Genomic DNA, 69,771 nt, shown 5'->3' on the forward strand with positions numbered 1-69,771 from the left:
TGATTTTACGGATGGAATCAGGAACGGGGGGAGGGGGGGCCTGATGTCTTGTTTTGACAGAACGCAAGAGGAGGGCTGTCGGCAGTCCTTGCAAAGGGAAATTGCCCACCGTTTATTCTTCTGCGCTGCTTATATTATCAGCTGTCCAGAAACAATTTCCAGGAAAAGGATGCCGAGGGAAACAACAATTACAAAAACAAAAACACAGCATGGAATGCTTCAGGAGATCTCTACAAATTAAACCGCGTATCAGTGTGAAAGGGAGGCTTGACAGTGGCATTTTGGGCCTCGCACAGCCGGTAAAATAGACTGCCGGCATAAATGGAGACAGCGGACTGCAGCTTCCCTGTTTATGGACTTTGCCAGAATTTGGGGGGGATACAGAATCGGGAGAATTAAACTGAAATGTCAAACTTTGCAGCATTGATTAAAATCCAGGATTAAAAGCACGAGAGGGAGGGAGGGAGAGCATGCCCTTGGTAAATAACTGTGCTCCAGTTCTGGAAGTCCTGGAAAACTAACCATAATATTGCTATAAATATCGGAGATCCAGACTTTTGAGCAATGCTCAGAAGTTCTTTTTTTTTTTGGGGGGGGGGGGGGGGTTCGATTCCAACTGTAATTTCTTTAAATTACCAATTTTGGAAAGAGACAGGTTAGAAATCTTAATAATAATAATAACAACAACAACAACAATAATAGATTTATTATATTTATATACCGCCCTACCCTGGACCTCAGGACGGTTTACAGGGAACTTGGACATCAAAATACAGAGACAACATGGTTCAATGCTAATAGCAGATAATAATAACAACAACAATTAATAATAATTAATAATATGCTTTAGGATCACCCGATCAAAAGGTGAGGGATATGATCAACATTGTTTTGTATAAATAAAAACATTATTTTTTGTCTCCCAGTTCTGCAATCACATCAGGCTGACTTCCCTTTGCATATTTGCTTCCCTTCTAGTTTTGTTTTAAAGTCAGCTCAGGGTAGTGGTGTGGCTGGTGGAGGTCTGGGAGATCCAGCTTCGCCATGGAAACTTGCCTGACCTACCTCACAGGGGTGTTGTGGGTAAAGAGCAGGGAACAAACACTTCAAAGCCACTTTGTGTGCCCAGTGGGGGGGGGGGGGAAGCAAGCTAGAAATGAAATGAAATGAAATTTAACAAAATTTAAAAGCATGCCGAGGAATATCCACCCTTTCCAGTTAATTAAAACTCTGCTTTGGGCCTTTAGGAAGAGTGACTGACCTAGATTAAAGGGTTAATTTATTTGTATGTTGTGGGGCTCTGGGCTGCAATATTCTCTACCTGCTGCCCACTCTTTTCCAGTGATGTGTGGCATCTTAAAAAAAACATATAAATTAGAAATATAGAAGTATGGAAAAGAGTGCCTTTGAGCATGCGCAGAGTGCCTCTCCTTCACAGGCACATGCAAAGTGCCCAGCTGGATCAAGTCAAGGGTCCCTCTATTCTGGCCCCTTGTTCCTAACCAAATCCCTCTGGGACGTAAGAGCAGGAAGAGAACAGCCCTGTCCTGTTCTTTGCACTGCCTCTGGACATGGAGGATCTACTTAGCTCTCAGGGCTAGTGCCAGCCAGCGGGCATCACCCTTAAGCCTTCACCAGCGTCTGGTTCTGCTGATCAGAAAGTCTGACCGAGGAAGACTGTTCCTCCCGGCCTCAGCTATTTTAGAAATTAACGTTGATTCCTGCCTGTGTTTTATTTGCCTCGGACTTACTCACAGGAAGAGAGCAAGGCTTAGGGACTAGGCACGGAAGGCCCCGCACGTACAAACCCTGCCCCTTAGCCCACGGCACGTGCGGCCGTGACCGTCCAATTGTTTCTCTGCTCATCTTGGGGCCACAGTTGAAGATGGGCCCCAAACAGGCCAGGAGAAAATAAAATGAAAAGTCAGGGCCCGGCGGTGGGGTCGGCCCCTGCCAGCTTAAAACAAAACGCACGTCAGGCCAACACGGCGCGCATACGCACACTGCAAAGGCGCATGTCGTGTTTATGTACACTAAGCAGGCAGGCAGTTAAAAATCTGGGGCGATAAGATCTCCGGGACACCTCCTTCGGTGCGCTGCAGATGATATGTTTACAAGGCTGGAGACAAGCTAATAAAAAGGGCAGGCTACAGGAGAGAGAGAGAGAGAGAGAGAGAGAGAGAAATGCCCTTTTCCCCCAAGTAAACAGCCCTGAAAACGCACAATTCCGTGTTATTGGGAAGGGCTGGGGGGGGGGGGGGAGGAGGTTAGGCTGAAGACAAGACACTTCCGAATTCTGCTCCCTATTTAACCCAGCCCTTCTTAGGTAAAACAGAAAACGGGGGAGAAACCAGATGTTGTTTGGCACAAGGGCAGGCCCCTACATAGTCCAAATCCCATGCACAATCCTTTTAATGCCTGGAGGCATGAAGGTGTTAATGAAGGCGTGGCCTCACATCTGCACATTATGCATATATGTGTCAGAGCTAAAGAGAGGGTTTCTTTTCTCTTTTTTTAACCACGCTGAAATATATAGCTCATAACCACCAGCAGCGCAAAGGAAAGAGGCTGCACCGTCCTGGTGCACGGATTTGCACGGATTCCTTCCACTGGAATGGCCTTCTTTGCACACGTGTGCAAATGCCCCCCAGCATCGACACCAGTAATGCTGTCCCCGGCATCGGCCTACGCAGACCGAAATCCCTGCTGGAGACAGAACCCGACTCTGTCCGGTGCTATAAAAGCAGGGTAGGAAATTGGCTCCACATCAAATTATGTAAAAAGTCTCGGAAGCATTTTAGGGGGGGGGGAGCCCAGACAAAGAAGCCCCCCCCCCCGCCCAGTTCTTTGAAATTAATTTTCCTGGAATAGGTGGATTTTATTTTGCTCACTGAAATTCGGAACCAGAAGGGCAACCGGATTACAAAGATATTTTTTTTAAGATCGAGGAGGAATGTAGGAAGTTAATTTTTTTTTGGGGGGGGGGTTAACAGAAAGGGTAACCCTCTTTGATATCAGTTGCTGGGGCCTGGATGGGCAAGTGGGTGGACTGGACCCTTTCCACACAGCTGTCTTTAAGATTATTTTGCACTTTCTAAACTGACTTCCCACTCCCACCCCCCTCCCCTGAGAGGTGCAAAAAACACTTCTCTCCGTGTGGGTTATCGAAAACAGCCAACACAAGCCACAAATGTGATCGGATGACAGACAGCACCCAGTTAAACTCCTTTGGGTGGGGGGAGGGCCTTCAGGGCCTGATGGCCATATGAGACTCCTCAGGGCAGATCGACAGCAATACCCGGGGCTCGTATTTGGGTCTCTCTTCTATTTTGGGTATGGCTCAGATAACTTTTGAGCTGAAACCACTATTCTATTCCCCTCCCCCTCCAGAAAAAAGCATTCTCTCCTAATCCTTCTGGGAGATTCTGGATGCCTCCAAACACATCCTGGATACATCAATATTTTGCCAAGGCTCACCAATTGATACCTTCAACGCACAACAACACTGGCTCTCAGAAGACAAAGGCAAAGGGGCAACGTGTCTCTGTCTGCATGCCTTGGATCAGGGGTAGTCAAACCGCGGCCCTCCAGATGTCCATGGACTACAATTCCCATGAGCCCCTGCCAGCATGCAGCCTTGGAGAATAACGGACTGGCAGGCAGAGGTTGACAGCTGTCGGGATTTTCTATGGCAGGCCTGCCCAAGCAGTGGAGAGCAAGATGCCTGCAGCTCTGTGTATCAAACGCTGAAAAAGTTTTCACGGTCAGCTTTTGGGAACACCAAAGGCCCTCTTTCAAATCACAAAAGATCGAAATGGGCATCTGTGATGGCTGTCCACATTCGTAAGTCCCCCCCCCCCTGCCGTTTGAGGCTGTCGTATGAGTCGTTCCAAACCATTCTTCCACACTCGGAATCTCCTCGATGTTTTGGTGCAACGTTGTACGGATCGCGCCCGTGGAGGAGACACCTTTCATTCGACAAGCCGTCACTCCCTCCGTGAGCATCTGGGCTCAGGAAACCCCCGTGAAACCGCCTCATCTCAATGAAAGGGAGTACCTCGAAAAGGCAATTCTTGGCCCCAGAATTTAAAAGCACGACCGGATAATTTGGGGATATCAGCAGCATATCCTTGACTGTTTTAAAACCTGCTTTTTAATCTACCCGGTCACTTGTGACAAGTTTCCCTTGGGGAATGCTAGGGTGTATTTACCCCGCTGTTCTTCCAGGGGTAGCATTCATAGGGCTCACCTTTTTATCTGCCCAACAACCCTGTAGGTAGACCAGGCAGATTAAGACTTCACAGACGCCATAGCTGAGCAGAGATCTGAACACAGCTGCGTCCCAGGCCTAGTCTGACACACTGGCTCTAAGGCAGGGGTAGTCAAACTGCGGCCCTCCAGATGTCCATGGACTACAATTCCCATGAGCCCCTGCCAACTGGCAGGGGCTCATGGGAATTGTAGTCCATGGGCATCTGGAGGGCCGCAGTTTGACTACCCCTGCTCTAAGGGCTCTTTTAGGGAATCAGGACCACAATCCTAAGACAAATGCATTTACCCCGAGATCACAAAAGTAAATTTGGCGAATGGGCGTCCACTTCTCTAAAATGCCCGCACATCTGCTAAAATTCTGGCTAATTCCCTCGGACATGCTTGCTCAACCTCTGTGGCGACTTAATTCTAAGTCAACATGGCTGGACGGGTAAATTATCCAGGGGCCTCCTTGCCCTGCGTCGGAGGAAGACGGCTCTCTTTGCGAAGGAACAACACATTGAGGCTGTTTATCGGGATTCTGTAACATGCGTTTTAATTTGACAGCTAATCAAACGGTCACTTTGTAGCCAGTCAATCAAACGGCCCTCCCCAGAGCCGAGTTCGAAAGGCAGGCCGTCTCTGCAGGGCTCGGTTCCAAGAAGAGAACGCCTCCGAACTCCAGGCTGAAGGGGTGGCCAGGCCAGAATGAGGCCTTGGCTCTGGGAGACGACATTCCTTCCCATAGTTCTACCAGGTCAGAAATGGCACCCTTGATCCAAAGGGGGAGCCCATGGGTGTCTGCACACCTTGGGGTGTCCAGTTCTGGGGTTCAGAATTCTGGGAGGGGGAGAAAATAAAGAGAGAACACTCACAGGCAGGAGGGTGGGCCACACAGGGGGGGGAAAGGTCATTTCATCCATTGCCCCAGACGGCAAACTCTTTTCCCTTCCTCCCGGGCAAGTGAGAGGAGTCCAAAGCCCCTACCCTTCACCCCCCATCCTCATATGCCAAAAAGGTGTGCAAGGGGGAAAGCCCCCCCCCAATTCTACAGGGCAGCCCCCTCCCAGACTGCCCTTGGCAAGACAGGAAGGGCAACCAAAGGAGAGCAGGCCAAATGTTCTCCGGACCAGGAGAAGAAGCAGATAAGTGCGTGTCAAGAGAGAAGCACAAGTTGGCTGCTGCTAGGAGAGGCTGGGCTGGAAATCCCTTTTCTGGCTGAAGGGACAGGGACGGGTCAGAGACGGAACCACGACGGAACCCAAAGGGAATGCCTGGTTCCAGGCCGGACGGTGCCAGAATCCCATCCCTGAACACATAACCGAGTGCACAACTCTCCTGGGAGGTAGGCTGACGGGATTAAACCCACCATGGGGCTGAGGCTGAGGGGCTGTGGCGTGCCACAGACCGGCCGTGGCTTTGGTGGGACGGACGAGGGGCTATGACAGCTCACACGTGGCCACTCACCTAGCAGGGGGGTTCAGGCGCTACCCGGCCTGCCCCAGAACAGGCAAACCGGTGCTAAGGCCACGGACTCATCCACGCAAGGAAAAGGCCCCGGGGGAGGCAGGGGAGGCCACCCGCCGCGGCAAAACAAAGCCGGACTCTTGTTGGGACCTTAACAGGCCAAGCGGGCGTTGCGATGGCCGTGCGATTTCTCTCAGAGAGAAGAAGACCCTTCTGCTGGAACGCCTCACTTGTTTTTTAAAGGTGCCACAAGACTCTGCTCAAAATCAGCCCAATGACAGAAAATGCACATTCTCCTTCCCGGGGGTGGGGGGCGGGGGGGTCCCAATGGGGGCAGCATCACCCGCGGGGGTCCCATGCGAACGTGCTTTCGCTTTCACAAACCACCCACAGCTGCTTTTTACATGCATGGGTGGGATGTTTGCTTTTGTGGGGGGGGGGAAGAAGCCTACCCTTCCCCATCCTGCGAAAATGGAGGCAGAAAGTTAAAAACAACAACAACAACAACAACAACAACAACAACAACAACAACAAAACCACCCCTCTTTGCAGCCGCCAAAATCTCCCTTGCTGGCGATGGGGATACATTTCGCCTTGCTCTGTGCCGCCCCCTCGGGCCGCTTCAGGGACGGCACCTCAGCGCTCAGCCGGCATGGGGGGCATTAAGCTACTGAAAGAACCCTTTTGGGGGGGGGGGCGAAGGAAGGAAGGCAGGCGACGTGGAGAGAGAATAAAAGGGCCACATGGGAGAATCGCAGCGACCCCGGAAAGTCCCCCGGGCTGGGACCGCAGGGATGGAGAGAAGGTGGGGAAGGCCACGGCGAAGCAAAAGAGCCCCCCACACACTATTTTAGGAGAGAGGTGTGTGTGTGTGTGGGGGGGGGGTCTCCGCCAAAATGTGCTGCCCTCGAAAACGTTTGGTGATCTTTGAGAAACTCGCTCAGAAAGGCGAGCAGGGCCGCGGCTGCGGGGAAAGGCCTCTGACCTGCCCTGGCCCGTCCGGGGGAAGCTCGGGAGGGGGGGGGGGGCTTCTTTCCAGACGGGCGGGCCAGGCCATTCGGGGCAGGGATCCCACCCCAGGAGGGTCGTGTCTGGCCCGGAGCCCTTCTGAAGACCCACCAAGTCCCGGGGGGGGGGGGGAGTCAAAGCGCGCACGCCAAGAAGCGGGGTCTGCAATGGAGCCCCCCCCCCCCCAGTCCCGGCAGCTGAGAGAGCGCAGAGGCCCCGCGCAGCCCCGGGGGGGGGGAGAGCCAGCGAGGTATTTTTAGATCGGGGGGGCTCTCCTCGTTCAATCCCCCCCCTCCGAAGCGCTGGATCCACTAGGCCCGGGCCCAGGCGCCGAAGCGGAGGCCGACCCCGCGCCCGTTGAGCCGAATCCTTGGCAGCCAACAGACCCCCCTGCCCGTCCCCTGGTGCCCGAAGAGCAGGCAGCCTCGTCCCGCCCGCGGGGCCCCGGGAGCTCGGCCGCAGAGGCCTTGCCGGTGGGACGGGACGGGACGGGACGGAGGCGCCTCGCGGGAAAGTCCAGGCGAGCCCGCCAGCTGCCGGACCCCAACCCTAGCTGGAGGGACGGGGGCGCCGGAGACGCTCCCCGCGCGGGGCGGCCAACTCCTGGCCGAGGCGCGTCGGGCCCGGGGCGCCCTGCGGAGGCCGAGCAGCCTCTCCGGTCGCCCCGGCTTAGCCCCTGGCCGCGGCCGCTCCGCCGCCTTCCAGCCGCCCCTTCCCTTGAGACACGCGGCTGCTGCTTTGGGGAAAGGGCCCGGGGCACCGGGGGATGGGGGGGCCTGCGGGAACCGACCCCTCGCCCCCCCCCCCCGTGCGAGTCTCCCGAGAGAAAGCGCAGCGGCGACTCCTCCTCCGCCCACAGGGCCCGAGACGACGACGACGACGAGCGGCGCAGGGCAACGTCCGCAACCCACCCGAGGAAGCCCCGTCGCTTCCCGCACCCGCGGCCCGCGATCCCGGCGCCTTCTCCACGCGCCGCCTGGCCTGGCGCTCGGCCGCGCAAAGCCCCGCCACCAACACGGCCCGGCCAAGGCGCCTGCCGCTTCTCCCCCGGGGCCGCCCGAGCGCGGCTGCCGCCCCCCGTCCCCCTGCCCCGGTTCGAGCCTCCTCCGAGTCCGTAAAAACAAACCAGCCAACCCACCCCCAGAGGACCTCTGTCGTTCGCCTGGGCCGGGAGCTCCGCCGCCGTCCGCGCTGCTCTTCGCCCCCTCCCCCCGTCCGGCTTCCGACCGTCCAAAAGCCAAAACGAAACGCCCAGACAGTCGTCGCCCCCTCCCCGAGACGGGGATCGGAAGCCCACCCCACCCCCCGCCTGGCTCGCGACGTCTGTCTGTTGCAAAAAACCAGGGAGACTTTGCAAAAGGCTGGGCGGGGGGGGGCTGTTTATACGGGGGGGGGGGAGACAGGGAAGCGAACTGGCTCCGGATCTGTCTTATGTCACCGCCCGGCCAAATGAGTTCTCAGAATTCCGAAAGGGCCAGGAGAAACTCTGCAACATTGTATCGAGGCCGAGCCTGACGTCACAGAAGGCCAGGGCGCCACGTGACTCGGGCGGGCGGAACGTTCCATCGGCGGTGGGGGAGTCCCGGCCGTGAGGTCGCGTCGGGGGCTTTCCCCGAGGGGTCCCGAGGGGCCCGGGCCCGGCTTCCCCGGGGGCTCCGTCTCGGTTCTCCGGGCGGCTCCCTCGGCGGGGTCCCGGGGCGTGTGCGCGGCTCCGGGCCAGAGGGGCGTGGGGCCGGCTCCCCCCGGGCCGTGGGCAATGGTCGGTCCGGCCGCTCAAATTCCGAGAATTGAGCGGTGTTGATTCTTAGAACTGGGGTTCTTAGAAGTGGTGATGCAAGGAGTTTCTAGGAAAGCGCGGAGACCAGGTGATGATGCGCCCGCTCGCTCCCTCGCTCGCTCGCTCCCTCGCTCCCCTCTGCGCCGCGGCGGTGGCGGTGGCGGCTCCCCCTCGGGCGCCCGGGTCGCCAGTCCCCGCTCCCTCTCCCTCCTTCTCTCTGCGCCTGCCGCGGCCCGCCGGCCTCTGGATTCGAATCCTCCGCTCGGGCAGGAATTGTGGTTTCCATCCTGCGGGGGGGGGGCAGGGGGGAGGACTGCTGCGCCGCTTCCACCCCCCCCCCCCCCTCTCCCGCCCGGCTCTCTTTGGGAGGCTGCTCCGCTCTGGCTCCGGCGCCTGTTGACTTGGCCCGCGCCGCCCCGGCAGGTGGCGGAGGCCGCCGAGAGGGAGAGCGGAGCGGAGCGGAGGAGAAGGGGCGGCCGGGGCCGGGGCTCCGGAGCGCGGCTGGCGGCGGGGAGGCGGCTGGCGAGAAGCTCGGGGCGGAGGCGCCCGCTGGCTGCCCGGCTTGCCCGCCCGGCCGGCTGGCTCCTTCTTCCGCGGCTCCAGCCCGGCGCCTGGGCTTCCCCGCGGGCCACGCCGCCGCCTCCCTCTGCCTCCGCCCGGCCGAGATGACTTTGCAGCCGCGCTCTGCTCCGGCTTCTCGGCTTCCGAGCAGGCAGGCAGGCAGGCGGGCGGCAGGGCCCGGCGGCCAGGGCGGCCCAGCGTCCGAGCTCAGAGGCCGGAGGCCGCCGGCGCTCGCCGCTGTCCGGCGCCTGTCTCCGGGCCGACCGTCTGGCCGGCCGCGGGCAGTGTGGGCGTCGTGGGGCCGGCTCGGGGCTGGCGGCGCGGGCCCTGCCTGTCTCGGGCTTGCGGATCGGGCCCCGGGAGGGCGTCGGGGGCTCCGGGCGCGGGGGCCGGGGAGACAGACCCGCGGGCGGCGCATGACGGTGCAGAAACGGGCGGCCACGGGCGGCGTGCCTTATGGGGGGGGGGCTCCCACGAATTCCTCCGGGGATCCGGAAATAACAATTGGGGGGACGGAATGTTTTGGGACTCCCCCTCCCCAAATCTCGGTATGTTTCTCCGAGCGCGGCGTTGGCGAGGTCGTGACATTGACAGCTCCGGGCAGCGGCTGAAGGCGTCCGGGGTGGCCGGGAGCCCCCGCCCGGTGGGGATCGATAGGTTGGGGGGGGGGTCCAGAAGCTGTTGATAGCAAAGAGTCGGGCTGGCGGCGGTGGCCGGTTTCATAGGCGCCCCCCCCCCCCAATAAATTCTGCCTCCTGCGGGCAAAGAAAAGCGCCGGGAGCCTTTTCCAGTCGGCCCCGGGCGGGCTCTGTCTGCGAGGGCTTTAAAACAACCCTCGGGGGGGGGGGGGCTGTTCGGATTTTGCAATCCCGGAGTGATCCCGAGCGGCCGGGGAGAGCGGAGCGCGGCGGGGTCGTCCCGCGGGAGGAGGCAGTGGCCCCGGCTCGCCTCTCCTGCTCCGGAGTAAAGTACTGCGGAATAACTGCGCCCCGGGGGCAGGAGACGGTTCTTTCCCTGGGCCCCGTGTCGCGGTGGAGCTTCTGCCACTAGTCCGGGAGAGTTCGCTTTTGCGGGACTTTGACTTTGGAGTTGCGCGGGGGAAGGGAAGCGCCTGCTCCGCGGGGGTCTGCGAAGGGCGAGGGGCCACTGCGGAGCAGGCGCTGCGCTCTGCGCTCTGCGCGGGGAGGCCTGATCGGGACTTTGGGGGGTATCCCGTATCCGAGTCATTCCAGGGTCGCGGAAACAGAGTGGCTTTGCTTAAGGCGGAGGGAGTTAAAATCCCCCCCCCCTTTGCCTCGCTTTCTTGAAAGCCTCCCTCCTTTTGCGAAGAAACCGGCAGGATTCGAACGCAGTCCCCAGCGCGGAGCGGCTGAAAAAGTGAAAACGCAGGGGAGGGGAAAGGGGGAAAGCTCCGCTCTTGTTTTGAAATTGAAAGCTTCCAGGCTCGGGGCGAGGGCTCGGCGGACAGAGAGAGGGCCTGGCCAGGCGCCGCCTCCTCCTCCGCGGACAGGAGGGGGAGGGGAAGACAGACTTTGTTGTGAAAACTTCGGCTCCCAAAAACCCTGCCTTGTGTGTGGACCAAGAGTGACGTCTGGCGGTGGATGGGGGAATAACGGCCCGGATGCCCCTCCCCCTCCCCCCTTCTCCATGTAGTTGTTCCTGCTCTTTATGCCTTTTTGCAATATTATGATATGACCTTCCTCTGTGTGTGTGGGGGGGGGGGGGCAGCACCTGCTGTGTGAAAGGAGCTGTTTCTTCTAGATCATTTCAGAGGTGTGTGGGGGGGGGGATTGAAATCAGCCTCCCCTTTCTGGACTTGCACCACTACAAAGATCCTTTACTGGATTTATTTTGCTGGCCCATCAGGTAGACTAGAGAGGGAGACTGAGCTGCAGACGTGGACTTCCCTGCGGCTGCCGTGGAAAGAGAGGACCGGGCATTCCGTGGGAGAGGGTTCGTGGCTCAGTGGCAGAGCCTCTGCTTGGCATGCAGAAGGTCGTACGTTCAACCCCCAGCCTCCAGTTGGGGGTGACGTGACATGCCTCCTCCCGAGCTTGTGGAGAGCAGCTGCCAGTCTGAGCGGGCAAGACTGATTTGGGGGCTGAGCCTGTGCTTGGTGTGCAGAAGGTCCCGGGTTCGATCCCCGACATCTCTAGTTAGAAGGACCAGGCGGCGGGGGATGAGAAAGGCCTTTTTGTACCCGTGACCCCGGAGAGCACCTGCCAGTCTGACAGGCAATGCCGACTGAATGGACCAAGGCTGCGGCTCTTGAGAATGCCGCGTTGTGTGTCCGTGTCGCTCGAAGGACAAACGCGTCTGCTAAACACACTCATGTTTGCTTCCAAGGTCCTGAAAATTATGCGTAGAAAGGAAGGGTCTGCGAAACCATTTTTGTTGGAGGGGAAAAGAGGAGGGGATGTCATGCAGGGGAAAGAAGGGCGCTTCCTTCGAATAGCTCCCTGAAATATTAACGCAGGGGTGGGCAAAGTGGGGCCCTCCAGATGTCCATGGACTACAATTCCCATGAGCCCCTGCCAGCATTCGCTGACAGGGGCTCCTGGGAATTGTAGTCCATGGACATCTGGAGGGCCCCACTTTGCCCACCCCTATATTAACGTATGATGGAACGGGAGGCTGAAGCTGAGCCCAAATCCACTGGATCTTTTTGAGCCTGCCCTGGTGGGTTTTGCCGTTTTGCATCTGAACAAGGATTCAAAGCGCATCTCGAAGGGCCGTCTGGCTACTGAAGGCCTTCCTCCCCCCCTTCTCCCCCCCCCGCCCTTTCCCGTGTTGATAAAACCCACAGGGAGGGTGGAGGGACCGCGAAGAGTCCTCCTAACCTGTTTGGACGGCTTGAGCTTTCCCGTTGCAGGGATTAAATTTTAATTCTCTGCAATTCTATAAAGTATGCATGAACCCGTGGATTGCAGAGAGTGGGGCTTGTGGTTTGGCTCCGGAGCGCGTGCAGAGGGTCCCAGGGCTTCATCCTGAAAGCCAGCTGTCTCCAGCAGAGGACCCGAAGAGCCCCAGCTGGTTGGGCTCACCTGCGCTGAGCTTGGCTGGCTACGAGGCCGAGGCAGACAGATGGGGGACCTCGTCTTTTGGCCCCGGGTCCTCCCGAATCCTTCAGTGACAAAGATCGTGCAAGAAGCTTCTTGCTGTCTCCCCCTCCCCCTCCCTGGTGAGAGAGTGTTAAAGCTTTGGCAGCAAACTAAGAATAAGAATATAATAGTAATAAATAATTTAACCTCCAAGATGATGCTTCAAAGTCAGAAGGGTTCTGTCCCATAAAAGAATCCAACTTTATTGGTTTAAGGCAGCGTTGTGTCTGCAGAGGCCCACGGACCGAGATGCGTCTTTTGCTTTGGCTCTTTGCAGCATCCAGGCTGTTGCTTGGTTGGTTGGGGGGGATATATGGGGCTGGGAGAGGCTGTTGACTTGTAGCCCACTTCCGACGACCCTGTAAGGCAGGGGTAGTCAAACTGCGGCCCTCCAGATGTCCATGGACTACAATTCCCAGGAGCCCCTGCCAGCATTTGCTGGCAGGGGCTCCTGGGAATTGTAGTCCATGGACATCTGGAGGGCCGCAGTTTGACTACCCCTGCTGTAAGGTTTCCAAGGCAGGGGTCTTTAGAGGTGGTTTCGCATTCCCTCCCTCTGCCCAGCAACCCCCGGGCTTCCTTGGTGGTCTCCCATCCAGGGGCCCACCAGGGCCGGCCCTGCTTGGGGGACCTTACCAGGTCAGCCTTAAGGCTCCGTTAAAGGCACCCTCTGGCCGAAGGGCAGGAAGCTCAAGAGGCAAGTGCTGCCAAGAGGAGTGACCTTTCGACTCTGAAACGATTCCTCAAATCAAAGTTACCCAGGAACGCTTTCCTTTTTCTTTTTAAAATGACTTTATCTCAAAGGCCGCCTGCCAGGCCCCCCGAGGAAGGAAGCGACCCAGCCGATGTTGGGCTCCTTCTGGCCCGGTGCGATGCAGGCCTCGGGCGCTTGAGGCAGAAGCCGCTTGGAGGTCCTTCAGCAGAGCTGGAAACCTTCGGAGTTGGGGGGTCCTTAACGGGCAGGCCTGGAAGAAGCGTTCGGGGCAGGGACTCCGAATGGAGTCCAGGAGGGCTTGCTGTCGGGAAGGGGAGAAGGAGCCCGAACCGAACCGTCCGGGTTGCACTGCTGCACGCGGAGAAGCAGGCCGGAGGCTCCGTGGTCAGCCCTGGGGTGGGGGGTGGGGGCTGCCCGCCCTTCTGCCTTTCTCTCCCACGAACTTTCACTTTGCATTTGGGGTCAGTGTCGGTTGTGGTCGACGGGAGGGAGGAGGGGGCTCTGGGGAAGTGGTCGCGGCCAAGAAGTCGTATTCTGACTGGGGGGGGGGGGGCGTTTCCCACGCGCTGGTTTCATATCCTCTCAGATGTTGGCTTCCCCTCCTGAAATGTAAGCTCCCCCCCTCCTCCCCCCTCCCCGGCCGCCTCGATCCCCTTGATTTCACCTGTGGGCATATAAAAGATGAATCTCTGAAACCTCCTGGGCCTGCTGGAGTTTCTTTTTGCGTCCTGATCCACGCCGCAAATGCGTCTCCGGTCTCCGAAGCCGCTCCGTAGAAGTTGTCTTCGGCCAGGAGCTGTCGGTGTCCCATGGACCCTCCCCCTGACAGAGGACCCCGTGCGGGAGACGGTGGCTTTCTTCACACTCTCTTCATGGCCGGTGCCGCTGCTTTGGGTGGGTGGGGAGCGAGACCCTTCCTCCAGGGGGCCTGCTTTGGAGGAGGGGGAGACTGCTACACGGGGGTGGAGGGAGGGGTCTACAGAAGTGGGGAGATGGGTCTTGGTATTCCCCCTGGACTCTGGGATCCTAAGTGACCTGACCTTGTTTACCAGCTGTGCAGACAAATGACAGCCCCCGCCCACCCCCGGCCCCTTCCTGTTTTGGTAGCTTTGCTCAGACACTGCACTTGCGAGATATGCCACGTTCTTTGGTTCGCCTCCCCCCCCTTTCAGAAAAGCTCATGTGCAAATGCTTGTTTATCGAATAGCAGCACAACCCTCCCACCCCCCAAATCCATACCCCAGCGGCTGCATTCAAGAACCGGGGCCGGTCCGGTCCCTTGTGACACTCCAGGTCTTGAATTTCGGCCTCTCTGCAGTTGTGCAGCCTTCCGGGTGTAGAATCTGGAATGTTATTTGCAACAGACGGTTAAATTATTTGGGGACTGGCTGGCCGGGGTGTGTGGGGGGGGTTGCTTCTCAAGAAGCTGGGGAATACGTTCGATTCGAGTCCAGCAGAGACCGCGAGGGTTTTTCGGAGCATGGTCTGTGGACAGCCCCAGCTCCCTCCGTCAGAGAGGAGGGGTCCGAGTCTGGAGAGCTCATCTCCCCGGTCCCTTCTTGGTCACCTGGGCTTGCATTTCGCTCTCCCACTTCAGATCACGATGGCAGCCCCTGAGCCCATCTCCTGGGGAAGCGGTTTCCAGACCGGGGATCGAGGGTCGGGGGGTTGGAAGGATCTCTCGCCTGTCCCCGGGGGTCTCTGTATGACATGAAAGGGCCAGCCACAGGCAGGGGCCGTGCAAAATCCAGACCACCCACCGTGTCGTAAGCCCTCTCAACCAAAGCCCACTGAAAGGATGCCAAGTGTCATTCGGGTTTGTCGACAGTTTTAACTGTGACCAAATTGGGGGGGGGGGGCAGGTTTTCCAAGGCCTGCTTCTCAAGACTCTGTCTGCCCTCCCAAATGTTAACACAGCCGCAGAACAAAAGCTGCCAGCTCCTGGGGGTGGCAAGGGCTGGGTTGGGGGCCTTGGGGGAGGTCAGGGGGCACGCCGTTGGAGAGGGGCCTTGGCTGAGTTGAATGCCAGAGCCCATGCTCCAAAGCAGGGGTAGTCAAACTGCGGCCCTCCAGATGTCCATGGACTACAATTCCCAGGGAATTGTAGTCCATGGACATCTGGAGGGCCGCAGTTTGACTACCCCTGCTCCAAAGCCACCGAGGGGACCAGCCTCTGTAGCTGGACTCCTGCTTTTTTCTGCTGCTGCAGGCAGACAAATACAGCGGCCCCTTTTGAACCTGCTCCTTGAGGAGGAATCAAACCATCCGAAAGCTACGTACAGCCCACTCCCAGCCATTGGGCAAGCCAGCGAGTTCGGCTTAGGAGATTCCACCACCCCAGCGCCTATTCTGGACCCCCTGTGGGGAGATTATTTGACCGGCAGACGTCCGCCCGCCCACCCTTCCTGTCTTGGGGAGCGAGACTTGGCTGGCCAAGATGCTTCCAGCACCCGGTCCGGCCGGCCAGCTCAGGTGGCTTCCGAAGGGCAGCTCTGCCCCCGTTCCCTTCCAGAGGCTGCCTCAGACGCCAGACTTGCTTGTCCCGGCACATTTCCTATTGCAGAGCCACAAATGCCCCAGGAAGTTTCTGTCATGTGCGTGTCACCGCCGCATCGTCGCCCCACGTCCATGTGGGCGACCTCTGCACATGCGCAGGGAGATGTGTTGCATTGCGGCGTCTCTTGAGCCCTGCTCTGGGTCTCGCCTGGCCCGGCCCATTACTGGGGCACGGCTGCATGGGGCTTGGCAGTGGCGGGATGTGCAGGTGCGCTGTGCATTGAACACTATGCTGGCACTATGGCATTTCTGTTGGCGGTCCTGCCAGTGTGGGGGCAGGCGTGGAGTGGCGCTCCTGGATTCCACTCTGGGTGAATTTCTAGCTGTTAGGATCGGGGCCACCCATGGGCCACCACCTCAGGAAGGTGCAGGGAAGGCGGTGTGCGGAGAGGGGGCTCTCGGGGGTCTTCCACTTGCTGCCCCACTTACTCAGTGGGCTGTAGTATCTACCCAAGGCCTTTCCCAAGGATGTGCATAGGGTCCTCCTGATTACAGCACTGCAGCAGTGAGGCATCCTTTGATGAACAGATTTCAGGGAGTAGCTGGTCTGGTCTGGTCTGCAGGAGGACAAGCTTGTCTAGTAGCACCTTAAGAGACCAGCAAGATTCTGAGGGGGCTGAACTCTTTTGAGAGTCCAAGGTGTCTGGCAGAGGGAACTTGGGATCCTGAGAGGTTGTGCTTCTGAGATCATAAGAAGAGCCCTGCTGGATCACACCAATAAGGATCCTTCTGGTCCAGCCTCCCGTCTCACCCAGGGGCCAGCCAGTTCCCCTGGAGGGACAACAGCAGGGCAGAGAGGCCGAGCATCCTGTCTCACACAGAGGCCAACCAATTCCCCCAGAGGTCCAAAAAAATGGCAGAGAGGCCGAGGCCTTCCTAAGAATGTAAGAAGAGCCCTGCAGGATGCGACCAGTGAGTTATCTAGTCCAGCCTCCCGTCTCATCCAGGGGCCAGCCAGTTCCTCTTGAGGGCCAACAGCGGAGCATGAAGTTTCCTCTGGGCTCTGGGCTTCAGAGCATTAGTGCCTCTCCATGTGGAGGTTCCCCTCAGGCACCGTGGCCAGCAGTGCCCCTGACAGACCACTCTCCCATGAATCTGTCTAATCCCCTTTTAGTGAGCTGTGGATTCCTGTGGCCGTCACCGCAGCCTCTGGCAGCAAAGTTTTGATCTCTTTCTTGGTGGTCTCCAAAGTGTTTCTGGATGTGAATCTAGCTCTGCTCCACAGTGTGTTGCACTAGAGCAGGGGTAGTCAAACTGCGGCCCTCCAGATGTCCATGGACTACAATTCCCAGGAGCCCCCGCTGGCAGGGGGCTCCTGGGAATTGTAGTCCATGGACATCTGGAGGGCCGCAGTTTGACTACCCCTGCACTAGAGCAAGGGGTTCGGTGCAGCACCTTCACAAACACCTTCCTGTAGTACATGCCCAAAGTGTGGCACATTCTCCGTGTGGGGGAGCGCATGAAACCACCAGACACAGAGGCTTTGGCCAGAGACCTCTCCCATTTCTCCCACCTGAGCTGCTTTTCGACTCCAGCTGGTGTCTGGGGAGTGGGACTGGGGGTTTCCAAGGAGCTGGGAAGAATTTAGGGCCAGTTAAGACGCCCCAGCTCAGAATGTTTTCTGACTCTCAAAGGTTTGTTTCCTGGAAGTCTTGTCTTTAAGGCGCTGCTGGGTTCTACTCCCCGGCTTGCTCCGAGTTCCGACACTTAACGATGCTGAAGCCACGAGGGCCGATTCCGTGGCCATGGGAGCCACGTGATTGCCCTGCTGGGGAGCCACTCACCTTCCTCTTCCGGGTCACTGCCTTTCCTAGAAGCGCATGTCTCCCCTGGTAGGAGCGTGTCTCTCTTTGGGACCTGTCATTGAGGGCTCCGTTTATGTTTTGTGATGATTGCCTAGCTATCCTTGTCAAACCAGGTCTTGGAAGCTCAGAAGGGTGGCAGAGCCCTGAGGAAGTCCAGGGTGGCTATGCAGAGGGCAGGCCAGGGCATCTCTGTTCATCTCTTGCCTTGGAGACCCTGCCGCGGGAGTGGCCAAACGGTGGTTCTCCAGAAGCCAGGGGCTCATGGTCATTGTAGTCCACGGACATCTGGGAAGTCAGAGTTTGGCCACTGCTGCCCTACAGTTTGGCCACCCTAAGGCAGCTGTTACTTGATGGCTCACAGTTATTAGGCCCTGACCCGGCTGCTCTAGGCTGGCCGGATCTCATCGGATTTCGGAAGCTAAGCAAGGTCGACCCTGGTTAGCCCCTGGATGGGAGACCCCCCAACCAAATGGGGTCAGCTGTGGCTGGATGGCACTTTCTACCACTGTCCATGACTGTCCAAGGCAGGGGTAGTCAAACTGCGGCCCTCCAGATGTCCATGGACTACAATTCCCAGGAGCCCCCTGCCAGCGAATGCTGGCAGGGGGCTCCTGGGAATTGTAGTCCATGGACATCTGGAGGGCCGCAGTTTGACTACCCCTGGTCCAAGGGGTGTCAGGAGGTGCTGGGAAGAGAGGGACCCAAAACACCCAGGTTTGTCTGGTCGGGGCTTAGAAACTGACTTCCAATTTTCAGAACCCCCCCTCCCCTTCCTCCTATTTTTGATCTGAAAAATATCAGGCCTTTGTGCTAAATGAAGGATGCTCAGAGAGAGGTCAGCAGAATCTCATATGAAGAACCAGGTTCGATTCTTCGCTCCTCCTCCACGTGCACTCAGCTGGGTGACCTTGGACCAGTCCCAGTTCTCTCAGGGCTCTCTCAGCCACACCTACCTCTCAGGGTGTCTGTTGTGAGGAGAGAAGGGGTCAGCCACCTCGAGACTCCTTCGGGTAGTGAAAAGCGGAGTATAAAAAACCCCAGCTCTCCTCTTCCTCCTTTTCCGCTGAAATCTCCTCTCCCACCGTCTCCCTCTCCGGCTTTCTTCTTTGAGGAGAACTTTCCTATAGGCTTCCCCTGTTATCTTAGTGGAGTTTTTTGGGAATGGGGTTGGGGGTGGGAAATATTCAATAGAGGCGCTGGCTGGACTTTCTGAGACCCTGCAAGCTCCCTCCTTAAGTGTGAGCGGCTCTCCTCCTGCCCTGATTCACGGGCACAGAAGCAGTTCCTGGGAAGAGGCTCCCTTCATTCTGGATCTCACAGTGGAATGTTGAGGTTTCTGCGGCGGGTGATTCGCACTCAGGGCTTGCAAGTCCCTGGGCCTGGAGCGCATGAAGAACGGGGTGGACGCAGTGCACGGCAGGCATTAACGCACACAAAGGATGCAGCTTGTCCCAAAGGGGACCTGCTTTTACCTACTGCTGGAACCTGCAGTTTATGAAATACATCTGACGGGCAGCAGTTGCCCAGTACGGAAAGATGGAATGTTCCATCCGGAGGACACAGAATAGAACTGGAACCGTTTCTGTCTCGCTGTTCCCGAGTGACACCATCCAGCCTGGGGGCAGCCAGCAGCTGGCTCTCGGCCTACGCGAGGTCACAGCCTGCCAGCCGAGGGTCCGTCAAGCACAAGGAGAGGATAAGCTGTTTTTAACCCTCTGCCGCTCGACAACATTGCCCTGAAGCACGGAGAGGTTGCCGCTTTGCTTTCCAGAACAAAACCCTGGGATGGAAGCTGTCTGCACCAAAACACCACCACAGTCAAAAAATGGAGCTTCCTTGTAGAGGGGCAGTCTCCTGAACACGGGGTTGGGGACAGGAAGACCTCTGCAGGCTCCAGTGGGGGGCTTTCTGGAGGCACCGGTCAGGGCCCTGGTCCTGGGGGAGTCGGAGCTGGGCCCGTCTGTTTGGGGGGCTTGTGAATTCTGTCCAAGGAGGTGCGTGAGCTGCCTAGATTGGCCACGGAAGATCTCTCGGGTCGTCTGGTTAAAAGATCACTGGCTTGGGGGTTGGTTCTCTCTGGACCTGGAGATTTGGGAGGCAGCTAAAGTATCTTTCTAGGACGGGATTGGCTGGAAGCAAGAATATGTCTGTGTGTGTGTGTGTGGGGGGGGGGGGGTTCAGGCAGGCTGAGGACCCAATTGCTTGAATGAGAGGCAGGCGGGAGCTGAGTTTAATGATGTGGGATCGCCCTCTAGTGGACAGACTAATAACAACAACCCTTTCATAGGCCATACATAGATCTCCGGTTTTGGCTCTTGCCCAATGTGAGTGTTCATCCCTGCTAGACGCAGGCCGATTACGCCTGGGTTGTTTTCTCCTGCTTTCGCCATGCGTGTTGGTCGGGTTTTCTCGCTCAGTTGGCCCTCTGGCTCCCGTAGGCACTCAGTTCACTCTCTGGCTGCTGTTTCCCGGCGTTTTCTGAGAGGGGGTTTGTGCCGATTTTCCCTCTTGTTTTGCTTCCAAGCCGAAAGTAATTCAAAAGCAAACAGGTTTCCTTGGTTTCCCCCCCCCCACCCCGACCATTTGCCACCTCCAAAAGATTTTAGGAGTCTAGTCCAGCAGGGGAAGGGGCTGCCTAAGGAGGTGGGGAGCTCCCCCTCACTGGCGGTCTTCAAGCAGCGGCTGGACAGATCCTTCTCCTGGGTGCTTGAGGCTGATCCTGCTTTGAGCAGGGGGTTGGACTAGATGGCCTCCATGGACCCTTCCCACTCTAGGATTCTAGGAGTCTAGTCCAGCAGGGGAAGGGGCTGCCTAAGGAGGTGGGGAGTTCCCCCTCACTGGCCGTCTTCAAGCAGCGGCTGGACAGATCCTTCTCCTGGATGCTGGAGGCTGATCCTGCCCTGAGCAGGGGGTGGACTAGATGGCCTGCATGGCCCCTTCCCACTCTAGGATTCTAGGAGTCTAGTTCAGCCGTGGAAGGGGCTGCCTAAGGAGGTGGGGAACTCCCCCTCACTGGCCGTCTTCAAGCAGTGCCTGGACAGATCCTTCTCCTGGATGCTGGAGGCTGATCCTGCACTGAGCAGGGGGTGGGACTAGATGGCCTTTGTGGCCCCTGCCCACTCTAGGATTCTAGGAGTCTAGACAGTTAACAAGAGTTTCGATCAGTGGGGCAGCAAGTGGATCAGGCCGAATTCCCATCTTCCCCCTGGGTTGGCCAGGTGAGGACTAGGAGCTGAGCGTGTTTCCACTGGAGGTGGCAGGTGCTCCTCTTGCAGAAGAAACGAGTTCTTGATGCTTCTTGACAGGAGAAACTTGTTGGGGAGCTTGCTTCATCTTTCCCAACCGCAGTGTTTGGGAGTTGTTTCTCTCTAGACTTGAGTTAGCAGAACTCCCCTGCCAGAACTCGGGATCTAGCTGCTTCCCAGTTACCTCTCTGGGGTCGCTCCCTCTCCAGCCGGCTGTTTAAGACCTTAGGCGTCGGGCCCAGTACCTTTTGAATGCAAAGCTTGGCTCCTGCCTCTGAGCCTCGGGCCCATCCCTTGAATGCTGGAGCGGAGGAGTGTTTGAAGGAGGCAAGGCACGTGATGGCTGGTGGGGCCCGGTCCCTCTGGGTGTCCAAAGGACTGGGGAGAGATCGTTTGCACCTACGTGGATGACTGAGCCGGTGGAGCAGGTATTTTGGGGTTCCTTTGCTGCTCGTGAGCCCAGGTCGCGTCGCTGGTCAAGTTCTGCAAGCCTGTGGGTGTCGGGATCCGATGAGTCCTCCTACCTGTCAAAGCTTTCTGAACAGGTAGGGCTTCTCTGAGTAGGCGCAGGAACGCGAGAAGATTCCTCGGAGGTTCGAGTCCAGTTCCCAAGCCACGTTGTAGCTCCGCAGCCCTGATTTTCGCCTCTGAAATGGAATTTTAGCAGCTTGCTTTATTTTTCCCCCTTTTTGTGTTGGCAATCGGACGTAGCGTGGTGAATTTTGCTGCCCTCCCCCCCCCCTCTTTTTCTTTACTCGCCTGGGGATGGGCCCGTTTTTTGTGGGCCAAATCGCAAGAGCCACCGAGCAGGGAGAGCTTCCCAAAGTGACTCTTTGTTGAGATGTTGTCAGAAGCCGACACCGGGACGAAAAAGGATTTTTCTCGAGGTAGGTGGACAAGTGGAGCTGGGATTTAAGATGACCACTTAGAATGGAGTCAGAGAGTTGGGAGGGGCCAGGCAGGCCCTCTGGTCCAGCTTCAGTGTGACCTGAGTTTTCCCTCCAGCTCAGTTGTCGTCGTCCCGTCCCGTCCCCCCCCCCGTGCTTTTCAAGCCCACTGGACAGGTTCACGGCCTCTGCCACTGTCGTCTGAGTGACCTCTGTCATGGTTCCTGCTCAAGTCAAGGGACAGTTGGGGAAATTTCAAGTTTTAGGGGGAAAGTTCCAAAACCTTTCAGCGCTGAGAGCAGATGCCTTAGGGGTAGTCAAACTGCGGCCCTCCAGATGTCCATGGACTACAATTCCCATGAGCCCCTGCCAGCGTTTGCTGGCAGGGGCTCATGGGAATTGTAGTCCATGGACATCTGGAGGGCCGCAGTTTGACTACCCTTGCCTTAGATCTTGTAACTGAAACCTTTCTCAATCCCACGGTGACTTGCATCCATTTCCTATTCCTCCGTTGTGGCTTTCGCCGTTTTTGAGAGGTTTGTTTTGTTTGCTTTGAAGGGAGCCTTTGCCCAGGTAGACGGCGGAGAAATGGGGTGAGAAATGGGTGGAGTCAGAGGGAGGTGGCGTTTTTGAGCCGCAGGAGATGGTCTCGTTTATCGGAACACGGTCACCCAGCCTCTGTTCCGTCTTTGTAAACTTCCAGCAGAAACCGCCCCCTTTTCCACTTGTTATTGTTTTGTGTTTCATGAGGGCTGGGGATGTAGATTGTATAAAAGGATCCGACCCATCCTAGAGCATCTTCCGGCTTCCTGGATGTCAGCCACAGAGTTTCTCAGATAGATTCCAGTGGGTCGCCGTGCTGGTCTGAAGGAGCACAACAAAATCAGAGTCCAGTAGCACCTTTAAGACCAACAAAGATTTATTCAACGCGTGAGATTTTGAGTGCCTGCATGGTCTCTGATTTTGTTGTAGAGTTTCTGCTGGACGGGTGGGTCAAAGCCCTGGCTGGAGATGTCCTTTCTTCTGCGAGTTCCTTGTTTAGGGGTTTTTCCTGAGCCTCCTTCCACCATTGGGGGGTCCTACTTCCTGTCTGGACCTAACCAGTTCCGTGCTAGGGACAAGAGGGTCAGGTTGGGAACGTTTTGACCTGGTTGGGGGCTTAGTTCTTCATTTCTTAAGCACCCGTCTCACCACAAGGTTGCCTCCCCCCCCCACTCCATCGTTGATCTGTCAGACAGGAGGTCTCCGTGTGCTTCAATGCCCATCTCTTCGATAAAGCAGCAAGATAGAGCCCCATCTTACTGATAAGGATGCTTTAGGATGCTTAGGGCTGATCCTGCACTGAGCAGGGGGTGGGACTAGATGGCCTGCATGGCCCCTTCCCACTCTAGGATTCTAGGAGTCTATGATCAGGACACTGTGGCTAAGAAGGCGCATGTAGCCACTGGTGCTGAAAGGAGCACTACCTGGGCCATGCTCAGCGTATTGGCTCTGTGGACCTGCCTCTTCCTCATCAATCTGTTAAATAAACTCCTGTGGACATTTTGTCCCCGATGGCCTCTGCCAACTCCCCTTTGCCGCTTCTTGCCCCAGGCTGGGATTTTGTGTCCCCCCTCCCCCCCAGGCCAGTGAGCAAGGATGCAGTCATGGAGAGGCGGTTCCGTGTGGCGCGCACAAATGGTTGGGACCCTTTCCCATGATGTGACCCTTGGTGCATGCATTGAAAAAGTGACCCTGCAAGGTAGGCCCTTATCAGGGCGGTGACTGAAGTTGACGGGTCGGATTATAGGCCCTTTGAGGAGTCAAGCTGGGGACATTTGGTGCCGATGGTTGGTCTGGCTCATCCTGTTGGGGAAGCTGAAAACGGGGACTGCGTGAAGCCCTGGAAGGTTGGCTGACGGATTGATGGGGAAAAGGGATTTCCCAGCCCGGGACGGTTGCTTGGACTGGCCTCTCCTTGATTCTCTGGCCCAAACGGCTTTGCCACAAGTGCCCCTGTGTGTCTCATAACTTGGTCTCAGGGCTCCCGAAGGAAGGCTGTGGCTTGGCTCTCCTGCCAGTTGCTGCCTATTGAGGCCGGGAGGAGAGGAATCCTAGAATCCTAGAGTGGGAAGGGCCCTCCTGGGTCATCGAGTCCAACCCCCTGCACTAGGCAGGACACTCACAACCTGTTAGGGGTTGGACTCGATGACCCAGGAGGGCCCTTCCAACTTTGTGATTCTAACTCATCCACCAGGCTTACATCCTCTTGCTCGCAGGGATCAAAACGTAAACACAGCGCATAATGATCAGTTCTGGAGGGGGGCAAAGGGCGGTAGCTCTGTCAGTTGCAGCAGGGGGGGGGGGCATCCCGAACGGCCGGGTCTGGGCCGGTTAAGCCCCTTCCCCTCATCGTTGTCTTGATACGAATCGGGGCCCTGTAGCTTTTTACTCCTTCGATAGTTGGAATGCCGGTCAGGCCTCTCCGTTGTCCCCCATAAGCCAGCCGTGATCCGTATTCTCTTGCCCGAACTGAATGTCTTGTGGATGTTGTCTTATTTTTCATTCTGTGTATTTTTGTTTTTAACGCAGGTCTGAAAGCAACGTTTGGACTGTGAATCGCAGCACGAGGTACGTGGCTCTTCTTTGGCCCTCGACTTCTTTAAAAGCGCGATCCTGAAGCTCAGCTGGGAAGTGAATTTGGGGGGTGGGGGGTGGGGGGGGCTGTGCTTGACAAAACTCTCCTGCTGACGGGAACTGCGTGGGCGAAGGGCCCCGGGGCAAGCTTTGAGCAAGTGGGGGGCAAAAGTTCCTTCCCGGCCGTGCCCTTTGACATGGTCCTGACAGCACCTTTGAACGGCGGGACTGCGAGGGTCAGAAACCTCGGAGAACCCAAGAAATGCCCTCTTGTGGCAGCCGGCAGGTAGCAAGGCTTCAGAATGACAGGTCAGCTGCAGTGTGTCAAGTCTCTCACTGTGCGCCCCATGACAACTCAAAGGTCTCACGCATGCAGTGACCCTTGAGGCGATAAATCTCGGAGTGTGGGCCCCTAAACGTTTTGTTGTGATAGATTCAAATGGTGTTGCCATGTTGGTCCAAAGTAGCAAAATAAAATCAGAGTCCAGTAGCACCTTTAAGACCAACAAAGATTTATTCAGGGCGTGAGCTTTCGAGTGCTTGCACTCGAAAGCTCACGCCCTGAATAAATCTTTGTTGGTCTTAAAGGTGCTTCTGGGCCTATTCTGCACACAATAGAAGTAGATTTTCCTGTTCTGCACAGGTAAATCCAGCTGCCAAAGCACATTGGAAGTGCATTATCCTACGTGTGCGGAATGGGCCCTGGACTCTGATTTTATTGTTTTGATCTGTTTACGAAATTTCCAAAAGGGCAGATTACTGGTGTCACGCCACGTCGGGAGCGTGGATGTTCTTTTGGGGATTCGTTTTGGGTAGGCCGGTTTTGGAACTATCGGGCAGAACCAGAGCTGGACTTTGCCTCCGGGCAACAGGTCTGCCTGCCATGAGAAACCGTGGAAGCTGCAACCATCCCAGTATTTCCGTGGGGCTGAATTTGGGGGATCCTGACGTGTTGAGGGTGCTTTTGAAATTCCACGTGCTTCCCCTCCACGACGAGACAAGCATTTTGGCGTGCCGAACGCAGAGCTCCCTGATCCCGGATTCAATTTACAAGGGCAGGTGCTGAGCTCTCGACCCAGTAGGAGTTGCCCTCTTGGGAGTGGCTTCTGGGCAGCAGGGCTGGTCCCTGGTAAATTGCTGGCTCTGTTGGGGTGCCCAGAAGCAGCCTGCTGCCCAAGTGAAAAGCAGCCACGCAAGCCAGACCATTAAAAGGCATCAGGCATTTCTGGCAGCCTTCCTCGGATCCGCTCCAAAAATAAAAGGCACAAAACGTTCTGTCCAAAATAACTTCCGCAAAGGGAGCGCTGCTGGCAGAGTTCTGGGCTCCTGGCAGTGGGTTTAAGGGCGTAAGAGGAGCCATGTTGGATCAGGCCAATGGCCCATCCTGTCCAGCTAGGGATGCCAGCCTCCAGCTGGGACCTGGGGATTCCTAGATTATCTCCAGACTTACAGAGATCAGTTCCCCTGGGGAAGGAAGGTGCTTTGGAGGATAGCCTCAATGGCTCCAGCCCCAAATTTCCAGGTATTTCTCAGCCTGGATCGGGCAACCCTGCCCCTGACCCCCCACCCGTGCTTAGGAGGGACCTGGCAGCTGTAAGGCCAACTCTCTGTGACACACAGGAAGCCCTCCCGTTGTTACCTCCTCCCAAGCATGCCCCAGCCCAGGTGTTCCCTCCATTCCTGGTGACTCCTAGCCACCCATGGACCTCTGCTCTCAAGAACATCAGAGAAGCCATGTTGGATCAGGCCAGGGGCCCATCCAGCCCAACACTCTGTGTCACCCAGTGCCCAAAACCCAGGTGTCCTCAGGAGGTCCACCAGCGGGGCCAGAACTCCAGAAGCCCTCCCACTGCAGCCCCCCAAGCACCCAGAAGACAGAGCATCCCTGCCCCAGACATAGACTTAAGAGAAGCCATGTTGGATCAGGCCCATGGCCCATCCAGCCCAACAAGCTGTGTCCACAGTGGCCAAAACCCAGGGGCCCTCAGGAGGTCCACCAGCGGGGCCAGAACTCCAGAAGCCCTCCCACTCCTGCCCCCCAAGCACAGAGCGTCACTGCCACTGACATACCGTGTGGCTCAGAGCCACTGATGGGCCTCTGCTTGAGATGTTTCTCCAATCCCCTCTTGAAGCCGTCCGTGCTCGGTGTCGCCACCACTTCTTGGGGTGGGATTTGCCCTCTGGCGTTTGAACTCCAGGGGTTGGTGGGAGCATCCAACATGGCCTTGGAGGGAAACGTCATTCCCCTCTTCCCAGGATGCATTGCCTTTGACTGTAGAAGGCTCCTTTTAGGGGTTGCCTGTGGTGGATGTTCACTGACACCACACCAATCCTCCAGGATGGGAGAGCGGCAACCCTGAGCCGAGTCCTGTGGCTGGCGCATACAGCCGTCTCCATCCATGGGCGTTGCGCCATGCGGTTAAGCAACCTGCTGGCTCCTGGTCCACCTTGAGTCAGAGCATTGGCACACTTCGTGGTAGGGATTCCTCGCAAGGCGGCCGTTCTTCTAGAAACTTCCTGCGGCTGAGAGGCCCGGGAGACTCCTCGGCATTCCACAGCCCCATTCCGCGCGCTCAGGACCGGTTTGTGGTGTGCTCCCCGCCCGCTCACCGCTCTGTGTTTTGCTCTCTTCTGCTTCCCACCAGGACAGACCCAAGATGGCGTCTCCGGCAGACAGCTGCATCCAGTTCACGCGACACGCCAGCGACGTCCTGCTCAACCTCAATCGCCTGCGGAGCAGGGACATCCTGACGGACGTGGTGATTGTGGTCAACCGGGAGCAGTTCAGAGCTCACAAGACGGTTCTCATGGCCTGCAGGTGAGAGATGCAGAGATCTGGCTGGGGGGGGAGGGGGCTGGGATGAGCAGGGCAGCCCAGGGGGGCCCAGTCTTCTCAGGGGTCAAGTTAAGCATGCTTTGCCTTCTTGGGGGGGGGGGAGAGGGAGACCACCAAGGAAGCCCAGGGGTGCTACACAGAGGCAGGCAAGGGCAGCCCCCTCCGTCCCACTTCTGCCTGGTCCTTTCTGGAGATGCCGGGCCCTGAACCTGGGACCTTCTGCCTGCTAAGAAGAGGCCTCTCCACAGTCCCTCTCTCTTGGTGTCCAGGGTCTCAGGCTGAGGTCTTTCCCATCACCTCTTGCCTGGTCCTTTTCACTGGAGTTGATGGGGACTGAACCTGGGACCTTCTATATGCCAAGCAGAGGCTCTGCCACAGCCCCTCTCAAGTGGTGCCCAGGGTCTCAGGCCAAGGACCTTCCCATCCCATGACCCATGAGGTCCCTCCCAACTCTATTATTCTATGATTCTGTCCCTTCCTGCCTGGTCCTCTTAACTGGGGATGCCACTGGGGACTGAACCTGGGACCGCCTGCATGCCAAGCAGAGGCTCTGCCACTGAGCTATGGCCCCAGCGTGTCTCTTGGTTGGCCTAGAGTACAGATGGGTGTTGTGGGTGACTCTGAAACCATATTGGTAAGTCGCACTGCAGGCCTTTGGGGCCTTGGAAATAATCAGCGTCTCTCTTCCTTTACCGTCCTGCCAGTGGCCTTTTCTACGGCATCTTCACAGACCAGCTGAAGTGCAACTTGAACGTCATCAACTTGAATCCGGAGGTCAACCCCGAAGGCTTCGGCATCCTGCTGGAGTTCATGTACACCTCCCGCCTCAACTTGAGGGAGAGCAACATCATGGCTGTCATGACGACCGCCCTCTACCTGCAGATGGAGCACGTGGTGGACACCTGCCGCAGGCTCCTCAGCTCCAGGTGAGCCAGGTGACCTTGGCTAGACCTGCATGCGAGGGAGAAGCTCCTCTTTCTAAGGAGGGTCCTTTGGAACTGCCCTCTGGTCTGCTCACCGCTTCTCCAGAAGCACATTGCAGATATGGGGAACGTCCAGAGGAGGGCGACCAAGAGGAGGGGGCTGGAGCCCCTTCCCCAGAGGAGGGCGGCAAAGATGGGGAGGGGTTTGGAGGACCAAGTCATGTGAGGAAAGGTTGGGGGAGCTTGGTCTGTTTAGCCTGGAGAGGAGACGACTGAGAGGGGATCTGAGAACCATCTTCAAGTAGTTAAAAGGCTGCCATATGGAGGATGGAGCAGAGTTGTTCTCTCTTGCCCCGGAGGGATGGACCAAAACCAGTGGGATAAAATTAATTCAAAAGAAATTCCGTCTCAACATCCGGAAGAAGTTCCTGACAGTCAGAGCGGTTTCTCAGTGGAACAGGCTTCCTCAGGAGGTGGTGGGTTCTCCATCTTTGGAGATGTTTAAGCAGAGGCTGGAGAGCCATCGGACGGAGAGGCTGATTCTGTGAAGGTTCAAGGGGGTGGCAGGTGACAGTGGATGAGCGACTGGGTTGTCAGTGTCCTGCATAGTGCAGGGGGTTGGACTAGATGACCCAACTCTATGATTCTTGGAAGAGTTGGGACGTTTCCAGTTTAAAAAAGAGACAAAGGAGGGGGGACCTGAACCATAGAGGTGTCTCAAATGGTGCACAGGGTGGGGAGAGTCGAACAAGAGGACTTTTCCTCCCTTCTCCCAAAAGCTGGAACTTTTGGGCACACAGTGAATCTGATGGGCTGTGGGTTCAGGTGGGACAGGAAATATTACTTCACGCAGAAAGTGATCAGTAGCATCAGGGGAAAGCCCCAGCCTCTCTGCCCCATTGTTGGCCCTCCAGAGGAACTGCCTGGCTACTCTGTGTGGGATGGGAGGCTGGACTGGAGGGACCCTCCCTGGCCTGACCCAGCAGGGCTCTTCTGATGTTCTCTTCTTTCCTCTGCGATACATGCCCAAGATTTCCCCTGGAGCCATGGCCTTATGTACCAAGTTCAGCCCGAGTGTCCTTAGTGCAGGCCGGCTTCCAGGGTCCAGGCTGAACTTCTCTTTGGGGGCGGGGCTGTGCCTCGGAGCCCCAGTGCATGAACTCTGTGCATTAACACAACGCCTCCCTCTCCTTCTCCTTCTCAGTGACACAGAGATGATGTCTGTTGTGAAGCCCACCCGGGAGGAGTTCCTGGCCGGTCGGATGCTGAGCCATCCGGAGATGATGGCCTACAGGACCAGGGATCTGTCGGAGAACGGCCTCCCGCTTCAGAGCGGCCCGATTTGCGACGGGCGGGCCTTCGCCACGAGCCTGTACAGCGGCCTCTCCGGGTCCCCCCTTCCCTACACTGGATACGGCCCCGTGCCGGTCAGCGGCTACCTTTTCTCGGACGAAGAACTGCGGGAGCCGAGGATGCCCCTGCCGGATGTGCCGAGAGCCACCCTTTTCCCGCGCGAGCGGACCGTGCCCTGCGGGAATTCCCAGGCGGGGGCCCCCGAGTACGCCCGCCCCGCCCCCGACGTCTGCCCCAGCACGTGCCACGCCCCCTCCTACTCTCTGAAGGAGGCCCCCGCTGAAGACGTCAAGGGCGACCCACACTACAGCCCGGGCCCCAAGCCGGCAGCCCCCCCGGTCCGCAACGCCCCCTACTTTGCTTGCGACAAGGTGGGCAAGGAAGAAGAGAAGTCCTCCGGGGAGGAAGAGCTGGGCCCCCGTTTCGAGCCGAGCAACGCCCCGATGAACCGCAAGGTCCTGGGCAGCCCGCAGAGCCCGCAGAAGTCCGACTGCCAGCCCAACTCGCCCACCGAGTCCAGCAGCAGCAAGAACGCGGGCATCGGCCAGGGCGCCGGCTCCCCCTCGGCCAAGAGCCCCTCCGACCCCAAGGCCTGCAACTGGAAGAAGTACAAGTTCATCGTGCTGAACTCGCTGAACCAGAGCGCCAAGCAGGAGGGCCCCGACCAGAGCGAGGGGGGCGGCCTTTCTCCGCGGCCCTACCTGCCCTCCCTCACTTGCCAGCAGTCCATGGAGCCGGAGAACCTAGACGTGCAGTCGCCCGCCAAGATGAGCATCAACGGAGAAGACTCGACGGTCCCCCAGGCCAGCAGGCTCAACAGCATCATGAACAGGTGGGAGGGGGCTCTCAATGGGGAACAAGTCAGGAGGGGCTGGTATTGAGGTGCAGGGGGAGGGGGGCAGGCCTGGGAAGGCTGAGGTTTGGGGAGGGGGCAGACCACAGTGACGATGTAATGCTTTAGAGCCCCCATCCTCCAAAACAGCCCATTTCCCCAGAGATCGGTCTGCAGATCGGTTGTGACCCCGGGAGGTCTCTGGAATGATAGCCCTTCCCCCCCCTTTCCCCGCTCCTGTGGGGTGGGCTCTCCTATTCCGTGTCACTTCCTGACTGTGTCCCAGGTTGTCTTCTAGACCAGGGGTAGTCAACCTGTGGTCCTCCAGATGTCCATGGGCTACAATTCCCACGAGCCCCTGCCAGCGTTTGCTGGGCGTTATTAAAAGTTTGATAAATAAAATTAAAAATTGCTCTCTCCAGGATCCCTGATTCTCACGGGTCCTCCTCAGTCCTTTGAGCGCATGGCCCCCTGTCCTCTGACTCCCCCTGTGTCCTCTGACATGTGCAAATGCCTCTCTCCATTGTGCAGGTCGTTAGAGGGATCCCCGCGGAGCACGGAGGGCCACTCCCCCTTGTACCTCCCCTCCTCCAAGTGCAGTTCCTGTGGCTCGCAGTCCCCCCAGCATTCAGAGGTGTGCCTTCATACCCCCGGCTCAAACTTCGGAGAAGAAATGGGGGAAACGCAGTCTGAATACTCCGACTCCAGCTGTGGTGAGTCCCGCTGGCCCTCTCCGCCCTCCCGCCCCATGGCCCTTTGGGCGATGTCTCTCTTGCCCTCCCTAGAAGCGCCAGCAACCCATGCTCTGGTTTCACGAAGCGTTTTCAGCGGAGTCCGTTTCTTCTGTTTTGCGTAGCGAGAGCATTGCTAGCCGTGCCTCATTCCAGCTCTGCTTCGGATCCCTGCAATCCCAGATCTACGGCGTGGGCTACCGAATGCACCGTGTTGCTGATTGTACTGGCTCACTGTGTGCGCATGCATGAACACGTGTGAAAGAGTCCTGTCCTGTCCTGAATCAGGCCCTCGGTGTGCCAATGTCAGACCCTCGGCCTACTCAGACAGGCAGCTGGCTGAGGTCTTTCCCATCACCCGATCCTTTCACTGGCGGGGCTGGGGATTGAACCTGGGACCTTCTGCGTGCCAAGCAGAGGCTCTGCCTCTGAACCACAGAGTCCCTCCGCTGAATCCACTTTGGGACTGCCAATGCAGGCAGTAAACCCAGAGCCATGGTCCATGTGCAAAGTTAAAAATGTCCAACTTCCAAGCCTTCTGTTTGTATCTCTGGGTTCTGATGTCAGCAATGCTCTGCCCGATGCGCATAAAACGCTAGTGTGTCTTTTCCGCAGGCGGCCAACCGATTCTCATTTGCAGGAATTCAGTTTGATGCCTGAACGCAAATTAGAACCCCCCTCCCCTTTCGTTTAGGAACGGGACGGACCATGCGGTGCTGGAACGCTGCGAATCCAGACTGGGTTCTGGTTTCAAGCTAGAGCGTCTTGGTCAGGGCTCTTCCAGGCAGATCACAGGGTGCTGTACAAACCATTCTTGCAGGGCGGGCCATGCTTCTGCAACCAGCCCCGGACGCTGCGTCTGTAATTCCGTAGGGTGTTCTTTCAGGGGGTCCACCTGGAGCCCCAGCTTGGGATCCCTCCTCCCGCCCCTGAGCAGCATCGCCGGCCTCCTTTCCGCGTGTTTTCTGGGCTCGCTCATCTCACGCCCCCCTCCCCCCGTCCCTCTCTCCCCCCCCCTCTGTCTCCCGACAGAAAACGGAACCTTTTTCTGCAACGAGTGTCACTGCAGGTTTTCGGAAGAGGCTTCTCTCAAGAGACATTCCCTCCAAATGCACAGTGACAAGCCCTACAAGTGTGACCGTTGTCAGGCCTCCTTCCGCTACAAGGGGAACCTGGCCAGCCACAAAACCGTCCACACAGGTACGGCCACCTGGGGAGGAGAAGGCACCTGGGATGGGCCGGGGTCCAGGAGGCCGTGTGTGGCCGGAGAAGCTGCGGGCCAGTCCTGGGTTCGAGTCCTGTTTTCCCACCTCTCCGTTGGGCCTCTGCCTCCCCGTCTGTCAATTGGGAGCCTCTTCAGGGGGACAGCAGGAAGGAGAAGAGCTCCCAGGAGACAAAACGAGGCCAGATTTGCCGATCTCTGCGTCCACCTCAGGTTTTCTTGTGCCTCGACTTGTTTTGCTCGGAGGGCCAAGAAGCAGCTCTTCCAGAGCCGTGGAAAAACCATTGGAGGGAAAAAGAAGCAGAGGATGCTCAAAATGGCTTAAGGGGTGCTTGAAAAGGAAAATAACATCCTTAAACACAAAAATGATTTGATGAATCTATAATGGCATGAAAGATGATAAACCCAAATGCAAAAGTCAGTCAAGCGACTTCTGGTCATTGGCTCTATGGGCTTCAGTCAGGCCTGTTCCAGGACATCTATCTATCTATCTATCTATCTATCTATCTATCTATCTATCTATCTATCTATCTATCTATCTATCTATCTATCTATCTATCTATCTATCTATCTATCTATCTATCTCTATCTCTCTCTCTCTCTCTCTCTCTCTCTCTCTCTCTCTCTCTCTCTCTCTCTCTCTCTCTCTCTCTCTCTCTCTCTCTCTCTCTCTCTCTCTCTCTCTCTCTCTCTCTCTCTCTCTCTCTCTAACAATAAGAAAATGAAAACTATTATTTCTAATAGAGAGCCAGTTTGGTGTAGTGGTTAGGAGTGTGGACTTCTGGCATGCCAGGTTCGATTCTGCGCTCCCCCACATGCAACCAGCTGGGTGACCTTGGGCTAGTCACAGCACTGATAAAACTGTTCTGACCGGGCAGGGATATCAGGGCTCTCTCAGCCTCACCCACCTCACAGGGTGAATGCTGTAGGGAGAGGGAAGGCGACTGGAAGCCGCTTTGAGCCTCCTTCGGGTAGGGAAAAGTGGCATATAAGAACCAACTCTTCTTCTTCTTCTTCTTCTTCTCCTTCTTCTTAGTTATTCCTAACATCATATCAGTTCTATAACAACAAACATATACTTCCTGTTTTGGTTGGTGTTCATCGTCTTTCATGAAATCCGAGATTTATCAGGTTTTTGTGTGGAAGAATGTTGTTTTCCTTCTCAAGGGCTCCCTAAACAATCTCGAGCACCCTCTGCTTCTTTTGGCCTCCAGCGGTTCTTCCGTTGCTGCCGCCTGCACCATGTGGCCCCCTTTTTGCCTTGCCACCTCCAGGTAGTGCCTGGAGATCTCCTGCTCTTGTGGTTGGCGTCCTGGAAACCAAGATCCAGCCCCCTGGTCTGGAGGGTGGATTCCGTGGCATTGGGCCCCGCTGAAGTCCTTCCCCTCCTCAAACCCTGCTCTTTCCAGGCTCCTCCCCCCCAATTCTCCAGATTCTCAGCCCTGAGCTGGTAACCTGGTAACTTGCCCACTCCTGGGCTTTTTGTGGGTCCACTGAGGGCTGAGGTGAATGGGGTCCGATCGGCCCTCAGTGGCCATCCTGAGCAGCTCCCAAAATGTACCGAGATGCCCTCTCCGGGGGGCTGAGCATAGCCCTGTGTCTGCTCTTGGAGGGGAAGGTGGATCACCTCCCAGATTTCTTCTCCCACCCCCTTCTTTCTTGTAAAGCACTCTGTGATCTGGGGCCATGGCAAGATCTCACATTTCTAGTGAGAAAGGGTGAGGCAGGAAATCCCGAGAAATTTCCTCTTAGCCACTGACTCTCGAGGAGGCCAGCAGTAAAACCCTCTCTGCAGTGCTTGTCAAGGTTACAGGCCCTGACCTGGCGGGCCAGGCCAGCTGGGCCTCAGAAGACAAGCAGGGTCAGCTCTGGCGAAGTCGAGGCAGGCAAGGGCAAACCCCCTCTTTGGCACCGAGAGATGCCCGCCTTGCCGTGGCCTACCTCCGAAGATGCCAGCCTCAGTTACTGGCAAAACACTTACTGTTATCTGCATCTTTTCCTGTTTCCTGTAAACCGCCCTGAGCCCTCGGGGAGGGCGGTATATAAATATAATAAATAATTAATTAATAATAAATTATAAATAATAAAAGGTTGGGGACTGAAGCCATACTGGCCACACAGCCCTGATGTCCTTGGACTACAATTGTAGTAATTGTAGTCCATGGACACCTGGAGAGCTGCTGTTTGGCTGCCCCTGATAGAGAATGGCATGTGAGTGTCCTGCACAGTGCAGGGGGTTGGACTAGATGACCCCTGAGGTCCCCTCCAACTCAATGATTCTATGATTCTATGCATAGAAGGGCTATTTTTTTCTCAGCCACTAGCCCAGCCATCATTTCCTCAGCAGTCCGGAGCACATTATGACAACAAGCAATGACTGTAGGAGGAACCGCTGGGAAACTTTAAGATAACAAGCCAAATGTTATGGAACTCTTGAAATTTGTCTTTGAACTGGACTTGTGTTCCCGTTCACACACAAAAATATCTCCCCCCCCCCCTCCATGTTGGAAAAAATGCTGGGCTTACGAGAGTACAAGAACCAAGGGGCCGTCAAAAGAACGATCGGCAGTTCATGAAAATAATTATGAATATATCATAGAATCATAGAATCATAGAGTTGGAAGGGGCCATACAGGCCATCTAGTCCAATCCACAAATGATGAATATCCACAACTTCCTCCTAATACATTCTGATCCGAAAGGCTTGCTGTGCAGTCAGCTGAGTTGAAATCAGGCAATCCGTCTAGTCAGGGCAGCACCGATAGCTCCGTGGGGGTCGGTGACCCCTTGCTGGGAAAAGTAGCTCTGGTGCTCAGCAGGCCCCGTCTCTCCCCCCCGGCAGGTGAGAAGCCCTACCGATGCGGGATTTGCGGAGCCCAGTTCAACCGTCCGGCCAACCTGAAGACTCACACGCGGATCCACTCCGGAGAGAAGCCGTACAAGTGCGAGACCTGCGGAGCGAGATTCGTCCAGGTTTGTGCTGGAGGGGTGGGAAGTGCTCTTGGGGAATGCCCCCCCCCTCCAGACCTGTCTTCTGAGACTGGGGGGGGGGTACAGCTCTGCAAGGACAAGGTTCAGATCAGCTAGGAGTCGGTCTACGTGACTGGGGGGGGGAAACTGTTCTCTAATAATGGGTTTGAATTATGGGTGGAAAGAGATGGATATTAGGGGGAAATATTGCAGTCAGAGTAGTTCAGCAGTGGAATCGACTGCTGAGGGAGGTGGGGAGCTCCCCCTCACTGGCCGTCTTCAAGCAGCGGCTGGACAGATCCTTCTCCTGGATGCTGGAGGCTGATCCTGCCCTGAGCAGGGGTGGGACTAGATGGCCTGCATGGCCCCTTCCCACTCTAGGATTCTATGAGTCTAGTTCAGCAGTGGAAGGGGCTGCCTAAGGAGGTGGGGAGCTCCCCCTCACTGGCCGTCTTCAAGCAGCGGCTGGACAGATCCTTCTCCTGGATGCTGGAGGCTGATCCTGCCCTGAGCAGGGGTGGGACTAGATGGCCTGGATGGCCCCTTCCTACTCTAGGATTCTAGGAGTCTAGTTCAGCAGGGGAAGGGGCTGCCTAAGGAGGTGGGGAGCTCCCCCTCACTGGCCGTCTTCAAGCAGGGGCTGGACAGATCCTTCTCCTGGGTGCTTGAGGCTGATCCTGCCTTGAGCAGGGGGTTGGGACTAGATGGCCTCCTACTTGGTCCTTTAACTGGAGATTCTGGGGATTGAACTTGGGACCCTCTCTGCTGGTCTGCAGGGTCTCAGGCAGAGGTCTTTCCTGTCTCCTCTTGCCTGGTCCTTTTCACTGGAGATCAGGCCTGGGACCATCTGCCTGCCAAAAGGAGCCTTTACCACTGTGCCCCAGCCTCTCCCCTGATCCTCCGGTCAGCGGCCACTGCCCTTCTCAGCTTGTGAGGCCTGGTCGAGAAGCAGATGACGGCTTCTGAGTGCCTCTTGATAGCAGTCTGAGATGCTCCGTTTCAGAAGGCAGAGCAGACTCCCCGCAGTTAGAAAGGACGGGCCGTAGCATTGCGTTGGGCCGCTGCATGTCTTGACCACCGCCATTTCTCTGCTAGGTGGCACACCTCCGCGCTCACGTGCTGATCCACACCGGAGAAAAGCCCTACCCCTGTGAAATTTGCGGTACACGCTTCCGGCACCTCCAGACGCTCAAGAGTCACCTTCGGATCCATACCGGGGAGAAGCCGTACCATGTAAGCGACCCTCTCAGCCTTCCCTTGTTTTTTAAAAAAGGTTGGCTTTGTTGTGACGATTCCAGTGGGTCACCATGTTGGTCTGGAGGAACAGGACACAATGTGGGTGTGGGGACTGAGCTCTGGAGCCCTCCGTTCTGGATGAGATGCAAGGCAGATGGCTCATGTTCAGTGCACTCTGGGTGCAACGGGGTGAGACCTCTAATAAGTGATGTGCAAGGGCTACAGAGGTTCTGAAACAAGCATAGTAGACCAGCCGCCCCTTTAAGACCAACAAAGTTGTATTCAAGGTATGAGCTTTTGAGTGCACGGACCCTTCCTCAGGGACAATGTCCTGGGACAGAAGCAGTCCATTCAGACTTATAGGTGGAGCCTGAGAGTATAAATCAGCACACAGCATAATGAAAATGCTTAGTAGGTTCCAGAGAGAAAAAGGGGGGTATATGTGTGTGTGTATACATGTCTGTGTGTATGTATGTATATATGTATGAATATGTATATGTGTATATATGTGTATATATATATACACTATTCCAAACTGCATTATACTAGTCATAGTTACATTACAATCTACTTGCTCAATAATTCCAAATAAGAGATAAAATACAGAGGACATTAGACCAGGCGAATGCTGGCAGGGGCTTCTGGGAATTGTAGTCCATGGACATCTGGAGGGCCGCAGTTTGACTACCCCTGCATTAGACTTTACCAAGTTTGTTAAGAATGCAGGTTAGCTTATATAGTGAGTTAAGAAACCAATATCCCTGTTGAGTCCCGGAGATTCCATTGTTCAGAGTGTGGTAATAACTTGCATTTCAGCAATTTCCTTTTCCATTCTGTTCTTGAAGTTCCTTTGTAATAAAATGGCTTCTCACACTCTACCTATAAGTTTGAACTGATTACTTTCATTCCATAACATTGTCTCTGAGGAAGGGTGCGTGCACATGAAGGCTCATACCTTGAAGAAAACTTTGATGGTCTTAAAGGTGCCCCTGGACTCTAAATATTGTTCTGCTGCTTCAGACCAACATGGGGACCCACTTGAAAGAATATTAGGCGTCATTCAGAATGGAGACACTGTGCAGGAAAAAACAGAGAACAATATGGGGCAATTCACACAGCAAATGGATAATGCACCCTGTGCCACCAGGGGGTCCCTTTGCAATTCTGACACAGGGCGGTGGGTGCAACCACAAAATGGCTGCCACGGGAGGCAGGGATTGCCACAAAATGGCTGCCACGGGAGATGGAGGCACATACAGAGGAAGCCTAAGCACCAAATAGAAAAGGGGCGTTTAAAAAAATATGTGATGGGAAAGAAGAGTGAAAGATGGACAGCGGCCCAGGCGTGGCTGATCCTGTCAGATCTTGGAAGCTTAGCAGGGCTGGCCTTGGTTAGCATGTGGATGGGAGACCTCCAGGGAACGCCACTGCGGTGACACAGGCGGGCAACGGCAGACCCCTTCCGAGCACCTCTTACGTGGCTGCCAGAAAATCCAAGCATCGTAGGATCTCCCGGATACACGAAATACACGCCAGATGAGAAATAATAGAGAAGCCACCCCGAGGTGCAAGCTGCTGCCCCCAGACTGGTGGAACGCTCTACTAGGGTTGGGTCTTTTGGCCACCGAAGTGGCCGTTCCAGCACCAAACAGCCAGCACCACAGCACTGGCTGCTTCCAGCTGGAACAGTCGCTTCAGCAGTGAGCCAGCCCCATGCTCTACCTAGCAAGTGTGTGTGCATACCTTGGAGCCCAGCCCTAAAGGCTCCCGGCCTCACCCACCGTGGCCGGACTCCAGAGCTCCACTGAAGCTGCTCCTGGCCCCACGGCAGCTCCCTGTCACCAGTCTGCTAGCATTCCCTAGCCCTGGGGACGTTCGCCTGGTCTCGGCCAGAGTCGGGACCTCCTCAACCCTGGCTAGAACTTGGTGGAATGAGTCGCCAGGTGAGATCCGGGCCCTGATGGAGCCGTTCAAGCTCCAGAGAGCCTGCAAGATGGTCCTCTTCCGCCAGACCCGCGGCTGAGAGCAGGGAAGTCCGGAGCTCTCTGGGCTTCCTGCCACCTCCTCTTTTCTTTTTCTCTCTATTGGATGTCCTCTCTAGCCTGGAGTAGCTGCCAAAGGAGGGGTGGGGGTGGGGGGTTAATTGTATTTCACTGTATGATAATGTTATTATTGAATATGTTTTATTGTTGCAAAACACTCCCCCCCCAAAGCTGATATAGGGAAGGGTAGTAGAGAAATTAAATAATTCCTGCATTAATTCAATCACTTTATAAATCCCCACCCTGAAATTAAAATTATTCATTCATTCATTATATCATTTGTCACATTTGGAGCCCGCCTCTGTCGGGCCTCACATCTCAGGGTGGTTTATTTATTATTTATTATTTTATTTTTATTAATTATTACATTTATATGCTGCCGCTCCCGGCACAGCTGGCTCCTGCAACTCAAATAACCCAGACAGTGAAAAACAGCCCATCATCCCAGTGGCCCATTGCTGTGCTTCTTTCAGGGGCAGATGGCGGGAAGCTACCTGGGCCGCAGCAGGGGAGGCCCTTGAATTTAATTTAAGGATGTTTAAAAGCGTTGTCTGCCCATGCTTAGGAAAGGCATTATCTTGCTTCTGCAATCCTCAGCTTGGAGGGGGGGGGGCGGGATTCTGTGCCGACCGTGCATATTAATAAGGCGCTTTACAAATTCACCCTGTCTGTATGAATAACAGATCCTTCTCTTTCTCCCTCTCCCGTCCAAAGTGTGAAAAGTGCAACCTGCATTTCCGCCACAAAAGTCAACTCCGCCTGCACCTGCGGCAGAAGCACGGGGCCATCACGAACACGAAAGTTCAGTACCGGGTCTCAGCAGCAGAGGTCGCCCCAGAGCTCCCGAAGGCCTGCTGAAGATGGACAGGACTGCAGGGGGGGCGCTGGAATCAGACCTGGTCGGGATGGGGGGGTGAGACGGACATTGGGACGTGTCCAAAGGATACTTATAACACTTTAAGGAAAAGCAAATTCTTTTTTTTTTGTCATACAATGGAGTGCCTCTAGAAGCCCAGAGCGCAGACAGGTGGAAAAGAAACATAAAATAAACGGGTTTTGTTTTAATTATTTTGTTTCCCAGTTATGTGAATCTTTAAAAACACACAGGCTGATCTATTGTGTGCTGGGGAGAGAAGTTGGAGAAAGCCTTTTTTGGAAAGTCTTTAACCCTTGGCTGCCGGAAGATGAGGAATGTATATCGTTTTATGGGAACAATTTCCTTTTATGCAAAGTGGGCTGTGTTTTTAACAAAAGAGGGGGGGGAAGAGATTGTATATGCTATTGAAAGAGGAGAGGGCTTTAACTTTTTAACCAAAGGTGAAGGAATCTATGGCAGAGTTGTACATATATGAATATATATATATATAAATAAAATCTATATAAAATATAAACCTTTAAAAAGATATATATTAAATATATATATATATGAATATATATATATATTAAAAAACTGCGTTGAATTCTCAGGTTGGCCTCTGCTGGCAGACAGCTGGCCTTGGAGTCTTTATTGTGTTGGAGCATATAAGAAGATATTTTAAAGTATTGCATCTGTATTGGTGAGAAAATATTTTGTCTAAGAGCAATGAGTGTGTATTTGTATTTTTTTGAAAGTGAAGGTTTACAATTTACATTTTAAAAAGTGTGTATTAAACCAACCAAGCTGCAGAAGGAATTAAAGATAATATAAAAGTGTAATTTTTTTTTTGTTCTAGTTTTCAGTCTGTATATATGTAAAATGGTTTTTTTTTTGGGGGGGGGTCAGGATGTGATTTTTCCATTTGTTTTCACAGTGCCTTTCTTTTTAACGTATGGACTGCGTTAGAGCCCAGTTGGAGGTACGTTCTGGTCTTAGAGGTCCGTTGCAGATTCTCGCTTGGAGACTTGTCTGTCTTGATTTCTCTCCCATTTTAATTTTTTTTTTGTTCTGTTTTTGGTCTTTTATACATTTGTGTTACAATAAATTCAATCTCGGGTGACAGGGTTTGGGCCGCAATCAAACTGCATTAACGCGTTCTGTAAAATAGAGCTGTACAAAATTCAAAAAAATAAAACAGCAACCATGAACTGGTCTGCTTGTGGCGTGTTTTGTTTCCCGTAGGAGTAACTGTTCATTGTGGCCGTGTGTGTGTGTGTGGGGGGGGGGGAGCTCTCAAGGATGTCATGACGTTTTTCTAGGAATCAATGCAAGTTCTATGGTAAATCCATAGACTTTCCAGTGATTCCTAGAGAGGACTGATGTCATTTCCAGGTTTTCTCTACTTTCTCTAGTTTTCTCAGTTATTTGACTCTAGTTCTGCATATTGGTTTGACTGGTCTGGTTCTCATTGAGAGAGCAGGATGTTCCTCTCCAGAAGATACTTTATTTTTGTTTCTTGACACTCCTGTGCGAGAATTATGTCCGTGTGGGACAGAGAGACAGAGACAGTCTCTGAAAATGACTGGAATGTTTTGAAACTCGCCTCCTTTTCCTTCCCTCCTCCTTTCTCCCCGCTCTGAGGTTAATGTCCACAACCATCGCATGGGTGGTTCTATCATGAAACAAATGGGAGAGTTGGTGGGAATGGCGCAGAAAGTTTATGTGCAGAGGGAGGAAGAGCAACGTAAGACATAAGGAAAAGGAGAGGGCAGGGAGGCAGGGGACAGGGCGTGGAAAGGGACTTGTGCCAGAAGACAACAGGCTGAAAGAGGCCAGGAAGTGAATAATGGGGTGATGGAAAAGACTTTGGCACATTCTGTCATTATTATGTTTTGTCCAGGTTTGGAAATATCCAGGCAGGATGGAGGAGCATACCCCGCACGTGACTTAAAATCCATAATTGATGATATAAAAGAAATATGCTTGAAGCAGGGGGGAGGGGGGGGTTCTTTCTGCTGACATCCCCACTTGTGGCTCCTGAAAGGAGAAGCAGGACAGAGCCATGGAGTTTGGGGCAGTTGGCAAGAATACCGGTGGGCCTTGAAAGGAGGAAATTCCTACGGAGGAGAAGCCGGTGGCAGACGCCGGGGGGGTGACACTGGTGGAAAGAAAAGCAAACCTCAGCAGCATCCTATTTCCCTGGAAATTTCCCTCACCAACCCAACCCCCTCCCCCCGGACCTGGAAAGGCTGCAGGCAGCTGTTAGGGAACTCAGGGGCAGCTCTCACGCAGCGGGGATCTGCAGCCTCCGAGCCTCAGAGGGAAGTGGAAGGAAGAGGGGGTGGTCAGGGGTGGGGGACGGAAGGCGATTAGCTGGCTGCTGGATCACTGTGGCTAGGTGTTCAGGGGCCATTTAGGGCAGGAATAGCTCAGCTTAGTGTAGGTGGAAGGATGCCAGCTGAGCTACCTTTGTGATCTGTTCCTCCCTGGAGAGGGAGGAGTCCGGGATCAGGCCCAGGTCCCTGGCGGAGTGCGTGAGTGTTAGCTGCACCCCATCCGGGTGGGGCAGTCGTGCTTCCTTGCCTGGGCCTTTCCCACGAACCCACAGGACCTCCGTCTTTGAAGGACTGAGCTACAGACGGCTCCGCTTGAGCCAGCTCGACACGGCTGCCAGACACCTGGCTCATCAGTCTGGGGGTGGGTCAGGGTGGCCGTCCATCGTGAGGAAGAGCTGGGCGTCATCGGCATCCGGACGACACCCCGGTCCGAACCTCCTCATCTGCTGGGCGTGAGGGTGCCTGCAGAGGTTAAAGAGGACTGGGGAGAGAACTGCAGCACCCCACAGTGGAGTTGCCAATGCTGGGAATGGTTCCTTCTCCTATTGCCCCCCTCTGAGTGCAACCCCGGACGAAAGAGATCAGCCATGGGAGAGCTGTGCCTTGGCCCCTGGCGTCGGCTTGTGGCTTATGCGGCTTTGAAGGCAAAAAGAGAAGCAGAGCTGGTTGGCCTTTGCCTTCCCCTGCAGAGGCTTCCCTTGATGGTCTCCCATCCCAAAGCCATCTTGATGCTGTGGTTAAGAGTGGCAGCCTCTAATCCAGGGGTAGTCAAACTGCGGCCCTCCAGATGTCCATGGACTACAATTCCCAGGAGCCCCTGCCAGCGAATGCTGGCAGGGGCTCCTGGGAATTGTAGTCCATGGACATCTGGAGGGCCGCAGTTTGACTACCCCTGCTCTGATCTGTTGAACTGGGTTTGATTCCCCACTCCTCCTCATGCAGCCAGCAGGGTGACCTTGGGTCAGTCCCAGCTCTCTCAGAGCTCTCTCCTCTCCACCACCCTCAGAGATGTGGGGAGAAGAAGGGAAGGCAATTGTAAGCCGCTCTGAGACTCCTTCAGAGTAAAAAGCAAGGTATCAAAATCAACTCTTCTTCAAGTACTGTCCCTGCTTAGATTCCTAGCCCTGCCTAGGCTGGGCTACACCCCCTCTGAAAAAGTGGACTGTGACTCACGAGAGCTCCTCCCCTGCCACAAATTTCGTTAGTCTTTAAGGTGCTCCTGGGCCCTTGCACCTAAGACGTCCAGGATGAAAACGAATTCATGAACGCCAGCGTGGGGTAGACGTTAAGAGTCTTGTAGTAGGATCTGAGGGAACCGAGGTTCGAATCCCGCTGGTGCCGTGGGAGCTTGTTGAGGTGCCCCTGGGCCAGTCACGTGCTCTCAGCCTGACCCACCTCACAGGGTTGTTGTGAGGATAAAACTGAGGAGGGAAGAATGCCATAAGCGGCCCCTGTTGGGGAGATAAGCCGGGCACAAATAGATTAAATAAAATAAAGATTAGAATCCTGACCAGAAGGCCTCCTGTGAGTATACAGTCTCAGGTTTGCTGGGTTCAGGGAGCTCCAGTGTGTTCCAGACTAACATCACTTTTGGGTGCTCCCCAAAACAGTAAAAACGAGCTATCAGTAGATCTTCCATGAAGCAAAGTGTTGCATCTGAAAGGAGCCAACTCCATGAGAGCTGGTCATGGTTAAAGTGTTGGTATAGGTCAGGGGTAGTCAAACTGCGGCCCTCCAGATGTCCATGGACTACAATTCCCATGGGCCCCTGCCAGAGAATGAGGGGGAGCTCACCACCTCCTTAGGCAGCCTATTCCACTGCTGAACTACTCTGACTGTGAAAAACTTTTTCCTTATATCTAGCTGCTATCGTTCTACATGTAGTTTAAACCCATTACTGCGTGTCCTCTCCTCTGCAGCCAGCAGAAACAGCATCCTGCCCTCCTCCAAGTGACAACCTTTCAGATACTTAAAGAGGGCTATCATGTCCCCTCTCAACCTCCTTTTCTCCAGGCTGAACATTCCCAAGTCCCTCAACCTATCTTCATAGGGCTTGGTCCCTTGGCCCCAGATCATCCTCTTTGCTCTCCTCTGTACCCTTTCAATTTTATCTACGTCCTTCTTGAAGTGAGGCCTCCAGAACTGCACACAGTACTCCAAGTGTGGTCTGACCAGTGCCGTATACAATGGGACTATGACATCTTGTGATTTTGATGTGATGCCTCTGTTGATACAGCCCAAAATGGCATTTGCCTTTTTTACCGCTGCATCACACTGCCTGCTCATGTTTAGTTTACAGTCCACAAGTACCCCAAGGTCTCGTTCACACACAGTGGACATCTGGAGGGCCGCAGTTTGACTACCCCTGGCCAAGGGCAAGGGTGACCAACATGTGTCTCTCTAGATATCTCTGGACTACAGTTCCCATGAGCCTCTGAGAGCAGGCCCAGGTCTGAATCCTCACCCAGCCATGGAAGCCTGCTGGGTGACCTTGGGCCAGCCTCATGCTCTATGGGCCAGCCTCATGCCTACCTGACAGGGTTTTTGTGAGGGCAAGATGGAAGAGAGGAGAACAAGGTCAGCTGCTTTAGATCCCCATTAGGGATAATGTTGTGGGGAGTAAGTGAACAAATAATATGAATGTTTATTAGTTCTAATTCCATTAATGAAACGTGACTTCGTCCATAATCAAGCCTGAACTCTTCCTAGAAGCTAGACAGAGGCTACCATGCTTGGGTCGCATCCTGAGATGCCAGGAGCGGCTGGAAGTGACAATCCTGCTGGGAAAAACTGAAGGCCCAACAGGAGATGGACAACGAGAAGAACAACGAGAAGAAGAAAAGTTGGTTTTATACCCCGCTTTTCTCTGCCAGAAGGAGTCTCCAAGCAGCCTACAATCAGCATCCCTTCCTCTTGCCACAACAGACACCGTGTGACACAGGTGGGGCTCAGAGAGCTCTGAGAGAGCTGCTCTGCAAAAACAGCTCTAATAGGACAGTGACTGGCTCAAGGTCCCCCGGCTGGCTGCATATGGAGGAGGGTTGGGGAATCAAAGCAGCTCTCCAGATTAGAGGCCAGAGCTCTTAGCTCTCATCCCCCAAGGATGTTCTGCTGGACGTCCATTCATTGGCTAAGCTGGGTCACTGTGTTGGCCTGAAGCAATAGAACAACACAGTTGGAGTCCAGGGGCACCCTGAAGGCCTGCGAAGTTTCATTCTGGGCATAAGTTTTCGTGTGGCTGCACAATCCGGGTAGAAGCCTGGCCCAGAATTAAAGTTAGGTGCTCTTCAAGGTTGCCCTGGGCTCCACATTGCTCCTGTCCCTTCATAGTGTCGCCTTGAGTCCGCCCCAGTGGCACCTCACAGGCACTCATCGGCCTCCCAAAGGATTCCTTATCTGAGAGCAGCTCATGGATTCAGCATTTCTTACCTCAGGGCGCATGAGGAAGAGGGCAGAACATGAAGCGCTCCGGCATATTCGGCCTTTGAAAGCCTCGTTGGAGCCCCAACTGCGAATTCTACAGTGACCACAAGGGGGCAGCTCAGGACCATAGAATCCTAGAATCCTAGAATCATAGTGTTGGAAGGGTCCTCCTGGGTCCTCTTGGGTCATCTAGTCCAACCCTTTGCAATAGGCAGGACACTCCCAGCCCTCTCGCTCATCCTCTGTCACCTGCCACCCCCTTGAACCTTCACAGAATCAGCCTCTCCATCAGACGGCTCTCCAGCCTCTGTTTAAACATCTCCCAAGATGGAGAACCCACCGCCTCCCGAGGAAGCCTGTTCCACTGAGAAACCGCTCTGACTGTCAGGAACGTCTTCTGGAAGTTGAGAAAGAATTTCTTTGGATTAATTTCATCCCATTGGTTCTGGTCAGTCCCAGCGGGGCAAGAGAGAACAACTCTGCTCCATCCTCCATATGGCAGCCTTTTAAATACTTGAAGATGGGTTATCAGATCCCCCCCTCAGTTGTCTCCTCTCCAGGCTAAACAGACCAAGCTCCCCCAACCTTTCTTCATACGTCTTGGTCTCCAAACCCCTCACCCTCTTTGTTGCCCTCCTCTAGACACGCTCCAGTTTGTCAACATCGCTCTTCAGATTTCAACCAGCCAGGCCCAGACTAGGGAATTGTACTGGTTTGTTTCAAATTGCATTTGGGATGAGTCCACCTTCCTCATGGACATGCCCAGCAGATTACAAAGCAGGTTGGCCCATCCAAGAAGCGAGGCTATCAGAGCGGCAGCAGAAAGGGCCCTCTGGGCACAGCCAGCAAATGGGCTTTTTAGGCAAGAGCCAAACCAAGGCAGTTTGCCCTCCCCTGCCTCTGCTTTACAACCCTGCATTTCATTGGTGGTCTCCCATCCAAGCCAGCCTGGTGCCGTGGTTAAGAGCAGTGACCTTAATCTGGAGAACACGGCTGGACGCGCCACTCCTGCATATAGAGCCCGCTGGGTGCCCCTGGGCTAGTCACAGTCCTGCTGTAGCTGTTCTCACAGCGCAGTTTCTCTCAGAGCTCTCTCAGCCCCATCTGCAGCGCAAATTGATAATAGCCGCCCTCACCACCATTTTGTCCTTAAACAAACCTCTCTTCTAGGCTAGGCTGAGTGGAGCAACTGGCCCATGGTGGAGGAAAAATGAAGTCAATAAATACATTAATTAATGTACGGAGAGCTTCATGCCGTAGCAGAGATAATTGGATGGAGTTCTGAACTATTAATTGATTCCAGAACGACTTTTAGATCAGGAGAGAATCAATCCTGCTGTTAGATGCTCTGCCTCATGCATGGTAGATTGTGTTTCAGTTATGCTCGTGAAGGATGATGCAGAAAACAAGTTATAAAGATTGAGAGTCTTTCCCAGGCCAGAGGCCTAGCAATGGGATTAGAGAAAAGCACCGAAACATGAACTGGGGACTACACTGAATGAGACAAAATGGGCTAAGTGCTTTGGTTGGTTAACATCCCTGTCAAGCATGTATCTGACGAGCCACTACCTTTTCTCACTGCTTCTCTCATCTCCTCAATGAAATATACATTTAGAGGCAGTAAGGAGGAATGGAAGCTGAACAAAAATGGCGAGATGTGGCCTAGCCAGCTTTGACCTTAAAGTTTGAGGAAATTTCCTCTGTGTTCATCTCCCAAGGATGTGCCCCACACAGAACTTGATTTGTTATGTTCTGAAGGTCCCTGAAGGTCCTGAAGGTATGACCAAGGCTAGCCCATTCCCGTTATATCTTGCAAACTAAACCGAGTTGGCCCTGGCACTTGGATGGGAAACCACCAAGGAAGTTCAGGTGTTGGCCAACATCCGATGAAGGGAGATTCTAGCAGCAGACAGAACTTCATTTGAATAAAGGGACTCGAAGTTACCAAGAACCAAGAAGAACCAAGAAGAAGAAGAGTGGTTTTTCATGCCCTGCTTTTCACAACCCAAAGGAATCCCAAAATGCTCGCAGACACCTTTCACTTCCTCTCCCCATAGCAGATGCCCTGTGAGGTAGGTGGGACGGAGAGAGCTCTGAGAGAATTGCTCTGCAAGAAAGAGAACTGTGACAGGCCCAAGGTCACCCAGCTGACCATGGGAAACCACCTCTGCTCCTCCCTTGCCTTGAAAAGTTGGCTGTGACTTTTTACCATGTTCCATGTGCCGGGGAAAGGGGGACTCACGCTCCCCGCCTCCCCCCTTGTTGGCCCTTCCAGCACTTTGGGCAGCGGGGGATATTTTCTACACCACCGATTAACGCGGCCAGCCACCGAGGTCTGCCTGCAGAAAGATTTGCTATGGATTTCCTTCCCGCTGCATTTGCGAAGGCCAGCCAGCCACCGCGATTATTCCGCCCACCTGCCTCGACACCCACATAATCACCTCCGTCGCAGGAGGCCCTTGCCGCTGAGCTGATTTCACACCTGTCTGATCAGCGGGCGCAGGGTGGGGGGGGGAGCAGGCGAGATGTCTTTGCTTGTTTTCAAGAGCCCTGTGCAGAGGTTCTTGCCCCCTCCCCTCGTACTGGAAATCCAAATGTGAAAGCAGCATTGTTTTATTGTGGATTGAATTCGATTTAAACTCTCTTTGGATTTCCTGACCATTGAAATGGAGCTCCCCTGCACCAAAGCAGACCCTTGGCCCGTCAGGGGGTCTCCTGGCAGAGGGTCTCCGGAGTCTCAGGCGGGGGGTCTTTCCCCTCCCCTCCCTGCTGTCCTTTTGACTGGAGATGCTGCCAGGGATTGAACCTGGGACCTTCTGCCTGCCAAGCAGCGGCTCATGGGAATTGTAGTCCATGGACATCTGGAGGGCCGCAGTTTGACTACCCCTGCTCTAATCCTTTCCCCCCTCCATCGCAAACCTCTGTCACATCACCCTTCTTGGGGTTTGTTTTGGCCTCTTTCAAGCACCCTGCTAAAGCCCCAATAGCCCTTGCTGAAAGGGAATCCTTCTTGTAGGGACGGGGCAGGATCAGGATCTTGAAAAAAACTACCAAGGGGGCTCTTGGGGGCCAGCTACACATCACCTTTCTTCATCGCTTTACACCGTTTTCCTGGGATCCCTATAACTGAAACACCCTCAAGAGTCTAAGCCAGCCTTTCTCAACCCTTTTACCCTCGAGAAACCCCATAAACATTCTTCAGGCCCCAAGGAACCCCAGAAGTGGTGCGATCCTGCAGAATATGGGTGGGAAGCATTGCCCTGTACACACCCACCCGGGCCCCTCCCCTCCCCACCCCCACCAGGCCCATTATGGGCCATTTTGGGAGGGGTGGGTGGGTCAACTTGACCATAGATGATCGTATCAGCCAATAAGTGTATATAAAATTAATGAACACCCAGCTAGTCAGGAAACCCTACAAGGCCCGTGAAGAAGCCCCAGGGCTTCACAAAAACCCCGTTGAGAAAGCCTGGTCAAAGTTTTCAAAAGTCAACACTCCCTTTCTCAGTTATTCCATTGAATTTGCACTGAACTAACTGGAGGATTTGAGGAAGACGGGTTTGGGGAGGGGGACGGGAGGGGAGGGGAGGAGAGAGAAGGGGAGGGGCTTCAGCAAAACATAATGGTAGACCACACCCCCTTGGAAGCCGCCATTTTCTCCAGGAGAACTGACCTCTGCAGTCTGGAGATGAGTTGTAATATCTGGAGATCTCCAGGATCCAACTGCAGGTTGGCAACACTGGCTGCAGCGTTAATGACGTTTGGGGCTAGCATTTACATCAGCCTCGGCCATGGCTGATGTGTTTGGTTTGGTAATTCTCCGATCGTCCTGTGTTTGAATCCTGCCCCTGGACAGAGGTTCAGAGGAGAGTTCAGAGGACAGGAGGAGCAATGGGGGGGGGGGGATGTCCCAATCTGGGTGCTCCTTAATCATCTGGCTTGTCCACTGGGGTGAAAATCTTACATTTTAGACACACTAATGAGCTCTACGAAGGCCTTCGTGACGAAAAAGCACACTTGTGAAAATGCCAAAATTAAAGAGGGCAACTTGGGCTGTCTCGTTTGCCAGCTTCCTCCGGAAGGTGAAGGCAGCTAATTACGTGTAACGTCAAAATCCCACGCTGAGGATTCCACACCTCTTGCGAGGGGCGAATGGCGGGCTTTGTTCCCCGAATCTCCTGGGATTCTCCCCAGAGCATCCAGCACGGAGCATTTGGGACCACCTGCTGTGTTGGCTTTGAGATGGCCTTATCATTTCTCGGACGGGATGGACATAAGAACAATATTGCTGGATCGAACCCAAAACCCCCGAGGTGCAGAGGGTACCCCCAGAAGGGGCTGCCCTGTCATGATGAACCGCAGCCACAGCTGGAAACTGAAGCAGGCTCTGCTCATGTACACAAAGCTATCTCTGTGTCCCTCAAGGTCTGTGTTAGAGTTGTGCTTAAATGGACTCCTGGGAATGGTAGAGGGCAGGAAGGCCTGGAGGATCGTTGTCCAGGGGGTTGCGAGGGGTCGGACACGACTTTGCACCTAGCAAAGCAAGCAAGATTCGTATTTATACCATATTGTTTTAATTGTGCTTTGTAATGGCCTTTGGCTATATACAATAAATCAGGGGTAGTCAAACTGCGGCCCTCCAGATGTCCATGGACTACAATTCCCAGGAGCCCCTGCCAGCAGGGGCTCCTGGGAATTGTAGTCCATGGACATCTGGAGGGCCGCAGTTTGACTACCCCTGCAATAAATGTTATCATATCGTTTTAGAGGACTCTCGTTATATTAGCACCTGGATCTCCCCTGCTATTACAATCGATCTGCAGACAGCGTGCATCCATCCCCCCCCCCCCCCCGCCCAGCTGCTTTTAAGGATGGATTCTGCATTATACTTGGCTGAGGTCCGTCTGCTCCCCAAATCCCACCGCCACATCTCCAGGGATTTCCCAACCCAGAGCAGGCTGTCACACAAGGAACATCTCAAAGAAAGCAAAAAGTGGCCCAGGTAGAGAATGCCAACCTCCAGGCAGGACCTGGGGATCCCCTGGAATTACAACTCATCTCCAGACTGCAGAGATCCGTTCCCCCAGAAAAAAGGGCTGCTCCATAACGTTCTACTCCCCTGAGGTCCCTCCCTGGCCCAAACCCCACCCACTCCTGGCTCCACCCCCAAAGTGCCCAGGCATCCCCCACCCCAGAGCTGGCAACCCCATGCCCAGCGTATGTCGGGGGTTCCTGGAATCAGGAGAGAAATCCAGGCCTGCCAATCTCACCACTTTGCTTTTGTTTGCGCTGTTGGCCCCTCCGGAAGCCATTCCGGCTGCGAAATGTTTTGGCAGTTCTGCAGCGTCCTCGCCCTGTTTGCCCGTTCGTTAATGAATATTGAGACAGCGTTTATCTCTAATTGATCTCCATTATGATGAAGAAACGGCATCCATTTGCTTTTAATTACACCCTCTGTTGGTAAACAGGCGAGGCTTTCTGCTCCTTCCAAGACAAGCCAAAGCCAAATTTGGCATCTCGGAAACATTCATCAGCAGCAATAAATGGGTACAAACTGGCCCCGCGGGGGAGTAGAGGACAACTGTAAATAGCAATAGCAACAACGTCTTTAGAGAGTGGAGATTGTGGTCTGGGGGGCCTCTGGTTCAGCACACACACACACACACACACACACACACAGCCAGTTCAGAAGGGCCTCTCTCATGATCCCCCCTCCCCTTGTCAGTCCCCTCCTTCCCGTTCCCATCCAAGATCACCTGCAGGGTCTCTGACTCTGCCCATATCATTAGTGAGGGCAGAAAGGCTGCTTCTGAAACCTGCATCCTTCAACAGGGAATAGCTTAGGGCTGATCCTGCGTTGAGCAGGGGGTTGGACTAGATGGCCTCTATGGCCCCTTCCAACTCTATGATTCTATGATTCTATGAAGAACTTCTGCTCAGACCTCAGGTTGCCAACTCTGGGTTAGAAAACACCTGGAGATTTGAGAGGGGGAGGGCACGAGGAGGGCACAATTTGGGAAGGGCAGGAAACCCAAAAGGATATGATTACCTGGAATCCACCCTCTAAGGAATGAGGAGGATCTGGGGGCTGGGGACCAAGCCCTGGGGGGAAAGGCTGAGGGAGTTAATAATAATGTTCAGCATGGAGAAAAAGAGGTTGGGAGCAGTACAGTCCTTGGGAGGGAGACCACCAAGGAAGGCTCTGCAGAGGAAGGCAAAGGCCAGCCACCTCTGCTTCTCCCTGGCCTAGGAAGCCCCTTGCTGGGGTCTCCATAAGTCAGAAGCTCAGCAGGGTCCGTACTTGGAAGAGAGACCACCAAGGAAGGCTCTGCAGAGGAAGGAGATGGTGTTTCTCTCTACCCTGGAGGTCCCTTGCTGGTTGTGCCACCAGTCCATTGCAATGTGATATACCTTTACACATGCACACCTATTTCAGGAGCCATCCTACTGGCAGATCCCAGCTGAGCTGGAAGATTTCCAGGCCCCACCCGGAAGGTGCCAGCCTTCATTTAGGAACAGGCCATGGGCCGCTCTCTGCCTTGCAGGGTTGTGAGGATCTCATGGGATAAGTGCTGCTTGCATCAGCCCCAACCCCTTTGCAGAGGGGCAGGGTGCCTGTCCTCCCAATCCCACAACGGCTTCTTCCTTGTCCTGCTTCCTGAGTTTTCACCCCTTTTCATTCTTTGTCTCTGCCCAGCCGGGCAGCCAGAGTGGCCTTCCAGCTTGTGAAAAGGTCATCCAGCACTCCTCAGCGGCAAATTGTGCAGAATTAATTTTTATTGTCGGCACGCAGCCTCTGGAATTAGCTCCTCCTCGCTCTCCTCTACCCCCTCTGCATTTTGTCCATCTCTCTTTTGAAGTGAGGCCTCCAGGTGGGGTCTGACCAATGCGGTGTATAGCAGGACCGTGACCTCTTGCAATTTTGATGTGTAGCCTCTGCATTTACCACCACATCACTGTCTGCTTATCTTTAACGTACAGTCCACAAGGACCCTGATATCTCCCACACTGCTCCCCAGAAACGTCCCTCCCATCCAGCATCCATGCCTCTCATTGTTGCGTCCCAGATGTAGAACTCTGCACCCATCTCCCTGGAGGAGCTTTGGTCCCATGGCCAAGGACTACAGTTGTCACCTGCATCTAGTAGTAAAGTCGGTTGTGGGGCTAGCGCTAATAATGTACCAGGACCAGCCTTGGGCTCCTAATTTGATGCATGGAAGACCTGACAAGAACAGTCAGCTCATTTTAGATCCTTTGACTAGACCAGGGGTAGTCAAACTGCGGCCCTCCAGATAGAATAATAGAATCATAGAATCATGGAAGGGGCCATACAGGCCATCTAGTCCAACCCCCTGCTCAACGCAGGATGAGCCCTAAGCATCCTAAAGCCCTAAGAATCCGAAATGTCCATGGACTGCAGTTCCCATGAGCCCCTGCCAGCGAACGCTGGCAGGGGCTCATGGGAATTGCAGTCCATGGACATCTGGAGGGCCGCAGTTTGACTACCCCCGGACTAGACATTCTGCCCTGGTCATTAAACAACTTCATGTACCTCTTCTGCCACCCCAAAATGGGGGGGGGAGTGGGTTATTAATTTGAACTAGAATGTCTAGAATGGATTACTCTGTTGATGCCGCGGTATTCGGTGCCGGAGTGCTTTGGCGGATCATTATTTTCAACAGGCACGGATCATTTAACTGAATCGAATTGCCCGCTGCGTGACAATTAATCACCTGTGCCTGCAAGGCATCCGCGGGCCTATCACACCGGGCGACGTTCACCGAATGTGCAGAAAACATTTGACTTGCACCTTCGAAGGCAGCAGGCCGATTATGCTGCTCAATTGGCCGTTCTCCCCTTCTCTCTTTTTTCTCACTGTTCAATTTGACAGTTCTGTCGAAGGAATCAAGATGCATCTGTTTCTATGACCATCATCTCATGTCAGGTAGGAGAGCCAGGAAGAAATTATTAGGAAGGGTGGAAGGACCCAAGGTTGCCTGGGCCAGGGGCCGGAAACATCGCTTTCCCCACTATCAGGGACTTTCGGCATAGAAATTCATGGAGGAGAAGACTATCAACAGCTGCTAGCCACGGTGGCTGAGGGGAACCTCCACGTTCAGAGGCACTAGAGCTAGGAGGCAGCATCCAGGGCAGGCCTTGGCCTCTTTGCCCTGTTGTTGGCCCTCCAGAGGAAATGCTTGACCCCTATGTGAGACAGGAGGCTGGACTGGACGGACCTCTGATCTGACCCAGCAGGGCTCTTCTGAGGGTCTTATGAAGTCCTTGCCCTCTCTGCCTTGTTGCTGGCCCTGCAGAGGAACTGGTTGGCCACTGAGTGAGGCAGAAGGCTGGACTAGGTGGGCTGCTGGTCTGATCCATTCTCACTTGAGGGGGGGGGAACCTGGGGAAAGTGGCATTTAGGGAGAGGAGGGACCTCAGTCGGAGGGCAATGCCATAGACTCCAACTTCCACAGTTCTAATGGTCACTATATAAACTAATCTTGTTGTTCCTGTTTGGCCCTTGAATCCACTGCCCATCTTTAAATAAATAAAATAAATAAATTTGTCCGGAGGCAGGCCCAGCATCTGAGAAAGTGCCGCTCCGTAAGGATCCTGGCCCCGACTCTGCTTGGCAACTCTTCCCCTCCCTGATGATCCACCTGACAGCCCCCAGCTGAGAAAATGAGATGTAATGGATCAGGGGGGCTTACCCCCTTGCAGTGGGTGAAGCCTTGTCGGGGCTTCATGGAGGGAAGAGTTCTTTTTAACACCAACGCAGCACTTACACTGACTGAATAATCAGGTCCCTCCTCCAGGGAGCTGTCGATCAGAAAGTAACACACCATCAAGCTTTCTGGAAGGCAATCTGGGAGCCTTCCCTGCCCCCCAAAGCATCGATTGTACTTTGTCAACCACAACATTAAAAGTGTAGTTTGTCAAGAGTTTGTTGTACCCAGGACAGAGGGGCTCTCGTTGGACTGCTTTGCCGCTTCTTGGAATACGCAAGATTTGTACGGTTCAGGAGCATGTGAAAAATCTCCAACAGGGGTCATTGCAGGAGAAGTGTGTTTAGCATACTTAGATTCATAACTTTCTGCTAGTTTTCAAATAATCATCTGATTGGCTGAATTGGAGACTTCCTGCTCCTTTGAGCTCACTTCCTCCCTGATTGCCTCCAGAACAGTTAGTCAGTGTTCTCTCTCTCCTCTCTTCTTTACACAGCTGTTTCTCTTCTCAATAAATCTGTTTACATCCCAATGCTGTCCCACCATCATGGGAGTGAGATTAAAAACACCCTGTTTGGCTCTGCGCTGCTGCGAATCAGCATGGAGCTGAACAGGGCATTGTGTGTCCTTGCTGGGATACCGTAGCCCAGCCCAGCATAGCCACTGATGGTGCCCATGTAACATGTTGCATTGGAGGCCCTAAAGAGGGCTGGGCCAGGCTGACAATGACGTTGTTTGTCAGTGGGAATTTGCAAGTGCTGGCCTGGTTTATCCCTCCCGTACATAACTGGTCCTAGAGAGAAGCATAATTTAGGACAACAAGTCTCCCGAGAACCTATTGGCTCACTTTGGACTAATGTCATTATCACCCAGCCTCACTTCCCCTCACCTATTTACCCTAATTAAGCCACACTTAACACTATTCTCCAAATTTAGCAGCTTTTCCCACCTGGTACTTACAGGGTCATCAAGCACCATTTACACCTATAGTCTACCTCAGGTAAACCCATTAAGCTTCTCCCAGATTATTGTCAACCTCTGGCCAACCCATCTAGTTATTGTTTGTTTGGGTAACAACCAGAAAAGGGCACCCCTGACCTAAACAGTGGAAGAGTAGGTTCTCTGAGATGATCAAGAAAAAAGTATTGAATGTGATGAATTCTTACCAATCAGTCATTCAGAACTGCACAAGAAGAGCTGTTTTTTTGTATCTCACTTCTCAAAGGAGTCTCAAACCATCCTATAATCACCTTCCTCTCCCCACAGCAGAACCCTTGCGAGGTCACTGAGGGGCAGAGAGAGTTCTGACAGAACTGCTCTGTGTAGAACAGCTCTAACATGACTGTGACTAGCCTGCAGTCACCCAGCTGGCTGCATGTGGAAGAGTAGGGAACCAAACCTGGTTCTCCAAATTAGAGGCTGCCTTTTTTAACTACACCATCCTAAGAGAACTTTCTTGATTGTCAACCAGCAAACACCATCAAATATTGTCTGCCAAGTGTCAAATATAAAGTGTCAGACTTTGTCATATATCAAATACTAGCACCAGGTGCTCAGCAGATATTGGAACAATCGGTGAACACAGGACATTTATGTGCCCAGAGGAGATATTATAGCTGAGGGCTATTTCTGCACACGTCACTTCATGGCACGAAACTACTGTTCTGCACCTAGGAGAGTTCGCAAACCCCACCCTTGGGTCTGTAATAAAGGCCGGGCACTGTTTTCTAGGATTTCATCGCAGCCACCTGATCTGGTATGAGAGGGCGGCTCCCAGAACATTCATAACGCTGCCGATCTAGGTCAATTTCGCCCACCTGGACAAGTGATAAAAGCTAATGACTTTTTCTTTTCTGGGATGTCTTCTTCCAAGGCAAGCATTTCCCCGTGTGGCTTGCTATTTCTGTTCTGCTCTTACAAGAAGGAAGAACGACGATCCCGCCCAGACAAACGCTGGATGCCTCTTCTGTCTGTGTTCTACTTCCCAGTGTTTCTTGCAAAATCCAATATCTGATTAAAGGAGTAGAACATTTTGTCTCGCTGGTCCGTACACAAGCCAGTGGCTGGTTGCTATTCTTCTTGCCCTCCTTCACATTTGGAGCATTCAGGATGAATGAGCACCTGGGCAAATTCTCTGCATCCCGTTCCTCTCCATTTGGGTGGCTGTCTTCTTTCTGCAGAACTAAAAGCTCCTTGCTGTCATGCTTGTTCTAGGGTTGCCCAGAGACCAGGGGGTGGGGGGGATGGGGAGTTGGGGGACTGACATAATATCACTTGTGAAGAAACCCCAGGTGCAGTGTTAGGTGGCCTCTTTAGGAATTACTGGAAAATCAGCGGGAAACCATAAATTTTTGTAGTGATTCCTAGAGAGACATGATGACCTTGCTTTCTCTGGAAGTGACAGCACGCTGCAGAAGAAGAATGGGTTTTTATACGCCCCTTTTCACTACCCGAAGGAGTCTCAAAGCGGCTTCCAATCGCCTACCCTTCCTCTCCCCACCACAGAGCCCCTGTGAGGTAGGTGGGGCTGGGAGAGCTCTGAGAGAACTGGGACTGGGCCATGGTCACTCAGTTGGCTTCACACGGAGGAGGAGTGGGGAATCCCGCCCTTTCTCCAAATTAGAGGCAGCTGCTCTCAACCATTACACCAGTCGGGTTCTAGGGCCAACAAACTTTTCTGTTTTATGCTTCACAGTTTTTGGAAAAGGGAGAAGGGGTGAGGGATCTGCCAACACCCCCCGCCCCAGGGGACAGTGGTCAGTTAGTGCATCCCCCTGCTCTAGGGTCTCCTCCCCATCTTGTTTTCTACACAGCCACTGCAGGGGGGGGGGACGACGACAGTTTCTTTCAATGCTTCTAGGTCCATTTGTTCCAATTTCAGTCGTTATTAATTCCGCACCTGCAAGCTTTCAGAGAATGAGTTGGACCTGGTGCAGGATACGTTTAACATAATTTAGCATCCTCCATAAAAAAAAAAAAAGTAGGTACCCCCCCCCCCATCAGATCAGTCATCTAGCCCAGGGGTAGTCAACCTGCGGCCCTCCAGATGTCCATGGACTACAATTCCCATGAGCCCCTGCCAGTGAATGCTGGCAGGGGCTCATGGGAATTGTAGTCCATGGACATCTGGAGGGCCGCAGGTTGACTACCCCTGCCTTAGAGAGACTCCACCACTATGAGTGGACATTACCACCTCTCCTGGGCCACTGGTCTGATGCAGTCGAAGACAGCTTTCCCTGTTTGCGTGACCCGCAGGGCTTGTTTCCTCTTCTGGCCACGGATGACTCTCCCATGTGGTCCATGAGGTCATCTCAGCAGCTTCTCTGAGGGGCAGGCCTTTTGTGTCCGTTGCTTCTGGAGTTCGAGGAAGGTTAGCTAGTTGATACTGTAATTAGTTTTTTATGGCCGCGGTTGCCTGTTCCGGTCCTTCATGTACGCTGGTGAAAGCCTCTTAATCATAACAAAAGAGAATGCAGGGGAAACATTAATCCATTCACCCTGACAGGGGCTGCTGTACCGTTTTTTTGGTTTTTGTTTTTTTCCGAAGGGAGTGAAGAGGCAAATAACTGGGTAGAAAAGAGGCCCCTGTTGAATTCCTCGCCGGAAATTGCCATGTGGAGACGGCAGAGATTAGTCCGAGAGCACAAATCTTAGATGTTGCAGAGACCCTGCACATAATCAGGAATGGAGCACCAGGGTCTGTTCCATGGGGGACCCCCTTCTTTAATCTCCCCCCTTAATGGGAGTTATGACAGCAGCCAGACCAGGGAATGGTGCTTGAAGAAGCAGAAAAGAGACAGAGACCAGGAGCACCTGAAAGACCTGCACAGTTTGGGGCAGGGGAGGAGAATTTGTATGTCACAGCTCCCTTTGGCAGGGGAAAGATGAACATGGCTACCCATCAGACTGCTAAAGAACTGTTTCCTGTCACTGAATTTGCTGTGCACATAGAGGGTCCCTAGGTTCTAGGATTATGGGCCACCACCCAAATTCCTAATTTTATAACCCTCTGCCCATCATTGGCCATGGGGGGGGGGCATGTCGACAGGACCATATATGGACATATAACCCAATAAATGTTTAACAAATTGTATATAATTAACTGTCACCCATTCAGGAAAGCCTTCAAGGGCCATCAAGAAACCTCAGAGTTTCATGAAACTGTGGTCAAGGAAGTCTGAGTTGGTCAAATCTTTCTCCTAGATGCTTGAGGCTGATCCTGCCCTGAGCAGGGGGTGGGACTAGATGGCCTGCATGGTCCCTTCCCACTCTAGGATTCTGTGAGTCTAGTTCAGCAGTGGAATGGGCTGCCTAAGGGGGTGGGGAGCTCCCCCTCACTGGGGGTCTTCAAGCAACGGCTGGACAGATCCTTCTCCTGGATGCTTGAGGCTGATCCTGCATTGAGCAGGGGGTGGGACTAGATGGCCTTCCTGGCCCCTTACCACTCTAGGATTCTAAGAGTCTAGTTCAGCAGTGGAAGGGGCTGCCTAAGGAGGTGGGGAGCTCCCACTCACTGGTGGGTCTTCAATCAGCAGCTGGACAGATCCTTCTCCTGATTGCTCCAGATGTCCATGGACTGCAATTCATGCTTTGGACCATCCCAGCTATTTTTTTTAAAATTTTCAAGATCATCCAAGAGTGTTTGCTAGACTTCTGCCTCCTGGCAGATAACCAGCAGGGAAGTTGATCAACAGAGATGATTTCTCTATGCCTTTCACTATATCCCCTGTGGATAGATGCTCCAGTGATCCTCACGTCCTCGGCCTCCTCTTCCCTCCTCTCATGCACAGCGAGAGATAAACAATTACTCACTCAAGAGGAAGAAATGAAGCCCAATCGGCCGATGCCCCTGAATCACAATGCCCCGTGTCCTCCAAGGAAAATGTCTTCGCTGCCCCCTGTTCTCTTTGGAAGGGCGAAATGACTCATAGGTCACCCAGTTGGTTGTCTGTTTATGGGGACCCCACATTTGGAAGGAAACCGCTGTCTTCCTATCCCCTTTTCTCATTGTCCAGCTTTCACCCCCCTGCATTGTGAGGGGGGATATTGTGGCAGGAACTAACTTGCAGCTACTCCAGTCCTCAGTGGGACACCCTGCAGGGCCCATAGATGACCTATCCTCCAGCAGCTGCACAGGCTGCTGGTTCAGCTCCAGATCAAGTTTAAGGTGCTGGTCGACTCTTAAGGCCACACAAAGCCGGGCCCTGAGTATGTAAGGGACCGCCTCTCCCAGTATACTCCCAGAAGAACTTTGAGATCTTCTAATACCAACATGTTGGTGATCCCCACCTGAAGGAAGGACATCTGGCCTCAACCAGGGCCTTTTCACTCAAGGCCCCGGCCAGGTGGAATGAACTACCTAAGTTCCACAGGGTCTGCAAAATGGTGCTCTTCCAGCAGGCCTTTGGCTGAGGTCCCTCAATAAGATCTATGGGCCTCCCTCTCTCCATCTCCCGGTTCCCTTCCACTGAGTTAGAACTGGTTAAGAAGAAGAAGAGCTGATTCTTATATGCCACTTTTCTCTATCCAAAGGGGTCACACAAATCGGCTTCCATTCACCTTCCCTTTCCTCTCCCCACACCCTGTGAGGGAGGTGAGGCTGAGAGAGCCCTGAGAGAGCCCTATTGAAGAAGAAGGAGGAGAAGGAGAAGGAGAAGGAGAAGGAGAAGGAGAAGGAGAAGGAGAAGGAGAAGGAGAAGGAGAAGGAGAAGGAGAAGGAGAAGGAGAAGGAGAAGGAGAAGGAGAAGGAGAAGGAGAAGGAGAAGAGTTGGTTCTTGTATTCCAACTTTCTCTACCCAAAGAAGTCTCAAAGCAGCTTCTACTCGCAAATCTTTCCTCTCCCCATAATAGACACTCCATGAGGTAGGTGGAGTTGGGAGAGCTCTAAGAGAACTGTCACTAGCCCAAGGTTACCCAAGCTGATGGCATGTAGAGGAGGTGTGGGGAATTGAACTTGGTCCTCTAGAGGAAGGGTAGTCAACCTGTGGTCCTCCAGATGTCCATGGACTATAATTCCCATGAGCCCCTGCCAGCATTCTCTGGCAGGGGCTCATGGGAATTGTAGTCCATGGACATCTGGAGGACCACAGGTTGACTCCCCCTGCTCTAGAGTCCACCTCTCTTCAACCCCCATCCCCTGCTGGATCTAGTTACTGGCCTCTCCAGTTCAAAGTCTGAGGTGCCCGGACTTGGGGCCGAAACCCTCTGGAACTGCAGATGGGAATGGAGGCTTTTAAATATCTGATCATCATCAGCCATTGGAAAAGCATTTCCTGCCCCCAGGCCAGCATTTACCTGGCATGGCGGCTCATCAGGAGGTCCTGCCCTATTAGAGCAGTGGAAATTAGGCCCCGTCTCAGACAACATGCCAGCAGCTCATGATTAAAAAATAATTACGCTCCGCTTTTCCAAATGAGCTGTGGGAAGCTGTTTCTCCGAGTCTGGTGCGGCTTTGTTCTTCCAGGCTTCCTTTTCAGTATCTGGGTGAGGCACTTTGGGAAATGGGGCCTTCTGATTACAGCTGCCAGGGCCCCTCTCTCTGTTAAGCTGCCTCAGTGCGCTGGCATGCAAGAAAATGCTCCACACAATGGCACACAATTTTCAAGGGCTCTGTCTCAAAGGAAGCTTCCCCCAGATGTTCCTCTGGAGAGCACAAGGAGATCCTGTAGGTTAGGGGTGGACAAACTGTGGCTCTCCAGATGTCCATGGACTACAATTCCCAGGAGCCCCTGCCTGCTGGCAGGGGCTCCTGGGAATTGTAGTCCATGGACATCTGGAGAGCCACAGTTTGGCCACGCCTGTGCTGTCCCAATAAACAGTCAACTGTGGGACACATGGGTGGGCCCTGGTTCAGTGGTCAAGTATCCATGCAGCATGCAGAAGGTCCTGGGTTCAATCCCTGCCGTCTCTAGTAAAAGTACACGGCAGTAGGCCATGGAAGAAATTCCAGAGAACGACTGCCTGTCTGGGTAGGCAAAACTGACCTTGATGGATCAAAGTTCTGAATCAGCACGAGGAAGCTTCCTGGGTCTAATGGTTGCATTGAAGAGAAGAAGAGCTGTTTTTTTTTTAATACCCTGCTTTTCATTCCCCAAAAGAGTCCCCAAGTGGCTCACAGTCACCTTCCCCTTCCTCTTCCCTTTCTCCTCACAACAGACACCCTGTGAGGTAGTTGGGGCTGAGAGAGCTAAGAGAGAACTGCTCTGTGAGAACAGCTCTAAGAGAACTGTGACCAGGCCAAGGTTACCCAGCTGGCGGCAGGCAGAGAAGCGGAGACTCAGTTTGATGAGAGACCAAGCAGTGGAGCAGGGATGGAACAGGGTCAGAGCCCAATTCTGCAGTACCACGGACAGCTCCCGGGAAACAGACACTTTCTCCAGCACAAGGCTGGGGCCAGTCTGCTGTAGTCATTAGGTGTGCGGACTGGTTCGATTCTACATTCCCCCACATGCAGCCAGCTGGGGGACCTGGGGCTCGCCACGGTGCTGATAAAGCTGTTTTGACCAAGTGGTGATATCAGGGCTCTCTCAGCCTCACCTCCCTCACAGGGTGTCTGTTGTGGGGAGAGGAAAGGGAAGGCGACTGTAAGCCACTTTGAGACTCCTTCAGGGAGAGAAAAGCGGCATGTAAGAACCAACTCTTCTTCTTCTTCTTCAGTAATCTCAGGGCTCTCTCAGCCTCCCCTCCCTCACAGGGTGTCTGTTGTGGGGAGAGGAAAGGGAAGGTTATTGGAAGCCACCTTGAGACTCCTTCTTCTGCGCAATATGAGTGTCTTAAAGAGGTAGGTTCCTCCTTTGGAATCTCGCATCTTATTGTTGCTTAATGTTCTCTATAGGATCTCTGTTTCATGAATGAGAGATCCTGGCAAGGAGATGAAGAGGTGAAGTGAGGCATCATGAAACTTTGATGTAACCGCCTCCCGTAAGGGAAACATTCATTTTTTTGAACAGACAGATGGAAACAGACTCCTCGTCCCAATGCAATGCATTAACCCAGGGGTAGTCAAACTGTGGCCCTCCAGATGTCCATGAACTACAATTCCCAGGATGCCCCCTGCCAGCATTCGCTGGCAGGGGGCTCCTGGGAATTGTAGTCCATGGACATCTGGAGGGCCGCAGTTTGACTACCCCTGCATTAACCAGTAAACCACAGGCCTATATTCAGAAGCTATTCTCTTCAATAACCAGTGTTCATGGGGCAAAAGCTCTTTGGCTGAAGAGATGTCCGAAGTTTGTTTATTCCAGGCAGCAAGCGAAAACCTTGTATCCCAGCCAAATGTCACTTGCGTTTATCTTTTAGGATTTTTTTTAAAATTTCAATTCCATCTAATCATTCTTGCAAGAAGTAAATAGGAATCATGACATAAATATACTTGCATATGTAAATAAAACCAGAAGCAGAAAGACATATGTATAATCCCTTATTCTATCAAGATTAAAAGCTAAAATGCCATTTCTGGGATTCTCACCAAAGCGCTTTTAGAAAGATTAGTAGGGTTGGGCATGAACCAGCTCACAAACATGATGAAGTTTGTGATGAATTTTGACTGGTGTATGGTTTGTGAAACATGCACAGACTAAAGAGCAGCAATGAGCTCACCATTTTTTAAAGACAGTTTTAAAGACAGTTCATGAAGAGCAGAAAGAGGGGCTCTGAGGCATTTAAACCTCTGCTCTCTGCTCCCCACTGCTCAGCAGTTCTTTGTGGGGAGCAGAGAGCAGGAGGTGAAATGGCTTCGAGTCCCCTGCTTTCTTCTCCCCACAAAGAGCAGCAGAGTGAAGAAACTAGGGGTCATGAACCAATATGAAGGCGGTTCATACCCTCTCTAAAGATTATATATCCTCAGGAAACCCATATCTAGAAGATTATGACATATATAAAAACAATTCTTCTTCTATTTTGGGGGTGGCTGGAGGGAGTCACTGAAGCAGTCGGTGCAAACTTAAATGGACTCCGGGGAATGGTAGAGGACAGGAAGGCCTGGAGGATCATTGTCCATGGGGTCGCGATGGGTCGGACACGACTTCACAACTAACAACAACAATCTTCTATAAGTCAAGTTACCTGAAACCCAAATGATCATTCCAAAACCTTCCAGTTAGTCAGTTCTGTGGGTATTTGGGGAGGGCTTCCAAGCCGGAGAGAAAGAAAGCCCTTATGTATCAAACCTACAAACCCTCAGACCAACTTGTTCCAAGATTTTTCGGATGGAGGAGAGAGACGGAGCTGAGAGAAGAAAGCCAAGAAGGACAGGCTTGTCCGTGTATTGCAAACCTGAAAACTGAAGCGGAGGGACAAGCCCTGTGCTTGTTCAGTCGATACCTTTAACGGCCAAGAGTCTGTGGGCAGATCGATAGCGTAGGAACGCATCAGAGCGATCAGGCTCATGGGATCCAGCTTCAGCCGTTCAGTCCAGAAGCCGTCCTGCTTCACTGGGACCTGTGAGCAGAACGCAGAAAAGAAAATGTGCAGAAGTTTGATAGTAGGAGGAGATTATCTTTAGCAGGATGGCCCAGGCTACCCCGATCTCATAAGCAGGGTCCCTTGGTGAGTTCTTGGAAGGGGAGCCCCAAGGAATTCCAGGGTTGCTATACTGAAGCCAGCAATGACCAGCCACCCCCTGAGTGTCTCTTCCCTTGAGGACCCTTCCCACCACCATCAATCCTTCCGACGCCTGACGAGGGTGGTCCAGGCCAGGAGTAGTCAAACTGCGGCCCTCCGGGTGTCCATGGACTACAATTCCCATGAGCCCCTGCCAGCCAATGCTGGCAGGGGCTCATGGGGATTGTAGTCCATGGACATCTGGAGGGCTGCAGTTTGACTACCCCTGGTCCACGCTGACCCAATCTCGACAGGTCTCAGAAGCTAAGCAGGGCAGGCCCTGGTTAATACATGGATGGAAGACCACCGTTCAGAATTAGAATCAGAATCGCACTGAGCTGGAAGATGCCCTAAAGGGCCATCTAGTCCAGCCCCCCACTCCCTTAAAAATCACTCACTCCTGACAGGTGCCCATCCAGGTTATGCACCATGCAGAGTTGCTGATGGATGCACAGCATTACAAGGTGAGTAATCTGAGAAAAGGAGCTTTGACTCTCAAAACCACGTTGAAGGTGCTGGTGGACCCACTGAAGGATAAAAACATACAGCTGGGAGAGTACCTAAAGGTCATCTAGTCCAACCCTCTGATTTATGCAGGAAATAACCATCCCCCCCTAATCTTGCCTGGTGGAAGGGCTGCCAATACTGGCTTGAAAATTATCTGGGGACTCTGGGGACGGAGCCAGAAGTGGGTGGAATTGGGGGCAGGAGAGGGACCTCTCTGGGGTATTATTATTATTATTATTATTATTATTATTATTATTATTATTATTATTATTATATTTATATCCCACCACTCCCTTGCGGCTCGTGGCGGGTAACAATATCACAAATCCCCAATGCTATTGTCTCCACCCTCCAAAGCAATCCTTTTCTCCCAGGGAATTGATCTCTGCTGCCTGAAGAAGGGTTGCAATTCTGGGTGATCCCCAGGTCCCCCCTGGAAGCTGACATCTCCCTGGAAGCTAAGACTACCTTGAGCTGAATCCTCAGCATTAACATCACCTCAGCCTCCGACATCTTGGGCGTGCCCTGTCCTTTCCTAGCAGGGCTTCTCCGGTCTTCAAGAGACCCCCTGAGGGCAAAGGTTTCATCTGAGCCCCCTGGAAGGTAATATCGGTTACTTTGGCTTGGTTCATCGCCTTCCTGTCAGATAGCGGAGTCTCTGTCTTCGCCGTCTCCCGCCTTTCCAAGCGACTGATTTATTTCATTATCTGGCAGAATTATGCCTGACACCTCCCTCCCACAGTTGATCTACATGAAGGCTTTTTTCCAAGAAGGGGAGGAAAAGATGTGAAGAAATTACTTGTCACACAACCCAACGCTCAATGACTGTAATTTTCTCATCAACACCAAAAAAAAAAAAAAATCTGCTCTCTCCATGTAATTCTGCCTCCGGATTCTTAACTAGAACACTTTGTGCCAACTGGGGCCGTGGCTCAGGGGCAGAGCCTCTGCTGGATGTGTGGAAGGTCCCCGGTTCAATCCCCAGTGGCATCTCCAGTTGAAAGGAGGGGGTGGGAAAGACCTTGGCCTGAGACCCTGGCTCAGTGGCAGAGCCTCTGCTGGGCATTCAGAAGGTCCCAGGTTCAATCCCCAGTGGCATCTCCAGTGAAAAGGACCAGGCAGGAGGGGATGGGAACCTTGGCCTGAGACCCTGTCTCAGTGGCAGAGCCTCTGCTTGGCAGGCAGGAGGTCCCAGGTTCATTCCCCGGCATCTCCAGTGAAAAGGGCCAGGCAGGAGGGGGTGGGGAAGACCTTGGCCTGAGACCCTGGCTCAGTGGCAGAGCCTCTGCTGGGCATTCAGAAGGTCCCAGGTTCAATCCCCAGTGGCATCTCCAGTGAAAAGGACCAGGCAGGAGGGGATGGGAACCTTGGCCTGAGACCCTGTCTCAGTGGCAGAGCCTCTGCTTGGCAGGCAGAAGGTCCCAGGTTCATTCCCCGGCATCTCCAGTGAAAAGGGCCAGGCAGGAGGGGGTGGGGAAGACCTTGGCCTGAGACCCTGGCTCAGTGGCAGAGCCTCTGCTTGGCAGGCAGAAGGTCCCGGGTTCAATCCCTGGCAGCATCTCCAGTTAGGAGGACCAGGCAGGAGGGGGTGGGAAAGAGATTGACCTGAGACCCTGAAGAACAGCTGCCTGTCTGTGCAGACAATGCTGACTTTGATCAACCAAAGGTCTGGGTCGGTAGAAATCAGCTTCATTTGTTCAATAAAATCAGCGTCCAGGAGCACCTTTAAGACCAACAAAGATGTATTCAAGGCATAAGCAACACGGCTACTCATTTGAATCTAGCTTCATTTGTTGTTCAATAAGTCTGAGGTGTTTTGAGAGCCAGCTTGGTGTGGAAGCTGTAGGGAAATCAAACCCAATTCTTCAAATTAGAGGCGTCAGAGGCTTCACATGCCGCCAGCTGGGTGACCTTGGGCCAGTTGCAGTTCTCTCAGAGCTCTCTCAGACAATTGTAAGCCGCTTTGAAATTCCTTTGGGCAGTGAAAAGTGGGGTATAAAAAACAGCTTCTTCCTTCCCAAATGGCCCTTGTTGGACCTGGACGGGTAGGAAGGGGGGGGGCTCAGGTGGGCATAGACACAGCTCTCCTTCCCAGCCATATTCTGCACGATTGCTCCATTTCTGGGGTTTCTTGAGGAATGTTTCAGGGGTTTCTCAATGGTAAAAAGGCTGCTCTACACTCCCTCGCCCCTAACCTCGCCCTCCTCAGCCTCTACCCTTAAAATCTCCCGGCATTTCCCAGCCCTGGCCGGGTGACCCTTGGGGGTTCCCTGATCCAGCTGCCTGATGCTTTCACCTCCCTTCTCCCGCTTCAGGTTCAGATTGCAAATTCCTTGGGGCAAGAAGCATCTTTTCCTTCTCTTTCAACCCCTGGAGGGTGCAGCAGAAGCCGGGCGTGCCTAAAATCACCTTTAAATGTCACATTTCTGATTTATCCCAGGCGCTTTGTGTCCCGCACCTGACACAACAGTCTCCAGCCGGGCCGGATGTTCCCCCGTTGTTCACAAGGATTGTTCTCCCTGAGTGTCCTCTTGTTCCCAGCGAGACATCCGACTTCACTTTCTCTGGGCTCGAGAAAATGCACCATTGTCCTGTTACCCCCCCTCCCTCTCCCCCACTCCTCTTCATCCTATAAGTAGATTACACACCAGGAAAACTAAATGCGTTCTTTGAAGGATTTTTGTTTTTCAAAAAGGAAGCAGCAGAGATAATATTGAGCTAATTCCTGTCAAAGGAAGATACCACCACAAAACGCTCGGTGGAAACAGATAACAGTCTGCTTGCCAGACATCATGATACCTTGCAGCAGAGAGGGTTGGTGGCTTCCCTGATTATTTTAACTTCAAAAAAGAGCTTAGCATTGTTAAGCACTGGCTACGTGCCAAGACTGAAATATGAAACAACAGAGGTTTGGGGGGGGGGCGGGGAAGGGGGGGGGAGGTATTGCGGGAGAAGGCTTAAAAGGTTGGGGGTTTTATGGGGAATGGTTGCAAATCATTGTCTCCTCTCCCCCCCCCCACTCCCGGTCTGTTTTGGTTTTTGCAAGAAGGCACAGATGTAGGAGCCAGAAGGAGGGCCCCAAACCCTACAGAATGTGGGTTTTCAGGCTCTCCAGAACATCAACTTGGGTTGCTGAAGGAAGGAAGCCTTTCAAATTCCTTTGGAAGGTGGAGCCTGGCTTAAAAGAAGAACCTTAGTGGTAGGTCTTCCTCACCCTGTATAGACACGAGAAAGTGAATCCACCGGTTCTTGAATTCAGCAGTGGTGTTAACAAATATGTATGAATGATCCCCATCTATGAATGCACCCGGGACTGGGTGGGTGGACCCAGAAGGTAGCAGGGAGAGCAGGGCATTTGGTCTGGCCAACAGGGAGGGGGGGAAACTTGAACAAAGCAACTTCTTCTACACCCGGGAGGCCCGCCTGGCCTTGGCCTTTTCAGTCCTGGCCCCTACCTGGTGGAAGGAGCTCCCGGATGACTCTCTGAGATCCGCAGGGACTGCAAAACGGAGCTCTTCCACCAGGAGAGGACCCCGGGGTATAAGATCGGGACCTCCTGCCCCCAGGCTCCAGTGTGCCAGGAGCTTTTGGGTGATGGTTTCCTGCTGCGTGTTATTTCCATTCTTTAATTGCCAACTATGAATATCATCGGACCCATCCCAACGGCCCGATGCGTGGGGAAGAGTTTCAGTTGTGGGCTGCCATTTTATTATACTGTTGGGGTTTGTTTTAGGTTTTATTAATGGGTTAGATGGTTTTATATGGATACCGTTTTAATGTTATTGTTGCGAACCGCCACGAGCCACCTTTGCTGGGAGCAGCGGTATACAAATTCAACTATAAATAAAATAAATAAAATACATCATCCAGAAGGCGACGCTGTAGTTTGGGAGCAAAACTCTATGGTAGAATTAGCTTTTATGACAGAGTTTTGCCCCCAAACCAGAGTGTTACCCCCCCCCCACACACACACACACACACACACAATCCATGTCATGAACACCCCCTACATCACTTCCAAGTGAGGTAAAAACACTGCATTTTTGTAAGGCTTCTTGCCTTGTGCATTTCCTCCACCCTCTTAGTTTCCCAGGAAGGCAAATTGCTGGCAATTCCAGCAACATGTTCTGTGCTTGTGGGGTTTGCAGCCACAAACAGAGCGTTCCTTGTACCCTCCTCCCTGCCCCCTCGTCCCTCCCCTCAGTTGTTGGAAGGGGGATGCTAGTTGCTATTGCTGGTAATTAATTAGTAGGAGTTTTAAAAACCTGTTTTCATTCCAGGGTGGAAGGGTATGAAATAATTAATCAATATGCCCTTTAAGCTTTTATTAGTAAGTCTTCAGGCACAGAGGCGGGGGAGTGAATTGATGACTTTGTCCTTTTATTAGAAACTTAACAAAACATATTTTTGCATCTGGGTGGGGGAGCAGAAATGGATGATTTGGCTCTTTAATTGATGGGTTGGGTGCAGCCTGTCTGGGGAGAGCAGCGGAGCTCTTACAGGTGTCCTTTGTTAACGAATTAAAGGGAGACGGTGGGCTTGTTTGTGTTTTTGGTGGGCACATGGATGAATGAATCCTTTTTTTAAAAAAAAGAAAAGAAAAGGAGGGGGCTGAATCAAAATAATTTCCAGTTCAATCAAAGGCTCCCTAATCCAAGTAAACAACGGAGCTGATTTTTAAAAGAACACATTGTGCCAGGGATCAAAACATTGTTTTCTGTTATTAATTGAAAAAGAAAAATGGAAGGATGGATTGCATGATGAATTGATAAAAAGAACGGAGGGGGGGTTCTTTATGAGCAAATGGATTTGTTATCTGGAGTGCTTTTTAAAAAAATTTTGGAGTCAACTCAATTAGAGTTTTTGGGTGATGGTTTCCTGCTGCATGTTATTTCCATTCTTTAATTGCTGACTATGAATATCATCGGACCCATCCCAACGGCCCGATGCGTGGGTCCCATTACCGACGGATTGTTATTTATTATTATTATTATTATTTATTTGATTTTTAGCCCACCACTCCCGAAAGGCTCGTGGCGGGTTACAACATTTAAAAACCCCAATACAATTCCCCTAAAAACAATATAAATTACGCAATCCCCATCCAAAGATCCAAGGTACAATGTGGTGTTAAAACAGCTAAAAAATCCCTGCTAACCAAGACCTCCAGGGGAGGATACGGGAGAATAGATCTGCAGCCATTAATAAGATGTTAAAAGACTGACCACAGAATCAGGGAATAAGAAATCAAATGGACATTGTACCAACTTCTGGGGGGGGGGAGAGATTTGTTAAAATCATGTGATGACTTGAAAGGGCAATTCTCTTGTTCCAGCGCTGGCCGGGATCCACCCACAAAGTTCAGAATGTTTCTCTTCCATTCACAGCTGTGGCTTCCGGACTGGATTTCCAGGAAACCACAAGATGTAGCTGGGAATGTGGGGTGGGGGGCGGGAACAGCTCTGGAGAGATTTCCTCTTCAGCAAAGTGGCCACTCGAATGGCGGCTTTTAATTAGCAGCGAACCCGTTTAGGACATGGACGTTCCCTGCTCTGGTTGCCGGAAATGGAGCCACTGGGTCAGGCTGAGCGTGTAGCTGGATTGGGACGGGATGATTTTTTCCGACCCTACCGAGGAGAGTATTTTAAAGCTGGTTCCTGCAGAGGAAGGGAGGGACCTCAAGGCCATTGATTGGACATCTTAACCAGGGTTTTTAGTAACCCTAGAGCAGGGGTAGTCAACCTGTGGTCCTCCAGATGTCCATGGACTACAATTCCCATGAGCCCCTGCCAGCGAATGCTGGCAGGGGCTCATGGGAATTGTAGTCCATGGACATCTGGAGGACCACAGGTTGACTACCCCTGCCCTAGAAGGTTTACTCCAGTTGGGGTGAGAGACTCTGGAGTACTGGTGGACAATAAATTGAATATGAGCCAACAGTGTGGTATCGAAGCTAAGAAGGCGAATGCAATACAAGATTGCCTTGCTGGGAGCGCAGAATCTACAGCAAGGGAAGTTCCAATTCCACCCTGTTCCATATTGCTTGGGCCTCCTTTGGAATACCGAGTCCAGTTCTGGAGCGTGTCCAGAGAAAGGCGACTGGGATGGTCGAGGGGCTGCGATCCCTGCCCTATGAGGAGGGGCTGAGAGAGCCAGCTGGGTCTGTGCAGCTTGGGGGAGAGCAGGGAG

General features: G+C 53.6%; 1 protein-coding gene across 4 annotated transcripts; it reads left to right on the forward strand.

Moving 5' to 3' along the window:
• Positions 1-8,358: 8,358 nt before the first annotated feature.
• On the forward strand, positions 8,359-40,202 carry BCL6 (BCL6 transcription repressor). Of its 4 annotated transcripts, none has more exons than XM_077348020.1 (10): positions 8,365-8,591; positions 23,945-23,983; positions 26,635-26,807; positions 27,530-27,751; positions 28,953-29,933; positions 30,465-30,646; positions 31,697-31,864; positions 34,729-34,859; positions 35,952-36,089; positions 38,849-40,202. In XM_077348020.1, exons 3-10 carry the CDS (start codon positions 26,647-26,649, stop codon positions 38,990-38,992), a joined length of 2,127 nt encoding a protein of 708 aa, XP_077204135.1. In that variant the 5' UTR covers positions 8,365-8,591; positions 23,945-23,983; positions 26,635-26,646; the 3' UTR covers positions 38,993-40,202. The 4 variants fall into 4 exon arrangements, with proteins under 4 accessions (XP_077204138.1, XP_077204135.1, XP_077204137.1 ...); XM_077348022.1 differs by lacking the exon at positions 8,365-8,591 and adding an exon at positions 12,646-13,774; XM_077348021.1 differs by lacking the exon at positions 8,365-8,591 and adding an exon at positions 17,876-21,373.
• Positions 40,203-69,771: the final 29,569 nt, after the last annotated feature.

Source organism: Paroedura picta, chromosome 8 (genome assembly GCF_049243985.1).
Source record: "Paroedura picta isolate Pp20150507F chromosome 8, Ppicta_v3.0, whole genome shotgun sequence".
In the NCBI taxonomy this organism is placed as follows: domain Eukaryota; kingdom Metazoa; phylum Chordata; class Lepidosauria; order Squamata; family Gekkonidae; genus Paroedura; species Paroedura picta.

What these genes read in the sequence shown, in the direction of transcription:
- BCL6 (XM_077348020.1), top strand. Translation starts at nt 26,647, where the DNA reads ATGGCGTCTCCGGCAGACAGCTGCATCCAGTTCACGCGACACGCCAGC. An exon ending in CTCAACAGCATCATGAACAG is followed by an intron (nt 29,934 to 30,464) that starts GTGGGAGGGGGC and finishes TCCATTGTGCAG; the next exon opens with GTCGTTAGAGGGATCCCCGC. An exon ending in GCGGAGCGAGATTCGTCCAG is followed by an intron (nt 34,860 to 35,951) that starts GTTTGTGCTGGA and finishes TTTCTCTGCTAG; the next exon opens with GTGGCACACCTCCGCGCTCA.